Source organism: Varanus komodoensis, unplaced genomic scaffold (genome assembly GCF_004798865.1).
Source record: "Varanus komodoensis strain SLA01 unplaced genomic scaffold, ASM479886v1 scaffold1, whole genome shotgun sequence".
NCBI classification, from domain to species: domain Eukaryota; kingdom Metazoa; phylum Chordata; class Lepidosauria; order Squamata; family Varanidae; genus Varanus; species Varanus komodoensis.
This window is the reverse complement of record NW_025335268.1, coordinates 133,716,229-133,788,317: the sequence shown is the minus strand read 5'-3', so window position 1 is coordinate 133,788,317 and position 72,089 is coordinate 133,716,229. Positions and strand designations below refer to the sequence as shown.

Genomic DNA, 72,089 nt, shown 5'->3' with positions numbered 1-72,089 from the left:
GGTCTCGCGCTGCTCCAGCCATGGAAGACGCGAAGCCCAGTGCCGGGCAGGCGGCCGATGGAGAAGCCGGATCCGAATGGAACATTCCGCCCAACGCGCCCGCTTGCATGGAGCGGCACCTAGACGGGGCCCACTACCGGGCAGGTACCTGTCGCGACTTCCCTTCTCCCTTCAGCCTGCGCTAGGGGGACTTTGCTCATCCTGAGCTGCTCCGCCGCCGCCGCGCGACTCTGGGTGCTTCCAAGTTGCGTGGGACCACCTGGGATGTTGGCTTTGCATCTGCTCCGGCACCAGTTCGGAAGGGTGCAGTCACGTTCCCCGTTGCCCCGTACCGTGGCATCCTTGGCTAAATTCCCGCGCAACTCCCTGTCTGCTGGACAGCGGAATGAACTTTGGAAAAAGGATCTTGCCAACTAGAGTGTAGCGTTATACACAATGCTCACCTGGTTGAACGCTTCTCTGCATCTCCTATTGGGCATTCCCTATTATTCCTGCCTTTTTAAAGCTGTGAAAATACTTCTCATGTTGTGATTCTAACTAGATTTGTTGGGGAGTAAAGCCCATTGAATTTAGGGACGCTTACTTCTGACTTAATGTATTTCAGATGGCTCTGTTACTGCTTTAATACTCTTTGTTTTAAGCAGTCTTGAAAGGATTGCTTTAATGCAGCCATCCTCAGCCTGACTCTGTCCTGTTCCCTACAACTCTCATTATCCCTGGCCAAGGGATGATGAAAATATAGGCAACAATGAGTATGGGGCTCAAGTTTGGCAGAGACTGCTTTAGATTGGCATCTCTTTGGCCTTTGTAGTTGTGTCCTGCAAAATGTTAATTCTTTATGCTTCATTCCTAAAAGGGGTTTGTTGTTCAAGCTCTCTGGGAAATAAAATGCCATCCTTCTTTCTGTACATGCTAAGCTGTGTTAAAGAAACTCTGGCCATGCACAGGGGTGCTTCTGTATGTGCACGCATGTGCCAACACACACAGACCTTCCCCTGGTTTTGCTAGTGTAACATTATTGTTTACATTATTCCAATCTGTTCCAATCCATATTCCCAAAACACTAATAAATTCATTTGCAGGATTCTTGTTTCTGAATCTAGTGTAGAGAAATACACTGTTGAGTTACTGTTCCTTAAAGGAGAAAGAGCTCAACAGTCTAGAGACTACAATAATGCAGAAGCAGACTTTTGATTTTGTTAGCTTCTGCCAGTTTTTCCAACTGAGTACCAATTGTTGATTGTATGCGAAGGGATTTTGTAATTTAGACATTGTGAAACTTCCTCAACTAGGATGTTAAATAAATGATTTGTGACGGTATTTATAGTTTAAAATATCCACACACTTGCAATGAAACAGGCACTTTTAACTCTGTTTAATTCTACTTTCTAGATGGTTCCTTGCTGCTGGGAGCATCCAGCTTGAGTGGACGTTGCTGGGTGGGTTCCATTTGGGTATTCAAGGATCCATCAAAAGCTCCAAATGAAGGCTTCTGCTCTGCGGGTGTTCAGACTGAAGCAGGAATAGCTGATCTGAAATGGGTGGCAGATAAAGGCATCCTGGTAGCTTCAGATTCAGGTGAGCACTGGGGGAAGCCTGCCCCCTGAAATCCCTTTATGTTTATATACCTAATGGCCAAGAGCCCAGAATGAGATATACTGCAAGGAGTTTTACTTTCTTTCATCCCTGAAGCAGGGATGCTAAATATTCCTGTGTGAGATTGAGGAAATTGTAGTCCTGTTGCAACTTGTTGTTTATCTCACATTTCAAAAAAAAAAAAAAAATTGGGGACACAGCTTGCTGAGGCATTGCATGTAATAGATGAGCAGGTTGAAAACAAGATGGGATGGGGGAGTCCTCTGTTAAAGAAATCAATATATGGGGGACTGGAAAAATACATGGAAAACCACCGGGATAATAGCTGAGTTGTCTTTATAACTCTTTCTTGTGTTTATAAGACACATTAAAAGCTGCCATGACTAGTAGCTATGTGTGCACATTCACATTAGCAAAATAAATGGTATTGCTATATCATGCCCCATGACTTTTATCTCTTAGCTGAGCACATTTCATTCCTGTCATGTTTGCAAGTTTGTTGGGTAGACTTAGCCTCAAAACATTCCAACCGTCTACTGCCCATTTTAAGTCTAGCTGTGACGGTTCTGAATCAATTGTGAGAAAGTTCAGTTAGTTCCACTTATCACCCTTGAGTTCTCGATGTCTTATTTCTGACACTGGGAATGTTTGCATATAATGGTAGACAGTAAGATCCTGAGGGTTTTTTAGCTAGCCATGTTTCCTTGTCTGCCCATAGTGACAAGTCAGGAATAGGCAAAGATCAAACAAATCCTGATTTATTCCTCCTCCTGGAAGCACAAAGGAGAGGGGAAGGGGGAGCTCACTTTTCCTGGGTTTCTTTGTGTCTTAGATGGTTACATGATGGGCTGCTTGTAAGAACACAGAAAGAGCATTCACCTGGAAATCCCAGGATTGTCCTCAAATCGCTGCTTTTGCAGAAATGAAATAGTGTGACATAAGATCTTGGATGAAATGGAGGCCTTCAATATGTTCCTGCAGGACAGAATGCACCTTGCAAAGTGCTATCAAATCCTAGTACCTGCTGATGGAAGGCAGAGAGGCCACTTATGTCAACCCCCATTCTCTCTGCAGCCTCCTGAAGATTGCTCTGTAGGTCAGAAGACCCTTGAAAGTTTTCTCCCTCTTGCCCTTTCTGACAGTGGAAGCCTCTGCTGGATCCAAGATCTTTCTTGTGCATGGAAAAGCACCTTAGGATGCAACCTTACAAGTTTACTTCCAAACAGTGACAATGTATTGCTACCTGCTTGGGCATTCAGAGTACTTAGTAAAAGGATGTGATCTTGTGTATAACCCAGAGAGAGACACTTTGGTAAATCTAATGATATTAAGTAATGGTGGCCATCTCTAGTGGCAGTGGTAAGCTGTTTGGAAATATCCTTCTACTGAATTTCTTCCCCCTCTCATCCAGGCGCTCTGGAGCTTTGGGAGCTGGATGAGAACGAGACTCTGATAGTGAACAGATTCTGTAAGTACGAGCACGACGACATTGTGACTACAGTGGCTGTGCTCGCCAACAACATACAGGCCGTCACTGGCAGCAAAGACTTCAGGTGACCCTTTTGTGGTGCTGACTTTCTGCTTTAAGTAAGAATATGTATTTTTCTTAAACTTAATCTTGATTTTATGCCTAGCGTGAAGATCTGGGACATCCCTCAGCAAACAGTGCTGAATACCTACAGAGGTAAGGGTTAATCTTCATTTACTTTATTTTTATTATTTTATCCTCTCCTTTTTCTCAAGTAGATCAGGGTGGCATATATGGAATGCTAGGCATCAGTCTCCTGTTTTAGTCTGTTTGGGCATAATCCTGTGCATATATAGACAACAAAAATATCTAAAACTCCCTATATTCCCTAACTATCCATGCAGACTGGGTAATGCAGGGAATTGTAGGACTTTTACACATAAGGATGAGTGACAAGGTGCCAGTTTTTTCTGGATTTACCCTCCAACATACAATCAGCACCTTTGCATGTTGTGGAGTGTGATGGTCAGACTGGACTGCAGTGCAGGTTTGGACATCGCATTCCACAAACGAGAAAGATGCCATTCATGGGTTGTTGGGTGAAAATGGAAGAGGCAGGCACACCATGGGAACAATCCCCATTCATGAACAACAACCCAATGGTTTTTAATGTGCTGAGTCTTCATTATGTACATATGAACCCAGTCATTGATTCAAATTGGCTAAATATGCTCCTGTTCCTCCAGCTTAAATTTTAAGTGGTATAAGTTAGGAAGAAGTGTGTCAGTGACGTCGCAATCATCTGGCAGCCATGAACACATACTTAAATTGGTCTAGAGCAATGACTGCACCAAAATATATCTGATATATATGGTTTCATACTAAAATAAAGCCAAATTCTGGCTCTTTAAGAACTGACTTTGCATTTCAATCTGACGTACAAGTTGTTTCCAGGTTAAGTGCTTCTAATTGTCTTGCCCCTTATTCTTTTGAAAACTCATGGGGGTTCTTGCTTTAGAAGCCAAATGCTATTAATTGTGATTAAGGAAGGCCAGTTTCATCAGTTTTGCTTCCTAGAAAAGTTCTGGCTTGATTTGAACTAGTACCCACCTGTTTGTCTTTGTCAGTGCAGGGTATTTGCAAAGCTCTCCTCTTGTTCCATGTTTTCTTCCAGTCAGTTTTTTTTCCCACTGTTCAGCTTTCATATGTATTGCAATTTTTTTGAACTGAGAATGCTCATAATAACCAAAGAATGATGAAATCCACTGGATCCAATCCACCTGTTGATTTGTATTCACAAGAATCAAATTTCTTATGCGACCCTACTTGTGGTCCCACATTTTACGCATGAGCTGAGAGTCCCATGCTATTTTTCTTTTCTTTAGGGTTCTGTTTGCTCTAAACCGTGTGCATTAGTGCTCTCTTCTACCAGAGTGCATCTGTCCTGGATTCACCACATAGGCAGTATTAATAGACATAGACAATATCAATATTAATGTTGTATATTATGGATGTTTGTGTTTCTTTTTAACTTTGGCCAGCTCATTCCGGTCAAGTGTCATGTGTGGCTTCCTGTCCTGGAAAGGAGACCATGTTCCTCTCCTGCTCTGAGGTAAAGGCAACTTATTGTTTCTGAATCTTTCTAGGTTCAGATTAGCCTATACATTGTAAAGACAATTTATTTTAGATATTTGGCACTGGTATTATAAGCCCAGCAGAAGAGGGGGTGCAAATGAACAAACTGGAAAGGCTATTTTCTAAAGTTGACATAGTGATTTATAAGTACCAGTTATGATAACAATTTTTCCATTTTAACACTTTTTATATATATATTTTAGGACAGTAGGATTTTACTCTGGGATACCAGATCCCCAAAACCAGCAACTCGGATTGGTATGTCTTTTGGTACTAGATTATTCCTTTGTGTTTCCTATAGGGTAAATAGAAGCAACTTTGAAAAATACAGAAAAGTTATTGTTGCTGAGTGGAAATTCCAAATGCCAGTTGAAACGGTCATGCATCTTCATTGTGAATGTCAATATGGCTGACTCCACCAAAGTCAGCTTTTATAGCTTTCCATTCTAGGGACCTGCAGCCCAGGCAGAACTTTTCCACACATAATGTTTCTTAACACTTGTTGGCAATCAAGAATGTTCTGAGAATTTGCATGCATTTTCCTGTGCGTGAATTCCATTTTTCCTTTCTTGATTTCCTGAAAACAGAGTTTGGTTCTACATCTGTTCAAAATCTGTGGTTAGAGTAAAATGTGGTTACTCATAATCATGGCTTACTGCTTTCAGACTTGGCATTTTCTATCATTTGTTCAATATGCATATGATGCAAAACCAAAGTTTTAGGGGACAGGATGAGAGTGTGCAAAGCGGGCTAGGTGAGCATGGGCAAGTTTGATGCATGCCCTAATCCAGTCAGGAACCCTGGTGGTTTCCAGGTAGCTTCCCACTGCTTATTTTGGTAGCTTCCAGCATAATGGCCTCACTTGAATCCTGAGGCCAGTGAGCAAATCTAATTCCTAGTTGATTTTGATCTGTTAAATACAGTAGCCTTTATTAAAGAAACAGATAGGGTATTCAGAAGCATTGTAACAAATCAGTCATCCTGTGGTAAACTGGTCCTTTGGTATGAAATCCAAGATGAATAGAAAAGTAGTCAATTGAGCTTCAGTCAATTCAGTCAATCTTAAGTCAGTCTTTCAATCTTAAGTAACCACTTCTTAACAGAAGGGCTTTCTCTTCCCTTATGTCTCCTTTCCTTTCCTCTCTTTTTGGCCATCTAAAATAAAATCAACAGATGAAAAAGCCTAAATCTTCCAAAATTATATTTGCAATGGACAAAGAGTTCCAGTCCCTTCTACACTGATTTTATACTGAGATAGATTGTTAGCCAGTATAGGTTGCCATGTTGGGCAGCCCTGGATCAGATCCCATAGGGTGCTTCAAGGGCAGTAAACCACTCTGACAGATCATGTGTTCGAGGAGTGATGGTACCCATGAAGGGTTGTCGGGTGACCTGAACCCAGGTGACTGACCTCATTATGGGTACCTTGAACTGGCTAGCGAACTTCTTGGCAAGAGCAGCAAAAATCCCTTGCAGCTCCAGCCACCTTCCCCACAAGCACCTTAGCAGCACTTCAGGGTAGCTGGTACTGCCATGATTGTGAGATGTTTTTGGCTTGCCATGGCTTTCCCCCATAGATCACAAAGTTCAGTTTGCTAGCCAGCTTTTGCAGTCTGTTTTGATGGCCGCTAGCAGCCCCTTCAAAGTACCCAAGCAGCACCTTGAAGAGTCTGTCAGATCAGTGATTTTTTTAAAGTCCTTTGTTTCACAACTGTACAAGTGGTAGAATCAGAAACCTTGCTTGGACAATATCAGAGGATACCTGTGCAGCAGGTACCATGCCTAAATATTGACCGCATGAGGATCCAAATAGGCTGTTCATTCTTTTTGCATTCTCTTGGTGGCTGTCAAAAGGCAAGCTGTCAAGGAAAGGAAAAGGCAAGAGTAATATTTGTATTGAGATCCTTAATTGTTGTTTTTTTAAATTGCCCTGGCAGTTGTCAGGGTGTTGTATTCTTCACGTTTCTGGAGGCTGTAGGTGCTTGGGAAAGTGCAAAAGTACATCCACACCCTCTTTTCTGTAGAAAAGAAATTTTAACAGTTGGCTAAAATGAGTTTCAACAGGGATTTTTAAATTTCTTATTTAAAAGAAATTAGAATATACGAGCCTGCTAGGGTATTTTAAGGAGACTGTCAGTGGCTGTCAAGGTGGAGGTTGTAAAAGCCAACTGTGAAGCTAGACTTCGTGCTGCTTCTCCCCACCCATGCAGAGACACAAAGGGTGAAGGTACAAAAGATGTAGCCAGCTGAAAGCTGCCTGCGGTTGTGGTGGGGAGGGGGAGTCACACTGGTCCTGCTGCATTCTCTCAGTCAAGTAAGATTGACTGCAGCGGGCTGATCGAGGAAGAAGGAAGAGGTAGACGATTCATGGTGAGCTTAGTCATCTGTTGGGTACACTGTGGGTTGCTCACAGTGCATCCAACCCACTGCAACTTAATGTGCCCTTTAACAGGATGGATGAAGTTTTGAATAGACTAGTTGAACCTTTTAAGGCTGAGAATATTGCAGAATAAATAGCAAGCCACTGACTGTGTTTCGTTTGTCTTAAGTGTTAGCTGTCAGTCAATCAGCTACTCTACATGATAAAGCTGAAGGGCCTTTCAGACTAACTACAGTTCTTCCATTTCCTCATCCATGCAGCCTGCAGTGCCTCTAGCAATCTTCCTACCTCATTGATGTGGCATCCACATCGAAATGACACTTTTGTATTGGGTAAGGAGTATTTCTTTGTATGTGGCCAAATAAATGCTTGTGTGTCTCCAACTGACTTAGCAATAACATTGCTCTCGTGCTATTTTGAAGGTGATGAAAGCGGAATGGTTGTTCTTGTGGACGTAAAAAATGCAGACTCTGCCCTCAGCTCACCTGTGCACTCCCGAAGCGTCACAGGGTTTGCTTTCTCCAAACACAGGTATGGTCAGTAGCATTAGTTGAATTTGACCTGCAAGCATTTGTGGATGCCCACCTCAGTATTGTGGAACAGTGCTATGAGGCAGATCTTGAGGGCGAAATCCAAGGATCGTGTTTGGCCGAATAAGCAGGAGAGCTCCCAAACTATGGAAAAGCTTCCTTGCTACACTTTGAGAAGTAATAGCATTACAATCTGAATCTTCCTACTGCCTCTCCCCCAGTAAAGTTATTAAGAACAGAGTCTAACATTGATTGAATGGACAGAATCATTTCTGAAAAGTAGTTCCATAGAGTGCCAGAGATGTTCATCTAAATCTAAAGGGGTTTTTTTCCCTTCTCTCATAAAGCACAATGGAGCTAATACTCTCATATTTGTCTTTTTCCCCAGTAGGGCTAGGCACATATACAGGCTTTTAGGTTCTTGTCTGCTAAACCATGATCTGCTTTACAAATATGTCCTCCCCACATGCACACACTTTTGATATTTACTTATTTATTGGTGGGCGGGGGAATAAATGTTCTACCTCAGGATGAATATTGGCAAGGATCCAGCTGGAAAAGGGTGGCCACCTGCAGGTGGCCAGGATGGGAGAAAGGATAGGTTGGGGCTAGAGCAACATGAAGGGCTGGAAAGCTGTTCTAACACAAGCCATGTCAACATTCCATGGAAGGAAAATATCCCCGTACAATGGCCCTTGCTTCTGTTTTCTACTTCCAAAATTTGGTTTTTAAGTCTTTCAGTTTAGGAATCCCTCTCTTTTGTTCATGCTTCTCTATAAAGCCCTGGTTACAGGGGGTTTTTTAAGCAAACAGCTCCAGAAAACATCTGGGCCAGGCAAAATGTCCAGTCTTCCAGCGCACTTGTTTTTGTGTGGCCCTTTGAGTCTGTATTAACACAAGCTTTTCTTTCTCGTCCAGTTCCCCCTTGTTGGCTTCCATCAGTGAAGACTGCTCGGTAGTTGTTCTTGATGCCAGCTTTTCAGAAGTGTGAGTACAAAAGGGTCTAATCGATTCCCACCTGTTTTATTCCTGGTTTTCTTCTCCCAGGCTTGGTTAGGGTTTCCATCTAGGCCTATCCATGGTAACAGCTGCGCAAGAAGGGCAGAACATCTTTCAGCCTGGGCATCAAATTGCATGGGTGGGACTTTCAGTGCAAGGGCAAAAAGGGGCAGGCCCCAACCTGCAAAATAATAACAGTATTATACTACTTTCTGCAACTTTCATTTCACTTTTTAGAAAGCAGGATACTGCAGAAAACTGGGGGGAAGTAACTCCACGGTGTTCCATACTTTTCGCAGGTTTAGAAACCGGTCCCACCGGGACTTTGTGCGAGGCTTATCATGGTCACCACTGAACAAAAGCTCCCTGACGACGGTTGGATGGGACCACCAAGTTCTACATCACACAGTTCCAACACAGAATAACCATCCTGCTGGGAAAAACAATGTAACTGCATAGTTCTTGTGTGTTCTCCGTGTGGCTCCTTCTCCCTGGAATAGAATCTCTTCCCCCCACTTTTTTTTTTTTGGTCAAGCTCTGGGGTTGAGTGTGGCCTTTGCAGTCAAGAAGAAAGGCTCCATAGCAAATTCATGTTAGATGAGCACTAACTTCACACCAGCTGCTTGTTGCAGCCAGTCAGATTCTGCAGCTAACAGAAGCCTTAAGGTGTTGTAGCAGAACAATACAAACTACAAGAGAACTGACTTCATTTGTTTTAATTGTTGGGAGGCGGCTAAAAAGTAAAAATACATTATAGAGAAGTGTGTTTTTGTTTGTTTTTAATGTGAAATAAAACATTGCAATAATTTCCAGGCTTATCTGGCCAGCTTGTAATTGGATTTGTGCTATCAGAGAGTGAAATACTTGTGCCATAAGGTACAGATTAGTCAACTCAAAAGAGATGTGCTAAACTTGCTCATGTTGAACCTCACACACACCATTTGTCCCGTCTGTGGTCTGACTTGCCCCACCTTAAGGAGAAAGTGCACTGTGATCTCCAATAGCTTCTTGCCTGGGAATGGTGGTCAATAAGAATGGAGGCTAAGTGCTCCCCTTGTGTAGTTGGGCAGTGTGACTGGCATGAATTAAGATCTGTAGTGCCGAAGTTTCAGAATGTTGCAGATTCTGATCAGGGAAGCATTGGCAACATGGCAGGAACAGACACTTCCTCTTGTGGTTTGTTTTTGTGATTTCTTGGGTAGCTCTGTCCCAGAAAGCTTGACAGTCTTGCCCTGCACCAGATACCTGCTTGACTAGTTCTGGGTGCCCAGGGCTCCCTTGGATTTATGCTGATCTTTATCCTATGGCAAATTAAGAATGCCTGCAATGGTGGCCTATTGCTTAAAGCAGGACTGGGCGAAGGGTGGACCAAATATGACCTTCAACATCCCACTATCTAAAAATGGCAGTTCTGCTCGAAAACCAAGCATGTGGCAAGGGTGTGCCTTGTTTTCAAAGAAAAGATCTGTTTTGTTGGCAGCCGCTTCTGTGGGAAATCTGATGATGTGTGGTGGGGGAACCAAAGTTGCCCACCTGCCTTTAAGGGAAGCAAGAAGCCTTTGGATCCCATGAAGCATTACCTTTCTAAGTCCACTCATCTACTCCAGGTGAGATCAGTTTAGGAGGTGGCACTATTACCTTCACCCATTTAACAGCTGTCAGAGGAGGCTCTTTCCTTCCCTGGCCAGTGGGTATGTAATATGAAAGAAGGTGTACTCATGTAAGTTCCAGGAAGCTCAGAAGTTACAAGTTGCTTTTTGGATGCTGCACATTCCTCAGAAGCAGCACTTCATTGGGTGGGCAACTTCTGGCCCTCAGAGTGTTTGGCCTATAACTTCTGTGACTTCTCACCATTGGCTCTGCTGGCCAGAACTGATGGGTGCTGTGGCCCTTCAGGTGTTCTGGCCTATGAGTTTCCCACGCTTGGTTTAGTTACTGCTTGGGAATCCCCTGACACTCCAATTAGGCTTGACCATGCAGTCCTATGACTCAATTCCAAAGTAAATTTGAGTTCAGTGGGAAAATGTACATAGGATTGCAGTGTAAAGCACTAAGGGCAGCCTCATCCAATCTGTCCCCCAGATACTTTTGGGCTACAGCTCAGGTTTCCTGAGCATTGGCCATGCTGTGTAGGCTGATGGAAGTTGAAGTCAAAAACTTCTGGAAGGCACCAGGCTGAGGCAGGCTGTGCTACAGCTTAGCTTTTAGGCTGTATGCCTGGGAGAGGGGAGAAAGCAGCACTCATCTTAAAATGTTGCTTCATTTAAGCACAGATAAATGCGTGAAGACTGCTCAGTGGTTCTCAAGCCCTGTAGGACTAACGGTGTGTAAGCCAGGTGTAGAGTTTTCTACACGAGCCCTCCGTGCCCCCAGATTACATTAGGTAGAGTGACGCAGTAGCTGGCAAGAAGCCACTCCTCAATATGCAGTTGCTGATCCTTCAAGCAGGTGTGGAGACTGGCAAGTTCAGTCTTTGCAAATTTTACATGTTAACTACTGTGTGAATTCCCAACTGCTGGTTGTGTCCACATTTGTGTTTCGAACAAGTAGGCTAATTTGCTGTTGTATGTGCATTTTTGTCCATTATAGTATCTCCCATGTTTCATGATGGCGTAGAGGATGAATAGTTGGCATGGTGATGTGGCATGTTGTGGTTTTGTAAGGGGATGCTAGCAGGAGTACTGTTGGAGGTCAGCTTTTTGTTCTTCCATGATCCTCTGGACCAGAAGAAAGCAAACCGTGTGCTTATTTGATGTTCACAACAACTGCTACTCCGGGACCTTTGTGACCTATAAAATGAAGGATGAGCACAGAAGCAAACAGGAGGCATTTAAAAAAATAAATTCCTTTTCATATTTAAACAGGTGGTTCTCCATTGTTTTCTTCAGTGTCTTGTGTTCATGCTTTCTTTGCCTCCTGCTATAAAAGTCCTGATGGACACTACTCCTTTGAAGGGTTGCCATGACTCTTCAGGTTGTCAGTCATCTGCATGCAACTTGCCATAAAACATCACATTTATTTTTATAAATTTGGAAGTTCATCGGGATTCTTGAAGAAAAGCCTTGCTGACAACCAAAGGTTAGGTGATAGGATACTTCTTTCTTAGATACTAGTACATGGAAAAACTGGAAAGGATGTGACTCACTCTTGCCCATTTCTGTGACCTCATTCTGATTTGAGCTATTGCCTGATAAGCCAGTGTTTTTTTGTGCCAAGCCCAAAGAGGCCTGTGGAATGGAAGGCATTAAGTGCCAGGGTGGTAGGCTGGTTAGGAGTGTTGGGCTGGGATTAGGAGACTCTGGTTCTAACCCCTTCTCAGCCATGAAGTTCACTGGGTAACTTCAGGCCAGTCCCTGACTTTCAGCATAACCTATTTCACAGGGTTGTTGTAGGAACAAAATGGAAAGGAGCATGCCTTGGTTTCCTTGGAAGATAGGCAGGATATAGATGCAACTAATAAACAATTGTGGCAAGTTCTTAAAGAGATGATAGTACCAGACCATCTCATTTGTCTCTTGAGAAACCTTATATGCGGGTCAAGAAGCAACAGTGAGAACTGGACACGGAACCAGTGATTGGTTCAAAACTGAGAAAGGAGTTCGGCAAGGCTGTATACTGTCGCCCTGCCTATTTAACTTACATGCAGAGCACATCATGAAAAGGGCCAGGCTAGATGAATCACCCGTTGGAATTAAGATTGCTGGGAGAAATATCAACAACCTCAGATATGCAGATGATACCACTCTAATGGCAGAAAGTGAAGAGGAACTAAAGAGCCTCTTGATATGGGTGAAGGAGGAGAGCGCAAAAGTTGGCTTGAAACTCAACATTAAGGAAACTAAGATCATGGCATCCAGTCCTGTCACTTCCTGGCAAATAGATGGGGAAGGAATGGAGGTAGTGACAGATTTTATTTTCCTGGGCTCCAAGATCACCGCAGATGGGGACTGCAGCCAAGAAATTAAAAGATGCTTGCTCCCTGGGAGGAAAACTATGGCAAATCTAGACAGCATACTAAAAAGCGGAGACATCACCCTGCCAACAAAAGTGTGTATAGTCAAGGCTATGGTTTTCCCAGTTGCAATGTATGGCTGTGAAAGTTGGACCATAAGGAAGACTGAGCACTGAAGAATTGAGGCCTTTGAATTGTGGTGCTGGAGAAGACTCCTGTGAGTCTCTTGGACCACAAGGCGATCAAACCGGTCAGTCCTAGAGGAGATCAACCCTGACTGCTCTTTAGAAGGCCTGATACTGAAGATGAAACTCAAATACTTTGGCCACCTAACGCGAAGGAAGGACTCCCTGGAGAAGAGCCTAAGGCTGGTTATAATTGATGGCAAGAGAAGGGGACGGCAGAGAATGAGGTGGCTAGATGGGGTCACTGAAGCAGTCGGTGTGAGCTTGGGTGGACTCTGGGGGATGATGGAGGAAAGGAAGGCCTGGAGAAATGTCCATGGGGTTGCGATGGGTTGGACACGTCTTCACGACTAACAACAACAAATAAACAATGCATTGCCTGCTCTGACTAGTAGGGATGCCTATGTCCCTATCTCCCATTCTCCAGCTCTCTGTGACACTACAGCATCATATGGTCACCAGATTGACTGGAACCAAATCACGAAGATTTCCTTCAAAACTTCAAGAAGGTTTGATGTACTCAGGAAGTTTAATGCACTCACAAAATGAGATTTGTATAGCTTTACTGTGTTCCTGTTGGTTTCAGCATGATTGTATGGGCAACATAACATGCCCTTGATTCTTTGAATCTGGAGGACAAAGCCAGAAGGCACTAATCCCAACACGCTGCTGGTGGACTTGGGGTCCTTCCACACACTCCTGCAGCCAGTGATAGGCAGTTCTCAGCAGGGATATCTCAGCAGAGCCATCAAACTATACCAAGAATGCATTTGAGCCTGAAGTTTGCTCATTGCATCTTCTGCAAAATACAAATGGCTGGTTTATGCAAGGGAATGTGTATGTGTGCTATAATATGTAATTTGGTCTAGTGTGCGATGTAGGTGTACCAACTGTGGGTCCTGTTCAGTCTTCTCAAGCAGTGGGGTTGAGGGAGAGAGATCTTGCAAACTGATGCTCTACACCAGGAGTGTCCAACATTTTGTCTTCTCTGGGCCTCAGTGGAAGAAGAAAAATTGTCTTTGGCCACACATTAAATACACAAATACTAACAAAAGCTGATGAGCAAAAAACAAAAAATGTGTGCTTAATTTTTGTGATATCTGCCACCACCATGCGTACAAATATCAAGAGCATACATAAATTTATTTTACATCATGATGTGACACGACATTGTCGTCTATGAAGCTCATGCCTGAGAACTGTGCAACCGAGTTACCAAAAAAATCTCAGTGTTTTAAGTAAGTTTACGATTTTATGTTGGGCCGCATTCATAGCCATCCTGGGCCACATGCAGCCTGCAGGCTGTGGGTTGGACACCCCTGCTTTACACCAAGGCTTGGTCTGATTGTAGCTTGCAGATAGTGATACCTGCCCCTCTGCCATACAAATTGGTATGCCAGTGCCTGCCAAGTAGATGTCCTAAGCTGGGCACTACTAAGGCCCAGTGCTATGCATGTTTAGACAGGGAAAGTAATGGTGGCTGGAGAACTCTGGCGGTTGCGGGACTTTTCCTGTCTTAAGTGTGTTGGATTTTATCCTACACTTCTTATATTGTGTGTTTTTTCTCTTACCACTAGGGGGAAGTTGTTACTTACTTGTTAATCGGTTTCACAGCTAAATAATGGGATTATTCCTCCAATTCATGAAACTCCATGTTTAAAACTTAACAACTACTGTGCATTTATCTTGCATTGTCCCTTCTGATGAGTACAAGTAACTTGCACATTCTAACCCTAAGCCTTTTAGCTCCTCTTGCAAAAAGTGCAAGACAGTTTACACAGTCTTTGCCGACTCCATCTTAAGGGACTGAAGAGGTCTGATGCAGTGCCCTCTTCCATAACAACAGCTTATGCTACAACAAATCCATTCTATCTGTATGGTATCTCAGGAGTCTAACTACTAACTAACATAGCTATTTGCCTGACAAAAATGAAACTGCATGCTGAGCTATATATTTAATTGATTCCAAGTTTGTTACGGAATTTGTATGCTGCCCATTAATGAATGGTCTCAGGAGCATTGCAGCAAAAGAGAACTAATGCAACCAAGATGAAACCACCTTCTAATTCAGCTGACCAGTAGTTGATAGAGTTAACTTGGACAGGAATGTTGCAGGGTTTTTTTTTGAAGGTATGGAAGATCAGGCTGGAGAACCCAACCCATTTCTAGAAAATACCTTGTCTGTTGGCTGCATCCTTATCATTTGAATCACAAATGTTTGGGTGAAGTTCCACGACTGGGCAATAGTTAAGATGTCCTGTCAGACTTGCGCTTAGCAGTACACTCCAAGAAGGTGTCACTGTTTGATGAGCAAGGCTTTCAGTCCTTTAGCACCCTTTTTCGGCTATAGCAGTCCTGTATTTCCTTAAAAATATTGGAATTAAGAGTAAATTCTGTCCGTTCTGCCTGAGAGAAGAAAAAGCCTCATGTCTGCAGGCTTTTGAAGAGGTACTGTTCAGACAAGTACAGTACTGAGCAATGTTCTGGACATGAGGCCTCAGAAAAGAATAAGGTACATCTCTGCTTTGAAACCTTGAAGCTGCTTCCCAAACTGGCTTGACTGGATTCTGCTTCTTCTTTGCTGCCTTCCCAGGATCTTATGGTGCATTTGCTGCCATTTAAAAAATACTGCACATGAACACCCTTAAGAATCAAGCATGGTTGTGTTTCAGCCTCACAGTTTTGTTTTGGGTCTGTGGGTGGATGAATGCAAATACGTGCTATTTCAAAAGACTCTTCTGTTAGGGCTTGCTGGAAGTTGTATGAGTGGCAGAATTGTGTTCTATTTATGTATGTATTTATTATACTTCTACATTGTGCCGTAGTCTACAGGCTCTTGGGATCTTGATAAGCAACAGAACAAGCCTGCCTGTGTTGCCCCATCAAGCCTGCATTTAAGATGACACATTTGGTATTGAACTACACAACAGCAGCGGTGAATGTAGAGTTTGACTTAATGCATATCCTTTGTCTGAAAGCCATATATTTAGTTGCATATACACTGCCAACCAGGGATGATGCTCTAAAGCTTATGAATTAATCCTATACTGCACTGGTAAATTAGGAACTTAGTCTCATGATTCTATTTTGCAGACATTACCAGAGTCATGTGGTATCATGAATTTGCATTAAGATGTGGCACAAAAGCCACCATGCTCTTTTGAATCAGGGTCTTGTATGGAATGCTGAGGTCAGACTAACTCCTGGCCACTCACTGAAAAGAACAGGTGAGGGGAATTGCCAAGTCGCATGAGTTGACCACACCACCCACATTTGGCTACTGTGTGAAGAGGCATGATTTGCACAGCAGTGTATGTTCTACTTAAGTGGAAATCCAAACTCAACCAGAGTCTGCCTTTTTGGGTAGAAGCTCTGCATGGGTACATTGGAACCATCCATAAAGGGCCTTCATATGCTGTCCAAATGTGCAGAGGGCAAGGCTGTGGCTTCACATTAGACATCAAAGCCTAATTCTTGCTAGTATGAGGGTCTCATATGCAAGTACGCAGTAATACACACAAAGCTCTAATGAGTTCAGACAAGGACTGTTTACGAAGCCAGCTTGTCATATATATGTGTGCTTTTGATTGGAGAATACTACACAAACAATGTTACATATTCTCTCATTTAAAAGCTTGATAATGTTTTAGCATTCATATAGGAGCCCACAGTAAATGTATATGCTTCTGTTGGACTTAAATTAATCACACTATTTCTGATAATGGTGGTGTAAACAAGGAAAAATTCAAATATTAAGATGAATGCTGATGGTCAGGCTCTTGGCTTTTAAAATTGACAATATGAAAGAAAATGTCATAAAGTCAATATGTTGTGTTACATCAGTTAACTGTTGTGCAAAGGGAACGCAGAAGAAGATGCCAGTCTTAGTGCATATGTATTTCCCAAGGTCTGAGTTTGGACTCTATTCTCTCCTATGACTTGGCTAGAAAGTGTCTATTGGCCATAAGATTGTTCCCTAAATGAAATTTGTTCTTCCGCATATGCTGTGAATATCAAGCCAGAAGTCTTTTTTCCTGACTTGGTCAATAATTTACATATATTAAGTTGCTAACTCACTGTGTTAATTAATGTTCAGAGATAGGATAATAATTCTGGCAGTACACAAGTCTATGCAGATATTTCAGCTTAGCCACTTACCTGGAAGTAAGGGTCATTGTATGCAGTGGTGCTCATTGAAACATGGGTACTGTTGGTGATAGACTGGTGTACAAGCAGTGACTTCTGTGTTGGAGTACTGCTTTTGTTTGGGTAGGGCTTGTCATCTCTTTGGTGAAAATTTGTCAGTAATTACGATCTGTATACAAGAGAAGCATGTTTAATCATGTGAAGGAACTGAGCAGCTCTATGGATCTATGCATGTAACATGGATACTATGGCTGCCAGGGTTGTACTTTTATTTACATGGCTATTACTGTATGGGGTGTTGCATGTTTTTCTTATGCTATAGCTCTCTCTTCATGATTCTAGTCACTAACAATAACCTATAGGGTGCAGCTTGGCAGAGGTTGTAGGTCTAAACTTGCACAGGGTTGCACGTTTAGGGCTCAGTCCTATGGTTTCCTAACATCATCTGGGGGTAGCTGGAATAGGATCTCAAAATGGATGAAAACCATTTTGGCTAATAGGCAGGATAGAACTCAAGCAAGCAAGCAATAGAATTATTCAGGATGCCAGCCCTGAGGTCCTTTGATCATGGAGCTGGGACTCAAAGCACAGAACTCCATCCTCACAGCTAGCATGGATAAAAGCTGGTTTCTGACCTTGGAGTGGGCTAAAAGGGTTTGCCAGCAGGGAGGAAGCTGTGGCTGATGGGTTGGGCCATACCCAGATAGTGTCCCAGCCTCCTTCCCTGAGCTCAGCTGCACTTCATCTAGATGAAATGCAGCATGGTGGAGATTGCCACTGCTGTACCTTGCACATGGCACTGGAAGCATGGAAACCTCTGCTCGGAAGTTTTTATTTATTTATTTATTTTTCTATTTATATCCTGCCTTTTCCTACAAAGGGCTCAAGGCAGCTTACATCATTCTCCTTCTCCATCTTATCCCCACAACAACAACCCTGTGAGGTAGGTTGGGCTGAGAGCACACAGGACATCGGAGAATGCCTTAGCTGCTTATTTTACTCAGAGCAGAACAGCAGCTTAGAATTTGTGACACATACCTAACACTTTTATTGTCCGAAAAAGAAAGCCAGATATTAATATAATACAGGACAAGTAAAACACAGTATGACTTTTACAAGCCCACACTTAACGCAAAAGAACAAGTTTTCCCTGGTTTTAAGATACTCATATATCATGTTGAATTGTGATTCAATGTATGTCCACACATCTATACACATGACCCAAGAAAAGTTTAATGAATCCTAGAAAGGATACTGCAAAAGGAAAAAGTAAAAAAGTGCTTTCCGAATGTTTGTTTCAAAGTGCTTTATGTTTTGTAGTACAACATCTTCTCTACATCTTTTACATTTATTTTACATGCTCTGTGATGTGAGTTGTGATGATCTTTTACAAATGTTGGCAATCTGAAATGAGCTTAACAATCTCTGACATATACTAAGAATACAAGCCCTTGTTTAACATGGACTACTTCCAGGTCTCGTATGTATATTCCTTTAGTTGCAATCAATCTGGAACTTGGTTTGTTTGTAAATTACAGTCTGGTCAGAACTAGTAATACAAGCAAACACTGAATACAAATATAAGACGCTGAGATGATGTCATGTTATATTATCTAGGGATAGGGAATGTTTAGCCCTGCAGATGTTGTTAAAGTGTACCTCTGACTATGCTGGTGAGAGCTGATGGAATTTGCAATCTAGCAACATGTTCCTTCTGTGTGCACTATAACATCTGAAAGACACTTCAGCTAGCTGTGTATTTAACAGAACTAATGTTTCTCCAGTATCTAAATGCAATGGCTTGGATCCTAAGTTATCTTACAGTGCTTAGTCAAATGTTAACTCCATTGAGTTCAATGGGGCATATTCTCAGAGTATGTAGGTATATTATCATCTCAGGATATATGTGGCATGACTGGGGTAGGTGGAGAACCCAGCAAGACATAGTAGGGCCAAAGGTGAAGCTTGAGTCAGGAGTAGGCAAGGGTCAGGTGTGTGGCAAGGCACAGCAAGCAACAGTCAAGGCGCAAGTGGAGACATTACAGGACTGGAGACGGAAGCAGGGTCAGAAACAGAGCAGCTGCCACAAAAATTCCTGGTATTAAAATAAAGCTGGACCGCACGGAAAAGCCTTTTATAGAATCCCAGTGGATCTGTATGATCACACTGTTCCCTATCCTGTAAACACCTACAGATCTGAGAATAATCCTGCAAATACTTGTAAGGTGGACCAGGATGCCTTCTATATTATTTTATTGATTAATTAATTCTATTTATATCTTGCCCTTTTTTCCTTTCAAGGAGCTCTAAGCAGCTTACATAATTTTCCTCTTCCTGCCCTCAATCTTATTCCCACAACAACAACCCTGTGAGGTAGGTTGGGCTGAGAGTCTGTGACTGGCCCACAGTTACCCAGTTGGCTGCATGGCTGAGCAGGGCCTACAACCCAAGTCACCTGACTCCCAGTCCTGCGCTACTAACCACTACAGCACACTGGATCACTCGGTATTCTGAGAGTGTATCCATGCATTCAGCCTTCAAGAAGTTCATGTAGCTTCCCCTACCCAACCCCCAGCAACTCTACCAAACACTGTCTAGGAGGACTCCCTGATTCTCTGGAAAAGCTTTGTGGGGGAAGCAGGTGGCTACATGTTGTGGGGATGGAAAGCATCTTTGTGGACATCACTAATTTGACACTTTATGATCCATGCCTATGATTTCATGTATATAATATATTCAGGAAATGATGCTAAAAGGCAGTAAAAGAATGGGCTTGTAGCTCCATAACATAGCAAGCCATGCCTTCCAAACTCCCATTTTTGAATAGTTCTTAAATGTTCAGAGGATGTTTCCCCTACCACATTTGGTTGCTCTGTGTGAAAAAAAGCCTTATGGGACAAAGAACCAACCACCTACATAAATTGACTTAATTTCAACCAAAACAGCATTTTTAAAAGATGATTTTTTAAAAGAATGTGTGTTAGGCAAAACCTGCAAAACTTCATATAGTACAATTGTATGTGTGAAAAATTATTCTTGGGTGTATCATTGCTTTTCTGCAAAATATGAAAAATGACAATTAGGAATTGTGCTCCTGTAGTCCTAAAAGCCAGAGGTACATGCATAGACTGGGGGAATAGCTTGTGAATAAAAAGTTTGGAATGATTTTTGATCACAATTGAAAATATAACATTTACCAGTTAGTCAGCTGACATAATATTAACATGTATAAGCAGCAGTTACATTATGGAAAGCTCTCACATACAGAGAATACAATGAACCATAGTAGATTAAGACTATAGTCCTACGCTTACCTACTTGAAAGTAAATCCCACTGAATCAATAAGATTTACTTCCAAATAAATATGGTCAGGATCACTTTTTCAGAGATTACTTTTAAACCCACATTCATCCATGGTAATACTCCACTGAGATATCAAATGAAAGGCAAGATATGTATCAATACCTACATTGTTAAATTGCCCCCACAGTAATTAAGCTTAACCCCCCACAAACCAACAGATTAGGTGCCTTTGCCTTCTGCTTTTGTATGTAGGGTGCTCAGATTTCAAGCTGGAAATGTTCTCCATCTCCTTGGAAGTTCCCAACAGGAAAGGATGCAGCCTCTACACATTCCATCCTGATCTTCAGCTCACAGTTTTCTACTCCCCACACAGTGTAATTATTCCCCAATTCAATATGCAAGCAGACTGATAGAAGACCATGCAAGAGGCAAGCAGATGTCTTCTGTTAACACAGCCTTCCCCATCTCATGCAACCTCCAGATGTGTTGTCTGCAACTCCTAGTGTGGTCATTCATCATGTGGCAGATGATGATGGAATTGTAGACCTGGCAGGTAAAGAAATGGGGGAGGCTGTTTTAAAGGGAGAACAGCCTGGCAAACACACAGCATTTAAATACACTTTAACTTTTCTTATTTAACATCTCTTTCTACAATTCAATTAAACAGTTGGGGTTCCTAAATGACAGCAATAATCCTCACATTCTGTATTTGTATTGTACTGTTCTGGATTATCTCATATTTTTCTTTTGAGGTGAGTTAGCCAAAACAATAAGCATCTTAAGTCAAGAATTGCCTGAAGAAAGTTTGGTTTTTAAGTATTTGTACCTCAGTTCAAATTTTAACACGCACACATCCCTGCAGTAGATCCAGGAACATCTGAAATCCCCTGCTCAGCTTGCCAACTACTTCTCTGTCCTGTAATAGTTGCATGGCATGCAGAAACCCAGAAAGTATGGTTTTGCTTGAGCTTGAGATAAGTGACAACAAAACCTCAAGGTGTTAAATTCCCTCTTGTTAAAACTAGAGGTGCCACTAAAAGGAGGTTACCCTAATTCGGACAACTCCCAGCCTAGTCTCTCCTATAGTCTATTCTTTCGGACATCTTTCTCCATTCCCTGCAACTGTGTGATCTGCTTTCACCACTGGGCCCTATGTCACGGGCTGGCGTGAACTGCTATTCAGCTGCCCTTCTTGTCATGTCTCCTAGACTCACCCTTTCTGCTGCTGGGATCCTTTGCCCCTCCCTTGCTTTCCCCTAGGATGAGGGCACCCATCGTCTTTCTTACCTGTTCCAGAGCAACAGATGCATGTTCATGAAGGTGATGCTGGAATGGAAACATTTCTTCCATTCTCTGCTGCCCTGGGTAGTCACCTACTGGCTAAGCTGGCCCTCAGCGCAAGGAAGTCCATGTACATATAGAAGTCTATGACTCATATACATTTAGTTAAGCAAACATCACTGAATTATTAATGGCATATATTGCCCCATTGTCCATATTGCATAGAAGCCCTTACTAGCAGGACACTGCTTGGCAACACTCATTTCTACCATTGTCCCTGATAACTTACAGTCTATTTACAAAGTGGTACTAGGACCACTGCAAGGCCCTAAACAGCAATCAAAGGAGAAACCAGATGAAGTGGAGAAGATGTAGTCTACGATGCGTAGCGTCAGGCGTGTCCAGAGTGATGATAAAGCTTCCTGGAGAAGTGCATTAACGAAGACCTCCTTGGTATGATGAATAAGAAATGGGTTGTCTTGTCCCAGGCCTGACGGTGAATGTATTTGCAGTTCTACTATACTGAGGACTTCCGTGGGAAAGTCTGAATTGCAGGGTGAGGGAATACAAAAATGAATGAATACAAAAGGAAAAAAAACATTAAATGAATGGAAATCCTTTGTCATACAATGCTATTCATACAAGGGCCCTATGGAGGGATGGTGGATGCAACGATTACAGAATTTGCTGCCATTAACCATTTTCAAGAGTAAGCTGGGATCTTTTGATGACAGGTTGTCTCTGAGTTATTGTATAAATATATGGAACACAAACATTACCTTTTCTTATGATTGTTGCCCTCTTCACTACACCAGGAGACTGACCCAGAGTGTTGCTGAATTCTTTACAGCTTTATAGTCATGGTAGATGTTCCCACTGTTTGATCACTTTGAAATAGCATTTAAAAATAAATAATATGCTTGCTTACTTTAAGCAAGAGTTCCTAGAAATGATACTCTTATTGCACCACGAATTACTTCATGGAATTTTACAGAGCAACCAGACAATGGCATTCTCTACTCATAGCCCTCTCATATTTTCCTACTGCTTCTTCCATTTTTTCGCAACACAAACAAAATCAGTTGAGGAGTGCGGTCTGGTGCCTTCTAATGCATAGCGCTTGAAACTACCCCACATCTTCCTGACTGGGTTTGCATGACATGACGACACAGCATGGGTTGCTACAGCAATGGTTTTGATGTGCTATGTGAACTCTCACAGATCCCTCCAGGGTGGTTTGTTTGAGGACAAGTCACCCTGACAACCCATAGTGTGATCTTGGGGTGATTGTACCAAGAATGGGTTGCATGTCATCCAAACCTGGGTGACCAACCTCATTGTACTAAGAATTTACTCATTTGGCAAAAAGCAGCCAAAAACCAAAACAACACACCCACACACGCCTCCCTTGTCCCATGCCCATGCACCTCACATTACCAACTGCCCCACAAGTGCCCCAGTGGCACTTGGGAACAACTGGTATTGCTTTGCTCCCTGCCTCCAACACACAAATATGTTGGAGTGTCAGCTCACTGCAGCTTCCCCCCACCCTTTTTGTGGCAGAGAAGAAATCACAGATGTTCAACAGCTGGCTTCCACCATCCCTCTTCTGACAGTCACTGAGAGCCCCTTCAGAGTTCCAAAGTGGCTCCGTGGAGGGGTTGTCAGTAGCTGGCAGGGACTTTTTTCTTTTACACATTTTTGAGAAGCAGGTTGGGGGTTGCTTGTTGTTTTTAGTTGCACTTGCAGAACTGCAGAAGTTGGCAGTTGTGTAACTACAGGGATTGGAAGTCTTGGCTGGGGCAATGTCGTGTGGGTACTTGGTGCCAAAGTGCAGCAGGCAGCAGCCCTGGATATTGCCCAGAGAGACTCCAAATATTTTTGCCCCCTTTTGGTTTCTCTTGACAAATCTCACAAGGCAATGCGACAAGAGAAACCAAATGCATGAGTACTCTTTGTTTGCAAAAAGAAGCTGATGTGATTTACACTTCCTCTATTTTAAAGCTCTCCACTTCCCACCCCTGCTTTGGGCCTACTAGTCCATTGACTAGCACATGCTTTGCATTTTTTCCTAGGAATCTAGGTACTTGGGAAGTGCAAAAGTGCTTGGGGAAAGGATTTTTTAAAAGGAAAAATAAGCCACTAAGAGACAAAAACAGCTTGTAATCACAGTGAGGAGGGGAGAGGCAAGTTGATCCGGCCAGTGGAGATAGGAGAGGGAGTCAGCTACGCATGGTGAGCCCAATCATCTGTCAGGCACACCATGGACTGTTTGCACAACTAACCCACCATGGCTTATTGCCAGGGTGGACTGTCATGGTGTGTAACATGCCTGCTTGCATTCAGTAAGGTTGGCAACTAAATGTGAATACATTTCCAGGCACAGAATGTTTGAAATAAACAACCAGATCGGCTTTCACCAATAGGGTGCTCTCCAGGTATGGTAATGACAATGCTCAGTCAGCTCAGAGATCAGCCAGGCTGGCTGGAGATGATGGCAGTTTTTGTCCAACACATCTGGAGTGTTAGGCTGAGGAAGACTGGGCTGCATAATAGAACCAGGACCCATCCTGTGCTACGATGCATTCCTCAAACTGAGGTTTTGCAGATTTCACCTGATTGGAATGTTCATTATTTTTATGCAGTCAGTTACCTGGCAAAATGGGCAAGTTGACTTTAACTGAGTAAGTGCTTGCACATGTATCTTTGCTTGCACTGCACCTTTCACATCTAGATGGACTTGGTCCTGAGGTGTTGCATTACAGCCTGTAACCACCCATTGCAGGATACTGAGACGAACACTTTCATAAAAATGGACAGGCAGGATTTTGCCACTGTTGTATCAAAAGGTATAAAAGGTGTCTAGCAGAACAGGGGTGAGGAACCTGTGGTTCTCCAGTTGTTTGGCTCCAACCCCTCATAAGTCATACCCATCATGGTCCATGGGCAGAGATGCTGGGAACTGTCATCTAACAGTATCTGGAGGGCCAGTTTCCAAATTCCTGTACTAGCCAGAACCTACAGAATCCTTATGATATCATCTGCATGCTTACATCCAACCATCATTTAAAGCAACTGGAACATACCTGGCTGCAGCTGCTGTGCTCATAGAGTACTCTCCATTCTGCCCTTTATACTTGGCATCACTGGCAGAATTATTATAAGTCACCATTTTCCCAGGTAGCTCCAGGGATACCCTTCTGCCCTGTGCACTGTTGGGAACATTCCTGTGAGCAGAGTTGACTCGGCGCATCCCTTCCATAGCCTGGGTATTGAATGCCATTGTGTTGGGGCCATATGAACTGGGTGTGCTCATACTGCGAGAGGACATGGCTGCCCTGCCATATGATCCCTCGGTTTCTGTCACATAGAGACGCTTCTTTATCAAAGGACGACTGCTGGAATAGCAACTGAGGTAGCTAGGAGAGTAGCTTCCACCTGAGTAATGGTGACTGTATCCATCAGGCCTTGTGTTGTTTTCCAGAGATGAATTCAAAGCCAGGGAATAACTGTTGCTATAGCTTGAGGGAATGAAATTAGGTTTCCTATCTGAGCCCTGAAAATTGTATGGAGCATTAGCAGCTTTGTGATTCTCTTCCAACTTTGAAGAGCCATCTGGAAGCCCCTTGGCACCATTGCTGAACTCTGGTGGTGGAGGAATGATCTCATAATCAAAATCACCTTCCAGCTCATCATTATTGGGCACAGTGTGGTTTTCAGGTGCAGTTTGAGAGTGTAAGGGTGTTTTTGGCACACTGTGAGATCCTTGCTGTTTCAGGCGGCTGGATTCCAGGAGGCCTTGAACTAAAATGGAAGGACCATGCCTGTTTGACGAGGCCAGATTCTGAGATTCCTGGAGTTTTGAAGCATTCCCACACTGTTCTGAGGCACTGGAGAATGTATGTGGCTTATGGTCCCCCTGCCCTATATCTGCCAAGCCTGAGACATTGCTATTGAATGCACTTGCTCCATTATGCGGCTTTCTTCCTGCTACAGATTCCTTTTGAGGAGACTTGGGTATAACCGTGACAGAATTGGGCTTGGAATCACTGAAGTAAATGGCAGACAAGCCTGTCTCTGATTGGCTGTTATTGTGCAGCTTTTCTGATAACTTGAGCAGAGGTTTCTCTGATAAGCAGCTGTTCTGCCTGGAGGCCTGAGCAGAAACCCTTCCTCTTTGGGCCCGCTGTTGTGCAGCCAGGAGAAGAGCCATTGGGGAACCTTTCTCCACCTTCTCTCCTGTAACTGGATGAATCAAAATGTCACTGTTCCCTTTCTCTGACAGGGGGGATGTCACTGAGGACACATGCTCAGCAGAGTCTCTTCGGTTTTCATTATTATTTGTGCTGACCGGTCCATCTTCTGCAGTTTGGGAAGAAGCTGCAGAGGCCAGACTATCAACAGAGCCAAACCTTGTCCGATGTGTCTTGTATTGCAGGAGAGAAAAATCCATGCTGGGGGATGCAGTTCGTGCAGGCGAGGCAGGCCCAGAAGAGGCTGGTGAAGGTGCACTTGGAACCAAGAGTTCATTCTTTGGCTTCAGGGGAGAGGGTGGAGGTTTATAAGCTTTATCACAAGGCAGGTGATCAGAAGAGACACTGGGTGTCTTAGGTGCTCTTTCTGTAACTTCCAGTGTTGGGTTATTCTGATTTCCTGTGGGTTTTTGAAGCTTGGACTCACCACCATTGATATGGCTGCCACCAAACTGAAGAGTAATTTGCTTCTTTGGTTCTGGATTATGTCTCAGGTTTGCAAGAGCCAAAGGTGGGCCTCCATCCTTTGATGGAGACAGCAAAGCTTCCAATTCATCTTTGAATTTCAAAACACAGTTAGCTTGAATGGGACTGACCTTATTGTTGGGTATGGAGACAACATCATTGGTGGGGTCTTTGTTTGGAGAAGGTGTGTTAGAAGGTATCTTTTCTTTCTTTTCATTCTTTGTCCCTGCTGTTGGCTGTGGACTTCTCAAGACAGACTTAGTTTGCTTTGATTCATCTGTAGTAGCCTGGTTGCTATCCATAATATTGGTCTTAGTCTTTGGAAGGACAGTTCTGTCTAGCTGCCTATCTTCCTTTCTGCACGAAGAGGACAACAGGGCTGACAGCTCATGTTTCAGTTTGTCTAAATTGGCACGTTCCTTCCAATTGTCATTGTCACTGCCATCATCACCATCATCATGATCATCATCATCAGCATCACCATCATCATTAGAGGATGCACAATCTGGAGAAGGAAGTTCTGTTTTTCCTGTGTTAGTACCTGATGTTAGCTTTGTACTTTCAGACTCTGTTATAAATATGGAAGGCTTTTCCAGTGTAGCTTTACTCCTATCATCTCCTTCTGAGTCAACCATGGCTGCAGACCGTACAGTAAAGTTAGCTGGCAGGGGCGGTCGGCTGTGAGGAATCATTTTAGGGAGCTGCTCATCTTTTGGCTTGGATTCTTTTTCTCCTGAGGAAATAGATGATGTTCTCACAGGAGTTGGAGGTGGTATTTTTAATGACCTGGGAAAGGTGAGATGAGGATCTGGGTTGTGTTGTGGTACCTGTGACACCTTCTGGGTTGGGGTTGTTGGGGAGACATGATTCAGATTATGAGGGGTGCTATCTGGTTGTCTCAGATTCAGAACCGTCTCAGATTTCCATTTGGACACACCATTTGAGAAGGGTGGAGTGTGAAGTTGTGGTGAAAGTGGAGACCTGGGAGAAGCTGTAGCATCCATAAAAACCAGAGGAGGAGTAGGAGGAATGAAGTCTGGTGGGGATGGAGTACTGGGGGAAGACAAATTAGAAGATGGATATGAAGGTGAAGCCAGAGATGGAGCTGGCATTGGTGGTGGAGGAGGCACCATTGGTGGAGGAGGTGGAGCTTCCATAGAAGGTGGAGGTGGAGCTCCCATGGAAGGTAGAGGTGGAGGTCCCATGGAAGGTGGAGGTGGAGGTCCCATGGAAGGTGGAGGTGGAGCTCCCATGGAAGGTGGAGGTGGAGCTTCCATGGAAGGTGGAGGTGGTGCTAGGTCAAGTGAAGGTGGTGGTGGAGGAGGAGGAATCGATGGTGGTGGTGGAATGTAATCATCAAAGTAGTTTTGCTCAAATGTTTTTGGCCTCAGATCAACTTCTGAACTGTACTGTCTATAATTGCCATTGATTTGGGAACCAAGTCCTAGGGAAAAGCAGTACATACAAAGGGTTCAGATTTCTTGTCATTTAAGATAGAAAACATCAACAGTAGCACAGGTCAACATTTTCTCTTAGACACTGAAGAGAGGTATTTTTATACAAATTTGGGTGAGGAGTCCACAAAAATAGTCCACTGTTCTACCAACAGGAGAAAGATTATAACCTCCACCCATGAAACCCATATTAGTATGATATTTTCATTGAGTGAAATAACATGCAAGCATTTGAGATCTCCAGAACTGCTCATCAGGTAAGATAGTATAAAAAGTAGTTGTCAGGGAGAGTTTAAAAAATGACTAATTGGTGAAGTCAGCACCTACACTTTCAGAACCCCAAGATGAAAGCGCAGGGGAGGGGGGTCTGCTGTCATTCCAATTAGCTTCTGTGGGTTATATATGGCTACCAGTTAGACCAGCAGCTACAGCTAAGGACTGCAGGGAGAAAGAAAGAAAGAAATGTTGGATCTCCTATTTTTTTTAAATGTAGGACAGCTTGCAGGTTGACGCTAGTGTTGATGTAAATTACATTGCAACAACATAAGCAACTTTTCATGCAATGCCAGTTGCACTGGTTGACACAACAGGTTTTACCAGAACACATCATTTATGTTACCATGAGGGCCAGCTTGGACACTGCCACAGAATCAAGCCATTCTCAACAGTACAAATCACAGTACAAATCAACAGGGCAAATCACATGGGCTTCTTTTGCCAGTGGACCACAGAGTGAAATTAGGCATGAGATCATATTAGATTCTAATTTAGGGCTGTTGTTGTTTAAGCAATTGAGGTCACCTTAGATAGCTTTACCTAGTGGAGTGCTGGCACTTCACAACTACCACCTGTAGAACCACACAATGGCAACAGCTGCCTGGAGCAAAGCAGTTTTGTGTTGATAAACACAGGTGGACAAAGGGTTAAGCCCTTCATCCTCCCCTCCTTTCCTATGCTTTAAGTGTCCTTCAACCTACCACTGCGCACATGTTCAGTGGACACTAACTCATACAGTTAGGTTTGTCACTGTAATAATATTTATTCTGGCCCTTCTGTAATTAACAGCAAATCTCAGTGAGAATAGCATGCTTTTTCCCAGTAGTTATTTTGTGAAACCACAGACAGCCACCCCACTTAGTTAGTGCCCAGGAAATGTTCCTCCCATTGGAGAAACATACCGGAGTCTGCAAGTCTGGTAATCCTATCAAGAGTCACTATCAGAGGAGGAGGACAAACAAGATTAATTTGCTTTCCAGCTTCCCAGTGAATGAGGGGCTGTAGCAAACAAGTCTTACTTATTAACAGGGAAGTAACTAAATATTTTTTTAAAAAAATGTCTGATAATTGCCATGGTGGCCTCACTGCAGAAACTAGCTGAACGTGCTTTTGAAGAGGTTGATTCAGCTTTAATGATCTTTGTCCATAACCCTGTGCCAAGCCTTTCTGTTAGCACTGTTAAACATTTTGAATTCATAGTGAATTTTAGAAGGGTTTCACGTAGGACAGCCAGAAAATGGGACAGCACAAATAAGAAAACTAATGATTAAAAGCTGAATATTTTAAAATCAGTGTAAACATTCACAAACAATCCTAATAACAATATCAGAGTGCTAAAGAATAATTGGATTACACATTAAAAGTGTTCATTGTTAGCTAGATATCTTCAGAACCAAACATGTGGCCATTTTGGACTTATGGATGCTATAGAAATTAAATAAATGATATGATTAGGACAGTCTTCTTCAACTTGCTGTCCCCAAGATGTATTTGAATTACAGTGCCCATCATCCCCAGACAGCAGGGCAAATGCCAGTGGTAAATTAAATGCAAAGGTGCATAATATATGTTATGCCAGTGGTTGATTGAACATGGTGGCACGGTGATTATTGGTGCAGCAAATTTAGACTCTGAACTATGCATTCTTGTGCAGTGGCAATGTGTTTTACTTGCTATTAAACCAGCCCTGCTGCATTGCAGAGTAGCAAAGGCAGCTATTTATTCTGCTGAATGTGGCCCTGGCCCTTTTCCCCAAAGTTGTGCTTTAAATGAACTATCTGCACTGCAGATGAGTAAAATCATTTACATGATCACCCAGTCACTACTAGCACTGTTTCAGGAATGGTGCTGTTCGACTGTCTTTTGCTATGTAGTCCTACTTTAAACAAGCATGTAGGATTGTTCATCTCATATTTGTGCTGAAGCAGCTAAAGATGCTGCCTTATAGCTCAGTAGTGAAGTCTGTTTAGCCTTTAAATAAATGTCCAAGATGGAGCAAACTTAACCACAAAATATGCAATTGCACTGGTTTTACAACAATGATATACTGATGTTGAAATAGGTATATCATACTTAGGTACGAGATAAGGGCTCTACTGAATGTTTTGCACGTCTACAGAGTGACCTTGTTACAAACTCATCTTACCCAGAGATGGGTTGTCCTCAAACCCTTCAGGCACTGATGGTGTCGGGACAGCCACTCCATGTGCCTCTTGAGCATTCTGAAAAGGTTTGAAAAGTAGACTTTAAGATCATGAATGACAAGTGGTAGACATCAGAAATATTCAGAAAAAAAGTACAAGCAGAAGATGTCAAGTTTCAGTTGCTAAGCCAATCAGAATTATATTTTTAAATATATATCAAATCTTGAACATTGTGAAGAACCCCACCTTGTGAGGTAGATGACATTCTCAGGCTTTTGATGTTGTATTATTTATTTGGCATGTGTTCTTTATTGAATGTTTGCCTAGAATACTTGTAAATTGCTTACTGGTATATCAAGAAGTGTTATTCTCTAATAAACGTTGGCAATGTGGGATGGCAGAAGCCTTATTAGTGCACATGGTATGGAAATGCTCAGTGGTGGCTCCCTTCTGGGCAGAAATTTTAGACACATCAAATTCATTGAAATACATCCTTCATGTTTAAAGAAGTCAATGTACGGCTGAATGACATTCCCACATCCTGGAAGCAATTATCTGGCCACCGCAAGTGGACTATGCAAGCCCTCGTGGTGGCTAAGAGACTCATAGAATGGGGTCAAAAGACAAATCACCTTCATCAACCATGGACTGAAGACCTCACAACACTGACATCCTATGAAAGAATAGATTATCGATGACTTTCTCATCACAGAGTCTTCACACTTTGATTTAATGCACAGATTTAGACATTTAATGCACAGATTACAGGACTCTGTGCCCTCCTTAGGCAACATAGAGGGCAACACCTTCTCCGGTACACCCTTCCTAGGCTTTCCGATACAAATTATATCCAGACATGACAGTATCCCATTGGTTATCTCCTCTGTACCAGGTTTCTGTAATGCCTGCTATATCTAGCTTCTCCGCTATTACGGGGTACTTCAGCTCTCCCATTTTGGCCCTAGGGCTTCTAGTATTTGCATAGAAAGACCTAAGCCCCATCAGGCTATTCAGTGGCATATAAATTTAAAAAAGCACAGTGTCCCCTTCCAGCCACATGCACCTATTGTACTGGCACTTCATCATCTCCAACTGGCTTTTGTGGTGTGTGTGTTAGCGTGCATGTGTGTTGGTGGGGGAACTTTCTAAAGCAGGGGTGTCAAACTCGCGGCCCGCGGGCCAATTGCTGGGACAGGTGGGGCCCGGGAGAGGGGTCCTGCGGCCTTCAAAGCGCCGGCGGCACCCGGGCAGGCGGCAGGATGAGCGGCCCACCACCACCACGGGGGTGGAGTACTTGATGCGGCCCAGCCTCACCCTGACTTTACTTCCAGCGGCCCCCAGGTAAGTTGAGTTTGAGACCCCTGTTCTAAAGCATGTGATATGGCATGCTAAGATGCTGCTTAGAGCAGAAAACCTGGGCTTGTCCAGGTCCTTGGGAACATCTGAAGCAGCTCTTTGGGTCTTGAACCACATTATTCCCAGGAGCACTGCTGTGAATTCTGTCCTCAGAGGACCTGCCTTTTTATATTGTTATACAGTGGGTTGCCTAATAAGACAAAAACCACTGAAAAGATTCCTTTTTACCTACTGATGCTTTGCAGGGCTCAAAGCTGTTTTTACAGTTTGTTTTTTTGCCAGCACTTCCTCCTCCTCACTAAAGGCTGGTAACGTAAATTCATTATTAATAGTAATAAACATAATAATATAGTATTGATAATAGTAATAGCATTAGTCTTATGATAATAGTATGGGCAATTATTAGAGGAGGTAAGTATATTTATTCTGTAGGAGAGGCAATTAAGACAATTAAGAGGCAGCATAATCAAGAGCGATCTTGAACAGAATGGCATGCATTAAGCAGCAGGTTTGTTTTCTGTTGTTTTAGGGAACAGGACCTGAAGCAATTGGTTAGAAGTATAAGAAAGATGATTTCAGCTAAACATTAGGAATAACTTCCTTATCGACCAAGTCATTCAACAGTGTAACAATCTGTCTAAGGAAGGTGGTAGATTCCTTTGTTAGAGCTTTTTAAGCAGAGAGATATGGCCATGAATCAGGGATCTTCTGCATTGGCTGGCTGGGTGAGGTCTTCTAGAAGATATTTGAGATCCTTTCTGTGACTGTGCAGTACACCTGTGGCTTAGCCCAAGGCCTCAGATGCCTCGATTTCATGCTTGTCAAAGCAATTCCAAGTTATTTTTGATGCCCAGTTTCTCCTATTTGCCTAGATCTAGTTTGTATTTCATTGTGAAGCAGTCTTTGCAGCCCAGGATGCTGAACAAGGGCTTCTGCTGTAATTTAGTCTCAAAGGAAAGAACTCAGCTTGCCTTGACTTACTGTTGAGATCATTCCACAAAAAGACCTTTAATATTCCTGCTGCTGCCCTCTGAACATACTTTAATGCATCTAAATTATAGGGACATCGTTGCCAGAAGTCAAGCTCATGCTTCCTACTTCCTGGGATAGGAGTTTATTTAACAACACTGAGTTTCTGCCTCACCCAAGTTCAGCCGATCCACATCAGAGCTGAACACTTCATAGTCATAATTCAAATATTTTGCCATGCTTCACTACTAACTGTGGGGCATCATATGCCATCATTTCTGTAAATATGAAATCTAATTACATGAGCCTTGTTTTATTATTTGCATACTGCTTAGACTGATACACTGGGTTGATTAAATGAATCACTCTGAGGTGCAAACATCATTTTGCTGACCTTTCAGTGTCCCTCCCCTATTCAGTATGCTTAGACAAAGTAGCTTCCACTGCCCCAGGTTCAACACTTGCATTAAAGAAAACATTTCTGTCTCCAGCTCTAGAAACATGGTCCATTTTTTTGCTTCTATCAGCACTTGCACATACAGCTGGGAATGGGAAGTATATATGCAAAATGCCAACTCTGAAAACTCTGAGATTCATCAGGGACCCCACTGGGAAAATTTTGCTTAATAAACAGAGATGAACAGAACTTTTGCCAACACATGCAGCCAGACAGCGAGGGCGGGCCCACGTGGGCAACGCTCAGGGTCCCAGAATCCAGGGGACCATCAAAGGACCACCCCAGGAATGGCAGGTGACAAGAGCTGCAGAAGCTAACTCCATTTCATTCTTGCATTCATGACACTGATATGACTTAAGTGAGGTTAAAGTACAAAACTGCATTCCATTTCATTTTATTTTAATCAAGCTTAGGAGACTTTTTTGTTCCAACCTATCAGGACTATTGATGTGGTTGCAGAGGATCAATAGCAGTTTGTGGTAAAATGTTAGGTGTGTGTTTCACAATTGAAATAATGCATACTGTCATCTAATGGGGATCCTTATAAAACCATTAGGTTCTCGGTCTAAAAGTACCTATCTATACCTCTAAACATACAGCCCCTATTCTCCCCCACCTCTTTATATCACAAACAATAAACCAAGAACCCCTTAATTAATTTTCTATGGTTACCAGTTTTGGAACAAGCCAGGATCTTAAACCACTGTTTAACGATAGGAAACAGGAACCCATGGTTAATTAGAGACTCTTTTGATTTAAAGACAGCTCTGGGAAAAGAGGTAGGGAAGAAGCTGTGTGTGTGGTTCATTGCCACAGAAAACCAGTCTTACACACTGTACCCTGCTTCCTTGACAGCCATCTCAATTGGAGAGGGACCAAGAGATGAAAGCAAACTTACACATGCAAGTGTGTTGGCTGTTTCAAACGTATGGAGTTTTTCATTGAACGTGCTTTGCTCTGCACCATTTTGCCTGGCACTTCAGGGCAGGAACACTTCACAGTGCTTCAACCAATAACTGGGGAATTGGTGCTTTGCCTCATTTCAATGGTTTTAAGTGCTCTATGAACACACCCTTTGCTAATGATTAAGCCAGAGCCCTGCACGTTTTACTGAGCACTTATCATCTGCTAGAGAGACTGCAGCAACAGGTCAAATTCTTCAAAACTTAATGGAATGCATGCCATTGAGTACAACTTAGGACAAAATGACAAAAGGGACTTAAACCACCACCTGTTCGGATGGACCAAGAAACTAGCCTGACTCTGGTCCTGCGTCCTGCTTCGGTTGGCTAAACAGCTGAATAATTACTCAAAGAGCTGTATGTTAAAAGGAATGGCAAAAGATCCTGAACGCAGGAAACATTTCCTTTTAATGTGTATTGCATATAATCTTACAAAGGACATGGGAGCAATTTGAAAACACTTACTAATCTCATAATAAAACTCTAGTGGATTCTGCTCAGGGACGCAGGAATGTGCACGTAAAGTCACAGTCTGATTCTCTCCTTCATTAATCCTAAAATCATCCCTTCCTCCGAACCTTCAAGACCAATTCCATCCTTGTACTGGCTCACTACATGTCCAGTGCCTGGCTGTCTGTATTGCTTTGAGCCACATCCTCACCCTCCAAATTCTTTGGTTCATGATAATCTTCTGCTGCTAGTTTTTAAATTTTGTATTTAATTGCTATTATCACTTAATATCCAAAGTTCTCCAGGAGGTTCAGTTACTTTCTTGCAGCTCCAGACACTCATTTTCCATGTAAATGTGTCTATGGAGGTCAGGTTCACCAAATCGGAGCCCCTCACACTGGTTATCCAAATGGTCTGCTGATCTCCATGCAGCCATTATTGCATTCTTAAACCTCAGAGCTCGGCAGAATCAACATGGCAGGTCACACCATTCAAAGCAAGGAATGTAGTACCACAGCCATGCCCTAGTCAGTGCCTTAACTCACTTCAGAGTTAGTATGAGCATGAACAGAGAAAGCTGTCCTCTGGATGCAGCCTTAGACAATGCAAGGCCATTTTTCTTCCTTTAATCTCTTCTCTGAAATGCTGCTTGGTTTTTGAATAGCAGTGATCTGCATTTGAATTAGCACTTGGATCACTTTTGCTGTAAATTATTGTTCTGTTTGGGGAATGTTGCTTTACACATGCAGTTAAGCAAGTTTCCATTTTCAGGAATCTAGAATTCTAGAAACATTGTAGAGTTATTTGGGTTAAGCACAGATATTTTATTTTTATTTATTTTATGCTTTTGTAGATCATCACAATAGTCACATGGTTCTCTGGATGGTTTACACAGACCTCTGATATGGATTATTTTAAAGAACTAACCTTTGTTTTAGAACATAAAGTTCCTCCACCCAGAACCAGAGAGATCATGTCACACAGTCGCTGAAGTGGCTCTGCCGCATGAAACTGTTTGTCACAATTTATTTGTTACTGCTTAAGATCTTACAGAAGCCCTTCCTATTTATCACTGTGGGTGTCACTTTCATCTCAAACTGTCACAAATCTGAAATATTCCTTGGTGATTATTAATTTTTCTTCTGCTAACCCAGAAATTGACAAGATATATTTTTACACACTGATAATTTTACATTCACTCAAAGCACCAAGTAAGGGAAGTCCTGCTTCAATCACAAGTTTGCAATAGGGAGGACAATTAAACAGAGTTGCTAAAAATAAGCTGCAGCTGCATCCAAAATGTTGATTTTATTGTGAAATATCACCCTTGATCTTTCAATTCCAAATGTTGCACACATCTTCAGACACTCAAATATTTAGAATTCTCAAGGTAACTAAGGGATTCTGTTAATATTTAACAGGCAGGATTCCCGGCCAAGCCTTAAGTTTGTTTGAAGGATGGAATTTTATTTTGTACTGAACTGGGAACAATTAATTTGGCTCCATCACATAACTGTTCTGTGCCAGAGAAGGGTGCTCACTGAAGATTAAGGGTCTTTCCCCTTATTTTATTTATGACCTGCCTTTTTTCCATGAAGGAACTCAAGGAAGGGAACATGGCGCTCCCATCTATGTATTGCCCAGACCCAAATATGTACAGCTTCTGCAAAGCTGTGCCTTTGGACCGTACGCCTAAGTCACACAAAACAGAATTAATCTAGGTGTTGTCATGTATGTCACAGTAAACACAAAATGTGTTCTTCAGTGTGAAATTACAAAAAAACTGGAGTTGGATCCAAGTTTTTTGTTGCTCCTGCCGAAGAGATACAGCGAGTGGAATGAGACTTCCACTTCCTCCTCTCCCTGCTGCAGCTCCCATGAACCCTGTACATCTCCTGTGGGGGATCCATCATCATCTGGAGCAGAAGGCACACACATAGGCTGCAGGGAGGAGGAGAGGGTGTAGAAATCCTGTTCTACCACTTCTCTTCTACAGGTGCATTGAGGATGTTGAATCCAAGCCCTTGGGTCTTCTAGAAGTTAGGGAATTTCAGGCTGCTATCTCCTCCCACCCCTCTTTTTTCCTTTTGGTATGGTCTAATCCTCACGGTAGTGGAGGGAATGCAACAGAATGAGAAAACAGAGGTCAGCAGATGGTTCTTCTTTATTCTGCAGCATTTTGTATAATGTAGTTCCCTATGATCTTACAAATCTGTTATCCTACCCTCACTACTATTCTGGCACTCTCATTTCTCTCTGGTACGTACATATAAAGACATAGCAAGCAATGATACAGTAATGAAGTGCTATTTTTAGTATTTTGTTTGTAGATAATTCAATGAAAAGCATGACCAGCTGCACTGACCAGTTTCTCAGGGGAGCTCCTGAAAACTGGTAGTATTTTTAGAGTATGCAGCTTAGTCTTTCGTCAATTATGTGTCACATCTGTATTCTGCAGAATGCCTGGTTCACTGTTGCTGTGCATTACTGGTTCAGCCATAGGAGGAGGAATAGTCTTGTCCCTACATTTACCTGGTTCATCAAGAGCCACTTTCAGCTCTTCAGGTGGCTTAAGGAACCAGCCTTTCAGGCTCAGAGAATCTGACGCATTCGACACCTCATGCATGCATCATCAATCATCTTTGGTGGGACAATCCTTCATTGCAATAGTGAAAGTCCCTGTGATGATGCTGTGGGATAGAATAAGCCCTACAACCTGGGTGAACCACAGGAGCTCCTGCTCCACACCCCTTCCTCACTCGGAGGTAAGGTAGGAGGATTGAACAGACAGAGGCTTTTCTGTCTGGTGCCAAGATGATGGACTCCTGCTTGCTGTCCAAGTGCACGCACATGAGACTCATATGGCTTTATTTTTGTATTCCTTTCAGTGGGCATCAGTGAAAACATATTTATTCCACACTTATGGAAATGTCTTTTTAACACATGGCATTGGTTTGCTAGAGCTGTACAGCAGCCCCCTCTAAATTCCAAGTGTTTCGATTACATTCCCATGACTTAGATTACAAGCCTCAGCCAGCATGGCCAATAGTCAGGGATAATAGTGTTGTTCTCCTATAATGTCCTACAAGTTGGGGAACGTTGTTGTAGTGGGTAAATGCTATTTGTCTGCATTTTATGAGCTTTTTCTTCTCTCTTTTGAGTATCCCTTCAGCAATGGGAAAGCTGCACAGGAATAAAGCAAACAAGATGTCCCACACCTGTGACAAACTGATCCAAAGTCATTTTGCTTTTTCTGCTTGGCCAACGCACATTCTCCTTTGCTAGGTTACAGAGAATGCTGGAATACGGCCTTTGCACCATACAGTACTTTACCAGTATCCCTTAAAATAGCATTGCTCCAAGCAGATATCTGAGCCATCACCATTAGGTCATCAGAAGCCCAGGGGAAGGTCTGTTGTTCTGTGACACAGCACATATATTGCTGAAGAAGTTCCCAATTTCAGTCTTTGGCTTCTCCCAGGTAAGACTGGGAAAGACTTCTTGTCTGAAACCTAGAACAGTCACTGCCAATGAATGTTGCCCAGGGATGGCAAATCTCTGGTCCAAAGGCCAGATATGGGAATGGAACTGGAGTTTCCATCCAGCCTTCTCCCCAGACCCTTTCAGTCACCAACAGGAAATAAGGAATTTCTTCCCTGTCCCACCCTCAGAATGTGCGGCATTTGGGCTTTTAAAAGTCTCCATTCATACCAATATGGACAATACAGTGTTAGATGGACCAGAGGTCTGACTTCACATAAGGCAGCTTCCAATGTCACTCCTGTGATAAATAATCCCCTCCCCCAGAAGATCAGTTTAAGAAACTACCTGTTCCCATGTCTGGTTGTAGAAATATTCTAGTGAATTCCATACTAATTTAAAAATTATTGGTTCTTCCCCAGATACTTCCCTCTTCCAATCATAGTTTTCTCCTCTTCCAAAGAAGTGGTGATCATCATAGAAACTCGAAATGTGTGCTGTGCAGATGGCATCTGAGCTACACATTTATTGCTTACTTATTTACAATATTTCTAGGCTGCCTTTCAATGAAACTGGTGCCTAGGTGATTTACAAAAGCATTAAAATTTTAGAATAAAATGCATCAAATTAAAACACTATATAATGATTAAAATTGCACAGAAGCAATAAAAGTACCAACTAAATTCTCAGATAACTGGCAAGGTAAAAAGCAAAATGATATATCTTCATCTGTCTCCAAAAAGAAACCAAGAAAGACTTCTCAGGGGACTGAATTCCAGAACTTCAGGGCCAACACAGAAGAGGTCCTGCTCTTACAAAGTGTGAATAATAAATGTGAAACACGATTCCTATTCAAACAGCCAAAATCAGTGTAACAGTAGTGAATTTCATCCTGCCTGCTAGGCAGTTTGATTAGACAGGGAGAGGAGGGAGGTGCTTGGTACTGTTCAGATAGGCCATACAGATCCGCAGTGGCAGATGCACTGCCAGAGCATGTTTCCATAGCACATGGGCCATGTACAAATCTGCAGCTGCTGGTTCTGACACGCTCTGCTAAGAATTGCTTACAGTACATATTTCCGTTCTCTGTGAAATATGGAAAGTTCTTCCTGGATGTTATGCTGCCAGCAAGCAAGACAAATGCTGTGTTCAGTGCAGGGTGTGGCAAGAAGGTTTTGGTCTCACAGGGTGATTTTTTTTCAAAGCAAAGGAATATGAATGGGCTTTTATCCAGTATTGGATGTACATAGTTCTCAAGCCATTTCAAATATTGACTCACACCTATTCCCATGACAGCTGCTCAACCCCTTTCTGATGCAGAATCGCAGAGGAGTTAATAGCTGAGTAAGAGAAAGGCTTGATGTCAAGAATTTCATACACACACACACGATCAAAGGCATGGGCTTAGTCTTATGTACATATTTTAGCTCCATTTCCCTATATAACCCAATAGTTAAGGGCCTGGCCATACTTTACATAAAAATGCATGAAATGAAGCCTTACAGCTGGTCTTTCTAAATAAAAGCATCTTCTGGAAATTGCAGAGCAGAGAAGTGTATGTTAATCCTCTCCCCTCCATTTGTATTTCTTTCTCTTCCCAGCTGTATTATTATTAGTGTGCTTCAAATACATGCTCACAAGAGTACATTTCATCCTAATGACACCAGAGGTAGAGGGCAGGGAAAATCCACTGGGTAGAAGGGAAGGGAACAGAATTGGTGCCCAATGCCTTCTGATAGGAAGACTAGATTCCCTCTGTCTGGAAGCCTTTGGGAATGGAAATCCATCTGTTTAGAAAGGCTGAGAAAGAGATACATGAATCTGCTGGTTCTCCCTAGTGCAACTGTTTGATCAGGACTTATTCATAAGCATAGACACACTGAAGTCAGCTGGACTTAAGTTAGTATGTCTAAATCACACTATGTCAGGTCAATTTAAATGATGCAGGAATGCCAAAAACACCCACAATACCCCTGCTCATTTACAATACTCAACTATGTGGCATTGATTCTCAGGACAACTTATACACTGCACACAAGGAGAGAGAGATAGAAGGCTTTACACTTGCTGTTTAATGTTAAAATTGCACGCTGTCCACACAGTAAGACAAATTAGCATGAGCAGCAAAGTAATGCACTACATCCATAATGAAGCTTTAACCATTTTTAAGTGAAAAGTAGTCAGGAGCATTGTTATTTTTGAGCAGAGAACTAATGGAGGGAAAACTTAGCTATTTTGCCACAGTCAATTTCTTGTTCCACATTCTGCCTCCAGTTGTTGAGCACTAAATGCGAACATATTTAACTGGAAACATGCAAGGGCAGAAGGAGCTGGACAAGAAGGGTTGTTTTTGTGTTTGTTTTGTTGTCTGTGGGGGTTTTGTTTGTTTGTTTGGTGGGAAGAACAATTGCAGGCTGCATTTTATTAAAACAATTAGAACAAGGAGAGAAGAGATGAGACTAGCGGGGAGGCAGTCAGCCCCTTGCTATAGTAGTGGAAGCACAAAAAGAAGAGGAAAAATTTTGTGCTCCTGACCTTTGTTGCAACAGCACAGAATGCAGGATGATGGAGAGGAATGGTGCGAATGAGACTGGGGCATAGGTGAGTCAGAAGGAAATGGCAAATCCAGGAACTGATAGCACATTTTTGTAGACGTAAAACCTCATTTCGCAATTAGTCCTCTTGTTAGCCAGTTTGGACTTATCATTTCTGCAGCTCTTTCGACTGAGTCACTCATTGGAAGAATTCAGTCAGGTGATAAGTCATGGAAGAGATGGACCTACTTTGATACAGTGGAGGGTCTTTGAAGAGCAGGGTGGGGGGTGCATTTGTGGCTTCTCTCCAAGACACAGTATAGCATGTTGATTGTCCCAGAATAAAATACAGGCATGAAATTTAAGTTGCAGTATAAGCTACATTCTTCCTGTTTCATTCAGTGACACTGTATGTGATACTGACAGGCTCAGAGATACCACTCCAACCCTACTGACTTAAGTATTTCCTTAATAACACCTGACCCATATCATTTTCTCCCTTACTGGCTTCTAATGTTACTCCCCTTGACATTTCTTTAATTAGCATGATTTCCTTGTGTAAGCAGGAGGTCAAAGGAAACACATGAAGGAACAGATTTAACTTAAAAACATGGATTTCCAGAAGGCATATGAGACTGGAAGTCAATATTCAGTGGTTGGTTGGTTGGTTGGTTGGTTTCAGACTAGAGTCATACTTAGAGAAGACCTACCAAAATCAAGGAGATAGTTTTCAATGGGTTTAATCTAAAGTATGATTCTACATGGATCAAACTTAATTTTCATATGTACTGGCTATGTATCACTTGTCACTTGGGAAAGCATTGTGGAAGAGATGATATGGAAGACCATGTGGAGATATTTAATCTGTCCTAGATCATTCTTACAAGCAACTCGATACTGTAGTCATAAAGTTGTGAACATACCTAACTCAGCCTTTGCATCTGTAGCAAGATTCATTGAATGAGATTCTCATAATAGAAAAGGTAAGCCCACTACCCAAAGTGTCAGATATGTGATGCAATATGCAAAATACATTTTTGCATATATACTTCTCTCTGCATAGAAAGTAACACTGCAAAGGGCAAAAGGAATTCAAAGCAGCATATGAAGCTGCCCTGATTTAGATCTTGACACTTTTTCCAGATCTGAACGTTACCCAATGGATAACATACACTGAACCACAAATTACCTATCTGTAATTTGTAATTACCTATTACTGAAAGAGAAAAACAGACATTCTCACAAAACTGAATTCTTCATCTTCTGAACTTACCACAAATCACCACAAATTATTTATCTTGACTGTTACTACACATGTAGCAGAGATTTTATGTTAAACATACTGCCCATTCACTTAGGGGTAGGCTTACCAAACACTTATCCAGAGATTTGGCTTGTCACTCTGAAATCTGGGGTTTGCATTGGAGGTTACCAGATGAACAGCAGAAGCATTGAGGACCTTTACCATTACACAGAGGCTTATACTACAAGTTTGGAAGGAAAAACACCCACAACCCATTGCTCAATGGATTGAAGATCTTGAACATACCTCCTACAACTGTCAAGTCATGTGGATGCTTATGCAGATCTATGGATTCCTTATATTAATGTATATATTTGAAAGGAAATGTTTGGTGTTTTTAACTTGTTTTCTGGCTCCAGCTTGCTGACCCAGAATCCAGAAGTAACAAATCTAACACAACTGCCTAGTGAAAATGAATAGAAATTTCACCCAGCAAGCCCACAAACCACCATACTGTGCCTTATGAACAAGAGGGAGCCAAGGAAGTAGAGCGGTTCCCCAGAAAACCCTGTTATAATCTTGGCTATGAATACTGTGCTCTTAAAAATCTAACACTACTACCTAGTAGAAAAATAAAAACAGACATTCTCACAAAGCTGAATTCTCCATCTTCTGAACTTTTGAATGATCCCAGAATCCAAATAGCTCCCATTATACTGTTTCTATAAAGGCAGAAGACCTTAGACATGGGACTAAATCTGCATTCCACAGATGACCAAACCTCCTTCAGCTTGGCCCCCCAACTTTCCTCCAACCAATAATCATTTGCTGGTTCCCTAGTTTTATACAGCTTAAGTGGACTCCAGGGGATGGTGGAGGACAGGAAGGCCTGGAGGAATGTTGTCCATGGGGTCGCGATGGGTCGGACACGACTTCGCGACTAATGACAACATCAAATCCATTCTAAAAGAGTGAATTGCCTCTCTTGAAGCTTAGTTACTGGCAGTAAGAGTTTTCAGCTGATGCATTTTATTCTGTATCTAACCTGGTGAATATGCTGGAGGAGGGGTTGTATTTTTGACTGCATCCTCTTTGCCTTGAGCCCCACCTACCACTGCAGTGTGGTTTCCAAGAGTTTCTCCAAAGTGGAATCTGGCCCTCAAGCTGAAAGAATCTGGTCAATAAGGATTCTCCTTTCCATACTTGGGTAAGTGTTGGCATCTCAGAGTAGCAGATTCTACTGAAAGCTTCACTCTCACCATTTTGGAATCATCCAACACATTCACTCCTAGATTGTACATATAATCACTAGAATAATAGCATGTGGCACATTCTAATCTAAGCTGTCATTAAACTATAGCCTTACCAATTCTGCCCACATGTTTGCTGCTTTTCCTTCTTCCCACACATCTTCAATTAGTCATTAATTTGATTAATTTGAGTTATTGCTGAAGATGAAATTAACAGGCTATGACACAACAGGGATCACTTCAACATATTGAGGAACCACATGAACTAGAATAATTTGCATTTTTGCTTGCCTGAAGGATGTTGATCCTGTCAACCAAGTTGACATCCAGAATAATTTTTGCTAAACCATACCTAACCTAGACCTTTACTGCCTATTAAATCTACCAGGAAGTTCTTTTAGAGTTCTTCCTTGCCTTGCATGTGTGTTGGGAAAGTTTAAATACTTCATCATACACAAAGGTCCCCTGGATCCAGATTTATGCCAGATAAACTTCAGTGACAGAAATGACTATATGCACCCCTTCCTTTGCATGCCAGGCTTTCCTGTCTCCCAAAAATACTACACAGAAGTGATGGATTTGCATGTCACACTGACCTGTGTTGGCGATAAACCATGGTGGATTGGTTACCAAGTAAACAATCCTCAGTGAGCCCAATGTACTATTGGACTCACCATGAGTTATTATTGCCCCTGTGGTCCTTTCACAGGAATCTCAGGGGCACCACAGAAGAAATGTGCCATTTTCTCACTCACTGCCATGATTGCAAGCTATTTTAGGCTCCCCATGGCTTTTTTTTCTTTTTTCTTTTTACACTTCTTTTCTCAGAAGTTCCAAAAGCGGACTTTCATAATCCCTATTTTGTCAGCTACGGGCAATCCCTTCACAGTGTCCAGGACACCTTGCAGAAATGGCCCAAGGTTGCTGAGCCTTTTTAAATTTGTTACTTCTTGGACATTTTTTAAAAGCTGCAGTCATGTAACTGTGAGCTTTGCAGTCTTGGCTGCAGTAGTGTGCCAGCTACCTCCAAATACAGCATGGACACTAGGAGATCATCTGGCCCTGGCAAGCAGCAGGGACCCCATGGGAAGAGCAGCGAGGATGTTTCCGCCAGCCTTTGCTTGGGGTTCTGTAGCCAATTCCCTGCACACATGATAGGGTTGGTTGCCCTGGTCTGGATGGCACAACAACCTGCCATGTGTATGATAGTTGTTGTTTGGGAGTCAGGGGCAGCCATCACAGTTATGTAGGGCAGAAGGAGGTATGAAAGTGTGTGTGTGTGTGTGTGTGGTGAGGGCGAAAGCTATGCTGTAATGAGAGATGGTACAATAATAGGGTATCGGCCATCCCCACTTTGTCCTACATTTCGAATAACCTGGATGGCCCTGACAATCCCCTGGGTAGTGTCAGGACTGAGGCTGGAGACTTCTCAGCTTTGCTAGGGATTTCAACAACCATGTTCCACCCTGTTTGGAGTGGCTCAGGACTTCACATCCACCTTGACAACTATGGGTCTGTCCTGAATGGTATTTGCTCCCCACCCTATTGCTGGGCACACTCTGGATCTTGTTTTCTGTGCTGGGTGGGTTGTTAGTGATCTAAGAGAGAGGAACTCTTGTTATGGACGGATCATTTCCTGGTAGGTCTTAGACTCACTGGTGCTAAGAACCTCTACAGGGATGGAGGGCTGATTAAGATAGTCCACTCAAGAAGGCTGATGGAAATGACTGATTTCCTGATGGCTCTTAGGAATTTTCCAGTTACGTTGATAGGCGATTCTGTCAAAGCCCTAACCAGTCTCTGGAATGGAGAAATGACCAATGGAGAACTCAATTACTCCTGTGTGCCTTCTCCTACAAAGCAGACACACCACAGCATTCTGGTTTTCTAGCAGACTGGTGGTGATGAAACAATGAGAGTTGTTGGTGTTGCTGGTGGTGATGAGAGTTAAAGAGACATTGTCAGAAAACTTAAAATGAATCCTACTGAAAATTGACTAGAGCCTAACTGAAGGCCTGCTTTGTGATGTTGTAAGCAGCAAAGAAGAGATTCTTTTCTGCTGTTGCTGCTCCTGCAAAGAGTTGTTCTGCAGAGATGTTTTGGGTGGTTAAGGTTTTTTTATACACTGACCTGCAACAGTAGGACTCAGATCTCTTGACATCCAACTGTGAACAATTTGCTCAGCACTTTGTAGACAAAGTCACTCAGATCTGCTCCAACTTGGATGCTGTAGCTGATACAATCCCAGTGGATGCAAACTTTGGCTCCTATTTGTCCAATTTTATTGGATACTCTTAGTTTGTACAGTCTGAGTATGTGGATAGGATTATTGGAGAAGTGAGAGCCACAACTTGTTCTGGATGCTTGCAGTTCTGGCTCATAAAAGCAGAAATGGGTATGTGGTGTGACTAATGCCTCCTGTAGTCAAAGCAGGGCCCCAGTCTGCCTGAAGGAAGTGGTGATGACACCCACAATTGAACAGCTCTCCCTGAATCCCACTGCAGTAATTATCAACCAGTCTCCAGTATTCCATTTGTGGGCAAAATCTTAGAGTGTAGGACAGTTTCCCAATTCCAGGGGCTCCTAGATGAGATGGAGTGTCTAGGCCCATTAAATCTGGCTTCAGGCCTGATCATGGGATGGAAACAGATTTGGTTGCCTTGGTAGGGGGCCAACACCAGGAACTAGACAGGTGAAGTATGTCCTTATTGGTTCTGCTGAACCTTTCCACCTTTTGATACCATTAACCATGATATCCTTCTTCGTCACCTCGCTTGATTACAGAACTGAAAGCACTGTCTTAAAGTGTCTCCATTCTTTCCTGGAGAGGTAGACCCAGAAGGCTGTGTGCGGAGACTCCTGTTCAAGTCCCTGGCCATTGACTTGCGGAGTGCCTCAGGGTTCTTTTGTCTGGGGTTTTGGGGTAGGGATCTGTTAGGAATCCATTTGAGGGTTGGAATCCATCAGATTCCCTGGGCTCAGCTCCCTGGACTCCATTCTGCTTCGCTGCAGCTGTGAGTCCAAGTTCTGGTGAGTGCACCCAGCATTCCTGTGGCACGTGCCAGGAATTAAACCCTGAGCAGCCATTGTGCAAGTGACATCTCTCTTCCATTTCATATGCAGCAGCCTTTGTGTCTACTGCACGTGCAGCACCATGTGGCAGACAAGGAGGCTGTTGGTTACATAACCTTCATTCTGCAAGTGGACTTCTCAGCTTGGCTCATTTTTTCAGATGCAGTTGAGCACAAGAGGAAGTCCACAAAGGTTAGAGGGATACATTCCACAAGCTTTATTGGAACATTATTCTGGAGTTCATAAAGTATGGTAACACCCAACACTTCTTTTCATTTCCTGCCAAGGAATATTTGTGGCTGAATCAGGGCAGTTGACAGTAATGGACTGGTTGAGGGCAAACAAACTGATGCTTAATCTGACCAAGACAAAGATGCTTCTGGTCAGTTGAAAGGCAAATCAAGGAATAGGGATTCAGCCTGTACTGGTTGGGGTTACACTCCCCCTGAACACATAGGTCACAGCTTGGGTGTACTTCTGAACTTAACCCTGAGCCTGAATGCCCAAGTTTTGGGGGTGGCCAGAAGTGCACTTGCACAATTATAATTAGTATACCAGCTGCCTCCATACCTAGAGATGTCTGATTTGACCACAGGGCCACATGCCTTAATTATATCCCATTTGGATTACTGTAATGTGCTCTACACAGGGTTACCTGTGAAGTGTGTTGGGAAACTCCAAATGGCTCAGAGAGCTTCTGCCAGACTATTGACTAGAATTGGCTATAGGGAACACACAACTCCTTTGCATATACTTTTGAGTGTCACCTAAATTTGTACAGTATTGGAGCTCATTATTCTAATTATGCCCTGAATGTTAAAGCTCATGAACTTTTTCATTGTCCCTCCCTCTCCACCATCTCTGAGATACTGCCTGGAAAATAAGCCAGTGAAACTGAAAATCTTGGTGTTCCTAACCAAAACCAAGCCAAAACATTATGAACTTCCTTATTTTTTATAAGTGCAATATAGCAGCAGCATTTGATAGATATCATGCAAATGAACCCTGTCAGTTCAGAGCACATAACAAATACTCACAAGGGGTAGGAAAGTCAATAAAGGCCGGACTCTTGGGCGTGCTTTAAGCGTTGCTGTTCCCGAATCTGTCATTGAACCAAAGTGATTGTCACCATAATAAATGCCATCCACTTGACCTAAACCAAAAGAAAAACAAGTAAGAAGGCAACCATGTTCAGACATTGTTTATAATATTTCCTCCAGGGTGATGGGTAGAACTCCAAAGGTTTATGAAGAAATTCCTGAGTCACTTTTTAAACCTTGTAATATGAATCTGATATATATCGACAGGATCATCTAAGTTAGTCAGGTTTTCTCTATCTAGTTGAATTTCCTTTGTCAAACTGGCTGTGCAGCGTAAAGAGCTTCTGATATTTTCCATGCCTGCATGTGTCCAATGATGTTCAAGATTTGTTTGGGTGAATACCTTGACCTTGAATGAACTGTTGGCCATTAGAACAACAGCCACATAGCTGGGCACATGATTTCAGCAGCACTCTAGAGATAATGAGGATGAGGAGCTTCAAGCAAGGATCCAAATTTGGCCCTCTTTGTGGGGGACCAAGCCTGGCCTGCCAGGTTTCTCAGACAGCCAAACCCTGTTCCCTGACTACACTCCCTTTCCCCCAACCAAGAATAATTCAGTGTTTTTCTGTGCTGTTTTTTCTCTTTCTAATTTTTCTCCTTTGCCTTCCATGAAGTCCACCACCACTGAAATGCAGCCCTTCACATTTTCTCCAAAATGGAATTTAACCCTTGGGCTAAAAGATGATCCCCACCTCACTTCATGTGTTATTTTTTAATATAGGGCCTGGAGGCTATGAGGGATATTACACAGAAGCACATTCAGGTTTGCTACCAACTGCAAACCCAGCAAAGAGATGCAGAGGGGGCATTGGTTAGCAAACATGTAGTTGCAACTGTCACACTTACATTTGTAGGTGTGTGCTTAAAACATCTTAGGTGGTGTATGCCTAAAATATATATAATGTGTGAAGTGGGTTTAAATACATATACTTTCTGAAGTAGTCTTAATAATTGTAATAGTCATTTATCAATCATTTTCCCAAGGACAGTTTGGGACTACTGCTTATATGCCAATAGCAGTCCATCGTTGATTATATTACCAACAGCAGCCATAATTTCTACATATGGGGTGAACAATTTCTATAATTAATACATGATTCTATTTCTTTGTTTTCCATCCATTCCCAACTGTCATATTGGCATTCCAATAAAAAACTTCCTCCAAATAAGTTAAACCATGTTATCCTCAAAACAATCCTTTTCGAAGGAAGGTAAAGTGACTTTTTTAAAACAACACAGCGCATGGACAGGAAACCTTGTGTCAGGGGGTTAATTCTCTCACAGGTAATCTGTCCAGAGCCATGGTGAGCAGCAGGACGCCCCTCTTCTCTTTTTGTAGCTATTTTTGCTTTCTCTCTCTGTGCTCACATACCTGTCTCCCTTTGCTTTCACATGCAATGGACTGTCAGGGAAGGGACATATTGCTGATTCCCTGCAGAGGGCTTTCAAAATTAGGCTAAGGGCCACATGAAATTAGACCAAGAGCTGCATGTGGCCCTGGGGGAGCAGGTTACCCACCTCTGACCTAGTGAAATCACCTAGATGATTGGGCTATTTCCCATTGAAACACAACAAGCTTATCTACTGTTCAACCCTGGCAGGTTCTACAGCAGACACAGAGAGCAGATCTGTAGTGAGTCCTGGCAGCACAGCTCCATAGTTTTGAAACTCTGATGAGTCACTCATGGCAAGGAGAAAGGAATTAAACAAGCAAGCATTTTCAGGTTTGGTGAGAAAGCCCATGCTTTTGATCCCCCTTGCTCTCTTGCTATACCCCCACAGAAAGCAAGTGGCTATGTCTACTGATGCAGGTTTTGGCTGGCTGGCAGGCAGGCCTGTCTCTGGCATCATGGTGCAGGTAATGGCCCATTGCCAACCATACCGCACTGCCCAGAAATCTCTGCTGAATTCCAAGCTACATCCTTTTCTTTAGGTCCTAGCATGCCAGCTGCAAAGCCCCATGGGCAGGGAGTCTGCTTTCATACAGGAGTGTATGAAAAGTTTATCACTCCTGCAGATCTTGGCCATTTAATCACATACAAGGACAATAAGCCCTCAGTGTTGTTGCTCAAGACTATCATTGCTCTTTCAGTGTTGCAGCCAGCACCCACAGCACCTTTTGTCTGGTGGCAGCTTTGCAAGAAACACTGCACAGAGCAAAGGACAAGTGAGTGAGCGAATGAATTCCTCCATACAGCGAGTGAATAGACTCTAGAGTGACAGGTACAGGGTGAGGCTTGGCTGAAAGAAATGGCAACTCCCCCCCCCCCCTTACCATGCTGCTTCATTCTTGCCTAAACAAAACATCAGGAATGGAAAGAATTAGGAAACAATCCTTGTGGCCATAGCTACATAATTACCTGGAAATACCCTGGTACAGCCTGCTCATGGGGCAAATTGAAATTTAAAACAGCCCCTTTTTCCTGAAGCACCATCACATTTCAGCAGTGAATCATGACTCTGGGGGTTTAAAAAGAGGTGGCTTTTCTTCTCTGCCGCAGCTGAACCACATTACAGCAGAGGGTTCCATGGAATGGTGGGTGGTGGGTGGTAGGGGGCCAAAGCAGGTCAAGAGGGCCACGCTGAAACAAGCAATTATGTTTTCCATGACCTCACTGCTTTATTGTTGGCTAAGCAAGGCACCAAAGAATGGAAAAGGCACCAAAGAATGGGAAAAATGGAAACAATCACAGCTGAACTGGAAATGTCCCAGTTTGACCCACTCGCTGGGCAAACCCAGTCTTTCGGTACCAACCCCAGAATGAATGTGAAAAATAACTGCAAGGGGTCCTCCTCCCCTCTACTCCAGTAGCCAAGAAAAGTACAAAAGGAGGGAGGGTGATATAGGAAGGGTACAAATCCAGCGGGGGACAACACAAAACACTCAGAGTGTGTAAGCCAGGGGTGGTTAAGACATTTTGGCACCTTGAACAGACAATTCAGACATTATATCCTAAGTGGTAAAAATCTAACAATAAACCAAATAATTGGCAATGGCTACTTAAATGCCACTCCAAATCTGGTTTCTGAGACAGGACATCTCACTGCACAGGTTAAGACAACAACTAGCAAACACCTTAAACCTCTTTAAGGCAACACCAGTAGCCCATCTCTATGTCTAGAATTTGCATTTCCCCATCACTGGCAATTCAGATTTTATTTTTAAATTGCATCATCTTACTGGGATCCCAAGCTGGGTAAGAAGTCTATCCTTTGCACAAGCTTCTTAAAAACTAGCAATGTGGACTCTAAAAATAACAAACCACATCAAAAAGGGCAACCAGAGAAAATCAGTGGTCATTGGAAGTTCTGAGTTGTCATTTCCAAGGGGAACCAGTGTTGAAGGGACACCAGACATACTTGAATATTAAACAGGCCTTATTCATCCTCATTGTAGAGACTAAGAGCAATCTCAATTGTTCTAGTGCTGGTTCTTATTTAGTCAAAATAGCACCATCCATGAACACAAGGGAGAGATTATGGGGAGGATTCAACTGTTTTTGGAAATACAAACAATATTTTTAAGAAAACTTGCAAGGAGAAACCAAAACAGCATGGAATGCTGATTGACTGTTGGGGAAAAGAAATGGAAAACTCTAAGGCAGAGGAGAATGGAATGGAAACAGGAAAGGAAAGTGTCAATAGTCACTTATTGATTGATTGATTAAACAGGAACTCTCCACACTGCAGTTTTTTGTTGAAGATTCCACTTCTCAAATAATTCAGGCTGCTGTTATTTAGCCAAAATGGCATCATACACACAAAAGAGGCAGTTATCCATAAGCTTACTGCAATCCTGAGATTTGAAGAAATAAAAAATCTAAAAGCAAACAAACCAACAATCAAACAAAAACCCAACAACCCAAAAACCACTCCTAGCATATAGTCCACTTTGCATATACAACTGCATGATGGAACAATTGTTCTCCATCACTTCACTTCCTATGATATACTGTCATTTTGCAGTTCTTACAAGGCATTTACAAATTCACTAAGATAACCAGCATTTTCAGAAAATTATAATAAAGAGGTATGGGGCCTCTTGATTACCAAAATATTTTAAAAAGTTTAGTTCTTTAACTCCAAATGCCCATGATTTGGGAGCCAGACAAGTCAATGAGAGTAACCTTCTCTCCTCCCCGTGCCCATATATCTTGGCTGGAAATGCCCCCCACCCCCAATACAAGTTATTTCTTGAATGTTCAGGCAGTATGCAAAGTGATAATAAAAATGTTTTGCAGTCATGAATGCTTCACAGGCACACCCTACAGAGCAAAACAAACTGCTTTGCAAATTCATTTCCATGTTTTATTTTAAATATTGGCTTCTGTACAGAGCTCTTTTTGGTTGTGGCCACTTTCTCCTCTGGCCAGAAGCAGTGGCTGTTTCCTGGTTTCTCCCAAGCAGCACAACTCATTCAGACTATATCCAGACTGAATTTTTATTGTTACAGTGGAATGTCAGTAAATGCCTGACTTTTATACCTTCTAGAACAAGCCCGTTTGAAGAAAGAAGGTATTTGTCTGTGGTAAGAGATATCCTGCTGCTGGACAGATGTTTCTGAACACCGGTGCCCATACACCCGAGCCAGCATGGCCGATGATCAGGGACTGTGTGAGGTGTAGTTCTGAAAGGCACCAAATTGCTTTCTGCTGCTGTGCTGCCTTTATGGGTGCAAACATTCCTTCTAAACCTTGTGTGAAAGATAATTACCCCCCTTGTAAAGATGACAGGGAAATAAACCTGATAGTCGTGTTGGTTTCAGAGCTGGGAATAGAATTTGGGGAGTTCTTAGCTTCCAGCCCTATGTTCTTGCACAGACCACACCTCTCTGAGCTGTTCTTTCTAGTAGTGAGAACAGCCCATAATTTATTTTAATAAGAGACTGAATTAACAGCCATGATCAGCAGAGACACTCCAAGTCTATAAGCCCAACCTCTGCTTGAAGGGCTGCTCTGTAGCAATTTTCTACAGAGAAAGCAAACATTAAAGGAAGGAGGAAGAAGGGAAACACACAGAAAATGCATCATCAGCAATAAAAAAGGATGAATTCCCACATGAAGAGGTCCACTCCCATCCCAATCAATTACTTTTCATGATTGATCCAAGCTTAGTGTGAAAGTGAAAAGAGAGTTTCACTAAAGGATTAAATATTTCTCACACACACAATTATAAAAATCCTGTACCTTTAAAATCAGAATTAATAGGATCTTGTGTTGGCTCAAGCTTCACAAAGACTGAAAATGGGAAGTTTAGCCTAATACCTTGACAAGTGTGCCACATGATCAGTGATTACACACACACACACACACACACACACACACACACACACATAGTTCAAGTAGGGAGATTCACTTTTCCTTGCAGTGAGTGGATTGTCTAGGAAAGGCAATGGATAAACCTCAGCACTACAGTGGAAAGGGCTGGGCACCCACTTCTCAGGGCGATACCTCTTCAATTATCTGTTTCTCTGGTTTGTCATGCTGATATGTGTCACTGACACCTGGATGGATCCATCTTTATAATTTATTATGCAGAATGACTCCTCCCTCAGATTTACCTCACTCCTGGCTTAGTTGGCAATTTCCCGCTGCTCCTTCCCCAGTGTCAGAATGCTGACAAGGAGATTGGTATTCTCAGTACTCCAAAAACACTGGAGGACTGGCAGTATCCTAGCTTTTGGAGAGAAATGGGGTATGCCTGGCATACTCTTTTGTGGAGCAGAAAAGCCTTTTTAACTTTAAACCAGTGGTTTTCAACCACCAGTCCATGGCCTGGTGCCAGTCCACACGAGGTTCCTTGCTGGGCATTTGGTGGACTGCATCTCACTTGCCATGGACCAGCGCAGCGGCTGGCTGTGTTCCACCACCTTTTCCTCGGTTGGCATTGCTGAGAGCCACACCATAACAATTCCAGAATTTTATTCCTTGGTTGGTATTTTTTGTTGCCCAGTTTCTGGTTGTTTTGGATTTTTCATTTTTTATTTTGGTATTGTGTTTCGACACTAATACACAGAATACTGTATTATGGACATGGTGCTTTTTCTGTCTGCCTCAGCGGTCCCCAAGGTGGCTTTCCTGTTTCCTCACCAGTCCCCAGCTGTGGAAAGGTTGAAAACCACTGCTTTAAACCACTACTCAGAATTTACCAGCCAATCTCCTCAAAATGCCTGAAAAAGAGCATCAGTAATTTAAAAGAAATACATGATAGACAGAGCTGCAGTTTAAGTACAAATGTGTCCCTTTTCAGCACTTTTTAACTTGCACTATGTGTGGTAGTTTATATCAGATTAGTTGGAAATGTTCCATGATTGCAGAACACATGAACTAGATTATGAATGCCGGGGCACCTCTACTTGAGGCTTTTAACCCACCATTTTATTAACACTTCTGCTTCCAGATTTTTTTCAGGAGTAAAATTAGTTCTAGTTTACATTTTTTCCTTGTTACATGTGTATACTTTTCTATATCCTACTATGCAGCCACTAAATGGCACTGCAGTGTAGTGAAATTGTGCAAATATGTAACAGTCTGATTCCTACTTATTCTATCATGTCCAAATAGTAGAAGGAACATAAGTTGTTTAATTTTGAAAAACCTGCTGAAATAGATGCAACAAATGGGAGAGGTCCTGGAAAAGGAGGATGTGGCGTAAAGCACCGGCAAATTACTGTGAAAGAGGAATCCTGAGCACACAACAAATGTTTCATGTAGAGAAAGCCCAAGTTTCAGCTTATTGATCAAGGAAGTGCTCTTATAAGAAAAGAGTCATGCTGGATCAGACCAGGGCCTTGTAGTCCAACATTCTGTTCTCACAGTATGGCCAAACAACTGTTGCCCATAGAAAACCCACAAGCACGACATGAGTGGAAGATCATCTTCCTGCCCATGTTCCTCAGCAACTGCTCTACTACATGGGCATACTGCCTGATACAGAGGCCGCATAAAGCAGTCAGGATTGGTAGCCATTGATGGCCATCTCTTCCATGAATTTCTTAATTTTGAAAGCAGGCATCCAAACTGGTGGTTACCACATCTCATGGAAATGAATTCCATATTTAATCATGCACTGGGTGAAGAAGTATTTCCTTTTATCAGTCTTGGATCTCCCACCAATCAGTTTCATGGGATCATCTTGGGTTTTAATATTTTGCAAGAGGGAGAAAAACATCTCCTTTTCCACACTCTGCATAATTTTGCACACCTTTATCACATCTCCCCTTAGTTACCTTATTTATTTATTTAAAAAATTTATACCCTGCTCTATACACAAAAACATCTCAGGGCAGCTTACAAAAATCAAAGCAACAATCCAACAATTTAACAATAATTAAATAGATAGTTACCTATTTCCTAAGTGAAACAATCCTGTTATGACCTTTCTTCATAGGGGAATTCTTCCTATCCTTCAATCATGTTCAGGCACAACCTAATGCAGATACTGGGAACCCTCCAAACTCCTGTGTAGGGTGGGGAATGGTGGAGGTGAAGGTGAAGGTGACTTCCATGCTGCTCGCACACTGCAAAGCAGCTGATATGAACCAACTCAGCACTTTGCAGGTGTGGGCATGAGGCTACATTCTCATTTTCTACCTTGTTTCCTCCCTTCCCCTGGAATACTCCAGTCCCCTTTCCAAGATTCCCTTCCTTTTCTGATATCAGAGAAACACTCAGTATGGGGAATGGGATCCAAGGCTGAAGCTCTTTTCCAACCTCAGATCTGGGAATCTAAAGAAATCCTAAGGCCCTCTGGATGGTAGGTGTACTTTTGTGTACTTTTTTCTAATTCTACAATATCTTTTCTTAGGTGCCATGCCCAGAACTATGCAGAGTATTCAAAGTGTTATTGCATCATTAGTTTATATAAAACTAGTATAATATCAGCAGTTCTATTTTTAATTCCTTTCCCAGTTTTGCCTAACATGAGGTTTGCCATTCTTACAGAAGCTGCCTATGGGCTTGACATCTTTTGTTGAGATTTCCACTACAACACCGAGTTCTCTTTCTTGGTTGTTCATTAAGATTCCATCATCCTTTACTTGAACTTGGGGTTTCTTGCTCCAATTTGCATCATTTATACTTGCTTATGATGAATGATTTTGATGCCCATTTCCCAGTTGGGAGAGTTCCTTCTGGAGGATTACAATAGCAGAACCCTTCCACTTTTTTCTTTCTTTTGATTCACCTTAATTAAAGGAGTTCCCTTTACACATGCACACAAATATTGAACCAGGCAGCTTGATACCTTTGTTCTTCTTTGCAGTCAGTGGACTGTCCAGGAAAGAGAACACAGTATAATTTCTGAGGTAAATACCTATTTCTGATTATGCTTTCCTCTTACCTACAAACTTGTAGCTGAAATTCCTCAATTACCTTTTTGCCTGTTCTGTCCTGGTGATAGGTGTCACTGACACCCAAATCCATCCATTCTTATAATGTTTTACTTGTGTAGCCAGTTTGCCTTTTAGTTTGCCTCTCTCTCTCTCTCTCTCTCTCGCTCTCTCGCTCTAGCTCTCGCTCTCTGCAGGGAGAGCAGCTGCTTAGGTTTCATGTTGCCATTCTTCAACAAATATCCACATCAAAACACAAACACACTCTCAGAACTGCATCTGTGACATCTCATTAGCCAGCTGTATAATTATTTCCATGCATCTTGCAATTGGAACTGATCTTCTATTTTTGGAACCTTTTTGAGGAGGTGACAAGATATAATTTGGATGCTCATCTGTCATATATGGATTACATCCAGGATGTGCAAAACAGCACATATGAGTTAGGGTTGCACCATTCACATTACCTATTTGAGACAGAGAGATGACTGGGGTTGACTCAGTCAGATCAGAATGTGGCTATTTGGATGGGTTCCCATGGGGAAAGAACGGCACTGCAGCGTGGAGGCAGAATTGTGCCAGGGCAACTGGGCTCTTCTACATGAGACTGTCAATCTGCTGTGTCTCCTTTTGGTTCTGTTGTGAACTGAGAACCAAGCACTACATGGTATATGTTCCTTTCCTGCTTTCCTTTCCTGTACATAACCTCTATGTTGCACAGTGAAATAGTCAAATAGTCCACATCCACTGATGGATATAGGATTGCATTTTATTTTAAAAAAATACTGCATTCTCCTTTCCCTAAAAACCTCATAGAAAGTGCTGTTTAAAAACAATATAAAACTGGAGGGTTACAATGTCATCTAAAGAACTAGTAATCATCCATGTGAAGGGAATGGCAAGCGCACAATAAATGTCTCATATAGAAGAGTTCAGTCTCTCTGGTTAAGTTGGAACCTGTCCCTTATACATCCCAAGTATTCCTTCATAACATTATTAAGGCCACTATACTGAGAATGCACCTATCAGACTATAGAATACAGTACTTCTGATTAAACATGCACTGGATTCTCCTGCCTGGGTCAGATCAGCATCGCCTTAACAATTCATTTGACAGAGGGCATGTCAAAACAGAGACAAAGTGGCTTCCCCAAAGCCAGACATTGTGCAATCTGCTGTCCAACCACAACTTCTCTAAACAAGTTTCACATTTTGCTTATTAAGTGCATTGGCCTTACATCCTAATGCAACTTTCTCTAACCTGGTACCTTCCAGATGAATTGTATTATAGCCCCCATCATTTACCCCCTGGTGGCTGGGGATGGTGGGAGCTGTACTGCAACCCACATGGAGTGCACTGAGTTGAAGAAGGCTGCAAAATGCACTCCACAGACTCTTATTCCTTATTTGTTTATGCAATCTAGAAGCTCCAAAACTTTGCCCAGCCTTTCCTTAAGATTCCCTGCAAAGTATCCTTTTTTCCCAGTCATCCTGCAGTAGGCTCTGTCCATACAAAGTCTGTTCAAATGGCCCGACTGCCTTTTCAATGTTGCAACAGCTTGCCACAGGCAGGTTTATAGCACTGTGAGAAAGCCAAGCTGCTACAATACCCACAGCCTGTCCCCATTCCATGCTCCCTCTCTAAGATCAAGTGTCTCACTTTAAAAAACCCTGCTATGACCTCTTTTCGGGATGTGTGAGCTGAACTGCATCAGCATAGCACCAATGGCAAACTACTCTGCAGAAAAATAGTTTATGCAGAAATATAACTGCATCAATTGGGGGCTTAGCAGAGACATTACTTATCTGCATACTATAATAATAATAATAAGTTATATTATCACTGTCCTGATAAGAAATTTATAATGTGTCTTCCCAATTAGCTTTCAGCTTCCTTGTGTTGTCTAGCATCTGACGAAGTGGCTTGTCACCTGTGGCACCATATGCCATTTTACAATAGCTTAGTTTCAAAGTGTCATTGAGTACATATCCTTCTCTTGGCTGAAAAAAACGCATCTATAAAGCCCTTCCTATTTATAGCAAAATATAAACTGTCATCCCATTCTTTGAAAAGAGACTGCTTTTAAAGATGGGTACACAGACATCCACAAATGGTCTCATGCATTCTTTATACTTGTCTGTTTCTAAAAATGCTGTTGCTTAAATTAATGTTATGTAAAGTTTTAGCAAGTTTATTGTCATAACCCTGATGGAGGTCATCTTCTGGGGATGAACTTGAGCTCCTAGAGGCAGATGTCACTGTACCATCCATGGTGCACACCAGGAGGACCTGGGCTGCTTGGGGAAGGGGACTACTGGTCCAGCCAAGGCTGGGAGAGGGGACTCTGTCTTGGAGGCAGAGGGTGAGTACTTCCCCGATCCCTGAGAATATTGTTGGCTCAAGTGGCACACAAGTGGATCTTCTGTGAGAAGGAGTGTTTGCTTGCTGAAAAGGACTATTCAAGCACAAGTGAGTCCTCAGGAGTAGAGGTGCAGTAGATTGTGATGTTAAAATCCTCAGAGTATGCCTAGCTAGTGATGGGCACAGATGCTGCTCTTCAGTTCCAGTAGTTGATACTCTGACCATGTCTGACTTATTGATTTCTGGGCTCCTGACCCACAAATGCCTACTCAACCATATTCCAGAATCAGGTATGTACTTGACTGTTCAACCAAGTTTTTGACTTCCGCTTGTAATCTGACCAGTCCTGCCTACCTCACCTGACTGAAACCTGGTTACTGTACCATTTGCCTGTATTGTGAGCTTGCTTTCTGCACTGCCTGGTTACTCAGTTTGCTGTGGTCGAAGCAGGACAGGTGCCATGTGGTCTGGGAAGAGATTAGATACACTTCTAAATACGTTCTGTGGTGTATAAATCTATGTGTTGTCAAATCTGTGTCCCCTTGGAGACAGGGAATCTCTGTTAAAGATAGCGCTTGATGAGTGGACAATGGAACGTGGAAAAAAAGGAACTCAACATGAAGGAGGTAAATCATGATGATATGTTTGTTTATGCCCAGTGCCTTTTTTCATAAAGCAAAACTACATTGAAAGGAGCTGATTTGGAGCTGCAAAAGGGGGGGGGGGATGGGAGGGGCAGAGGGTGGGAAGGAGAACTTAACGCTTTCCCTTCCATCACCCCCCCCCCCACACACACACGCATTGGAAAGAACTGGAACTCCTGATAACCTTTCTGAGATCCATTTCCCTATTCCTTTTGCAGGATTAAACTCACCCATTCCCTGTAGTCCTTTATTACATTAATGCTTTCAGACACACATCCTCCTAATGAGCAGAACCTGCACACGGCAGCTAGAGTGGAATGAGAGGAAAGCTGAATAGCTGAGAGACCAAATTAAGGCACTCCAGCAAACCAAGCTAAGAGATGTACCTACCCTGACGCCCGTATGGGCATGTCTGCATTCAGCAAGTGAGTCAGCAGCAAAAGGCAACCTGAATAACATGACAGAACTCAGCCAGCTTGTTCCTGGCTTAGGTATATTTGACTGAAGTCTACACCTTAGAGAATGCTGACAGTCCACAGATTGCTCACACCATCCCTGGTTTTGGCAGTAAAAAGACCTGTGAGGTTCTCATCCCTGAACAATGCAAAAAGCTGGTGTTTCTGTCAGCCTTAACACTAATAATAAACTCCAGATCCCACAGTTGAGACCACAGGCTTTGAGTTTAATCACCTACCTAGCCCTTAGAACTGGGCCAGAAAGCATGTGGTTCTTCAGATGTTGTTGGACGTAACCCCTATTATCCCTAACCACTAGCTATACTGGCTAGTGCTGATGGGTATTGCACTCCAACAACAATTGGAGCACTATGCTTCTTCTCAACCCTGCTTTCAGCAATGAAGCTAAAACTCTTGAAGACAGTAACAATGCCAAAAAGTCAGGGAGGCATCAATTATGAACATTTATGGAACACCACTAAAATGGACAGAAGCTGTACAGCAGCGAAGAAAAAATCCACCATGGATTGAGTCAGGCCAATTCCTCTCAATGCAAAGCCAAACAAACTTAGCTTAAACTGAGGCTTTGCAAACTAAGCCTTCCTGAGTCAAGAAAAACATAATAAAACCTTTTTGAGACAGACTGAGATTATAGGTCCACACCTAACCCTCATCTCTCCATTGTCAGATATGAAATTAGACAGGAAAAGACGTTTGTGCTAACACGAACTGCTCCAAAACACTCCCAGAGGAGACCCAAACCAATCAAAGGACCTATTCAAAAAGTGGCCTTCTGGAGGTCTTCAGTCACACTTCAGTCCACACTGCAGTAGATAAGTTTAGCTTCTGCCATCTGCTAAATAAGAAATGAAGCTGGTACAACAGTCAAGTAGGCAAGGGGAAGGGGTGAGTTTGTAAGCTGTGTGAGTTTGCTTAAGAAGATTCCACCTTTGAAAATGGTGAAGATTTTGATTGATTAACTGCTCGGGAAAGAGAATGGCTGCTTACAAACTGCCAGTGTAAGAGGATAAAATTTGCATAGTAATTGCATATGCTAATTTATATTTATAAATTAATGATTTATAATATAATAATAAATTATAATAATGAATTTAATAAATAATAAATTTATAGTAATTTATAACAATGGATGCAAATTTAGAAATAACTATAATTGAAATAATTGCATCTCACCATAATTTTGACCAGGTGACCTGTGTGCCTGCCTAGGATGCTGTTCAGGGGCTCACTGTTGATGGGTGAGCAGATCTTTGGTCTTTAAAGCACTTCTGGGCAGGACAATTCTTTAAACAGAGGACTTCCCTCTGTAAAAGAAGACATGTTTGCCCTACCTGAGAATGCTAGCTGGCACTGGACATGCAAGGCATATATTTTGGAAATATATGTGTTTCTATGCTCTAGGTATTTGGTAGAGACAGACTTCACTGACTCTTCATATTCTATTTTTGTGCACAAGAACTGAACCAAAACTGTGGGGCACATTCATTTATTTATATCTTTTTTATAAGAGATATAACCCACACTTCTAATAGAAATATCTTTTTAGCACACTGTTCTAGCAGCACTAGAACCATGAGGGGTGCGCAGGATGCAAACTTGCCTTGCAGATGGAAAATGCTAGCTGCAAACCTATTACGATCTTGAGAGATGTGGGACCTTTGCAAACCCATCTCCCCTGTCCACACCCCCTGCACCATACAGACAAAACCAGCTTGCATGTGACTCAGAAACACTGTGTATGGTTCAAGGGTTGGTAGACCTTGCTTCTCAAGAAGAAACGACCCTTGCAATATTTCTAAGTGTGCTTCCAGATGTATTGTTTCCTTGCTTCACTTATGGAATTTTGTGGGTATGCCAGATGCCAATGCTTCTCTCATGTAAACTTCCAATTTTTCCACCATTTCTTTTGTCTTACCATGGAAAATCTACTAAGTGGAAAAGATGGAATGGCTGCATGATGACTGTTGGCACATCTGGAAGCATGCCCAGTATATGGTTAAAAACTTCCTAGACTCTCATTGCTACATAAAAATCAGATTTTTTTCAAGTGAGTTTCTTGATAGCAATGGAAAACCTGAAAGCAGCAGCAGCCACCGCTGCCACCACCGCTTTTGACCAGTGTTCAGTCAGATGAAAGACAAAACCTCTTCAATGATGTGCCCCAGAAAGGAATATCTGAGCAGTGTTTAATTGATCAAACATGATGTCAGATTTATCACTTAGAGACAGAATAGCACAGAAGGCTATAGTTGAAAGGTATGAAGAAGGACTGTTCCAGAATGGGCCACTTCCCATGTTCTGGATATATCTCTGGGAGGGGCATCTCTTCACTTCAGAGGAATCCTGAGCCTGACCTCCCTAACAGCTATATAATTAATCAACACAACTTGGTAGGGGCTATTGCTATGACCAGTGTAATTATGTCCTGTCATTCACTACATCACATGAGAGGTGTGGCCATCTCTATGCTGAGTGCACCCATAGCTTTAAGGGAGGTGTAGGGCAGCGGGAAGGGCCAAATCTCAATTCAGGAATCTCTGAGTCAGTGACTCCCATATGCCCACACCCATCTCAAGTTGGGTAACCCGTGTTTACTTTGCAATTCATCCGATGGAAAATAAAGTGGAGATTAACTTAAACATTCCATCTCTTTTAGTCTACACAGCATGAAAAATATGAAGCGAACATTAAATTCAAGTGGACTGCATAAAATTTTGGCATGGGGTAATTTTGGCATTGAACCTTATTCATTGGTTCACTTCAGAATGGCTGCTTTCTCAAGGAAGGCAATAATGGACATGTGGGAAAGTTATACAGATTTGTCCCATCAGTGCATGACAATGGCCATCTGGTCCAGCATCCAGTGCAAACTGTGGTCAACCAGTTGCTCATGGGAAACGCATAAGCTGAACACGAATGCGACCACACGCTCTTGCCCATGTCCCCCAGTTCAAAGAAGATGGAAAGTTCTTCACTTTAAAGAGCAGGCAATGTGATTCTCTCAGTAGAAAGATTTCCCTTTGCATTGCTTCATATAGTAAAGCTACATATGTTGATTCAACAAATAAATGTATTGCTCAACCTGAAGTTGCCCCCCAGAATTGACAAAAGAGAACACATGTAGATGGGGAACAAGAAAAGCAGTAGGGATTATGAAGAACAGCAACAGAGATGTTCTTTGCAAATTATGCCCTTAAATCCTTAGGCCAGACTATTGCCACTATCAGTACATCTTGCCACCCTGCATGAGAATTCTCAACACAGAAGCCCAGTGCTGCAAAGCGTCCTATGTAAAACTGAGCCTCAGAAGGTCTTCTAAATTTAATGCCTAGAAAAGCATAGCCTGATCATTAAACCTGAGAAAGGCTTTTTCCCACAGAACAAAGAACTGACTCATTCTTTGAACTAGCAAGAAGCCAAAGGGCAAAGTTTCACATTCTTTCAATCTCATTAAAAGAATTATTTTCCTGTTGTTTGGTTCTCCCTTTCATCCAAATATCACTGTCTTTGATATAGAAGCAGCACTACTGCCTATCTTGAACCTACATGCAGGTACAAGTTATATAACTCTGGTAAACTCCAAAGTTGCAACTTCTGTAAAACTTCTCTGCACAACCTTCACTGCTTCCTATGGCACTTGCCATTTTTGCACAATCCTCTGTTGTAGCAAAATGTTGCAATGCAATGTGGCAGACTGATACCTGTTCTCTTAGCTGACACTCAACAGTGCTTCAGTGCCTCTTGTAACTGGCACCTTCCCACCTGAGCCTCCAGGCTGTTGCAACTCAATTACAAAATAAAAGAGAGAAATAATATATCCAGAACAGTCTGATCCACTGCCACGCTTATAAAGGCAATCCCTCAAAGGTTTCCTTGTGGCTGTAATCAGTGCAAAGGAAATCTCTTGCAAACAATGTCAGAGATTTATTTACAATTGTCTGGTGATCAGCTCCCTTTCCTCACTTTACCGGGACCCCTGGAAATCTACCCTTCTTCTTGGTTGTTGTTTTTGTGGTATGTGTGTGTTTTCAGAGGGCTGATCACAGGCTGCTTGTTTAGTTTCACAGGTTCCAAGTTCCAACATGTTTCTCTTTAATCCAGTCATTCCTATCAAATGCTCCCTGTAGTTTCCCAGCTAAAGGGCAACTGCTACGTAATGTGCCTTTTCTCTCTTTCTCCATGGCAGCACAAATTATGTACCCAAACCAATGTCACTCACCCCGCTTTTACATTTGCTGGAGACCCCTTGGCTACAATCTACAACTTGGAGCCTGATCAGGTGAGATTGTACAGGGAGAGTGTAAAACCGGTCCCCTAGCAGTGCCCTCCCTCCCTTGAAAGTTCCAGAAATGGGGAAGGGAAAGAGCACGCTTGCTACATGCTGAGAGAGGATATACTGACCGGAACGTGTCAGGTTGTCAGAGTTCACCTCCTGTGTGAAGATCCAAGGGGGGTTGGTGGCGTAGAGGGAGCTGGTGGAATTGTTGCTGGCATGTTTTTTTCCGAAGAGTCGGCTAAAAGTTCCCTGCACAGAGTTATGCTTCTTCATCCTTACTTCTGTCGTCTCTGCTGCGTTTCCAAATGTTCCCTCTAGCAAGACATATTTCCAGTTTTCTCAGTTACCACCTAGTGTGCACAGCTCCAACAGGTGCTAGTCTCCTGAACTACCTTTACAGCTGCTTTAAAGCCAAACCACCTGAGCAGGTAGAAGCAAGAGAGGGCTGGCTGCTGTTACCTGGCCACACCCCATACCAGCTCCTTGGGTCACATTCTTTCCAGCCTGTCACAATAAGCCATTGTTAAACGCGAGGCAGCTCTTTAGCCCCTGAGTTTGTGAAGGTCTTCCCCAGAGCATTGCCACATCCAATGACACTTTATGGCTTACAATAATTCCTGGTAAAAAGAGAGAAGTCCAGATTTTCAGTGAAAAAGCTGAGAGTCCAGAGAGCATTGGTTGGTAATGCATCAATTCCCCAGTTTACCAGGCCACTATATATTTCAGCTTATAACTTTCTGTCAAGGCTCAGAATTTGTAAATATATATTTCAAACAATGATATTTGGGGTTTATTTAAATGAAGGTATAATGTAGAAAAATGCAACTATAATAATTCCATACTTATTCAAAGCTGTTTCATTTTTGACCCTATAATATCCTTGTGAGTTCAGGCTAAACCTTTGGTGAACTTCCACATGAAGCAACTGCTGGGAATTTCTCTCTATGAATTCAGCCTTATCATTTCTATCCCCTTCAAGATGCAACTAGGAAGACATAATAAATGACAGAAATCACTGTGAATCAAAGACAAGACTTGTTCCCTCATTCTTACTTTGATATAATGTTTAACATGGGTGTAGGGGACTTCTTTCAGTCCAAGGGCCAAATTCTATTTCAGAGAAGCTCCTGGAGCCTGGTACCAGCAGTGGGTGAGAAAGGATATGGGGTTGAAAACAAAAGGCTGGGTTCGAAATACCAGCATATTGTAGCTTTAAAGCTCTTACTGTAAGTACTGAGCCTCAGGAGAGGCATTTCAACCATTCTAGGATGAAGAAAAATTGCACAAAAGTTGGGAAGCCACCAAATGATGGGTTGTCAGAGGAAAGGGGGTGTGGGCTGCAGCAGAACACCGGAGGGCCACATTTATTCCCCAGGCCAGAAATTCCACATCCTTGGTTTAATACAGCTAAAGCAATCCTATTCTGCAAAATGGCTTTTTTTCCCTAGGAGATGAGAAGAAAAAATTCAGTAATTTTCTCTGGGAAAAAACATCTCTTAAGGAAAATTCCTTATAAGGAATGTTATCTAGAGACAAATTTTAGTGACAAATTTGGCTGAGCATGTAACAGCCTCCACGCAACTGTACTTTGTAAATTAAAAATGCATACCACCACGAAGGTTTTATTTCTTTTTTTAAAGTAATTTTTGCTCAGCAAGGTCAACACTTCTCTGCTTTAATCCATCATCAGAAAATAAACCTGTTTGAAAGACATGTCTGTTAACTAAAATATGCAGTCATACTGGATTTAAAAAAAAAGAAAGAAAATAGAAGGTTGTACCATAACATCTTGAGCCACTGTCAGTTTATAAAACATTCTACCTGTTGTTTAAGCCATGATGAGGGATCTTTGGACTGCTTAAGGTTTTTTGTAAGACATAGTTTGCCAAAACTAACTAAAATATTTATAGTTAAGGGGTTAAGCACCAGCTGAATTTTGTGGGAATTACTTCCAGGTAAGCAACATTAATAAATGTATAAACTTCATTTTAAGCTTTTCCCCTATTACCTTACATGTTTCATTTCTATCTCAAAAGGTTCCTTGAAAGACTTGAATTTAATTTTGTCAATGGAAGACAATTCAAACTTACTGTATTCTGTATTCTTATTCTGTATAGCACACTCTGCATTTTTATTTGTTTATGTATTAGATTTCTAACCCACCCCATTAGCCATACGGCTCCCTGGGTGGGTTACAACAATGAAAATTTTCAAAGCATTTCACCTATATGAGCTCAGTAATAATTAAAACAACCATGTACAGTAGTCCAGAATCATTATCCCCATTGTACAGATTCATGTCAAAGAGGAGTGTCTTGCCTCTGCAGGCTGGAATTATTGTAAACTTGTAATTTGTTATGAGGGATTAATGTGAATGAAGTATATATATTATTTAGGTACCTTGTGAATTTTATAACACATCATGAAGAAATGAAAAAATGTCTATTTTTCATGTTTGAGGGGGCATTCTGGGGGGCACCTTCTTACATCCGCTGGTTCACCTGGCAGGACCACCCAGTAGCAAAAATGCTCCAACCAGCAGTGAAGAGGGAACTGTCATTCAAATTTCCCAGAATCCCCCTATGTAGCAGTGCTCTGAATTACAGTGGAAATCAAAATGGTAGATCACAATTCCAGCCACCAGGTGTAGGATAACCAGGCAGGAAGTAGTTTCAGTAGTCCCTAACAGAGAGGCTGCACATGGGTACTGGTATCATGCTTGCTGGGGGAGAGGGGCATTTAAATGGTGACCCCAATCATAACTACTCAGAAATAAGTTTTCTATTGAGGTTTTGAGAGTTCCAAGCAGATTTGAGCAAAAACTTTAAAAAGAAAGACAGATGTGCATATGCTAGTGTTTCTCAAGTTAAGTGTTAACTGCTTAGTGATCTTTCCATTTTCTTCCTCAGTACTAAACTGTGGTGATTGAGTAGTTTTGACATGAGGGGTTTTGGGTTATTTATTATTAGGCTAATATCACATAGTTGCTGTTATTATGTAGAATTATTGTATTATCTTGTTATGCCGAGATTTTTTCAGGGTGCATTTGTGTCTTCTAATGGTACATCCAAGCAGTTTAATATATTGGGTGCTGGAGTGGAGTAAATGTGTGTATTTTTAGATGAAGGATGGGTTAATAAAAGTTATTTGTTAAATGTATTTTGTTTAACATATTTATGAACTGTACATTTATTAGCTGATAGTAACATTGAAATATTGCTTATTCTTAGATCATTTATAGTGTTTTTATATTTTATTTGATATTTATAAAATTTTGTTATCCACGTTGAGTTTCCTTTTGGAGTGAACAGTGGGATACAAATGTCAATGATGCTGAAACTGAGATTCTTATGGGTATAATTATGTGTGTTTCTTTTATAAGGACTGTCAGTTTCAGCTCTGTTCACAGCTACGAGTTAGGTTATGGCCAACTCATTTCTGAATAGTGCTGTTAATGGAGCTGAGTATACCTTGACATTCTTCAGAAATCTGTTGCATCCTTCCACAATTAAGCACTGTCTAGATGTTTTGGACTTAAATTCCCATCTGCCCTAGCCAGCATGGCCAATGATTGTTAATGAAATGCTGGTAGTTGTTGTTCAAAACATTTAGAAGGAAAAGGCTTGAATATGCTTTATGAATTCACAGATTGAACTGAAAAAGACTTTTGAGAGGCTCTCATAAGAATCTAGAAGACTTTCCTCAAGAAACTACTGGGAAAAAGATGTTGCTTTCCTTTTGCCAGTGTTCACAGAACTCCTGAAAGGACCTCCAAAAGTGTGGGCCTCCCGTTGGCAGCTTATGTGTAACCAATCGCATCAAACCAGGAAGAGGAAAAAGGAAATACATATTAACTTGGGACAGGCTGGCACTCTTTGGAATGGCTTTGCCTCACCATTCTTATGCCAGGCTGTTGTGTCCTGTGCTTATCTGGACTTGAAGCTGAGTTTGCAGGTCAGCACAATCCCTGTTTGGATGGCAGATGCCAGGTGTGCTTGTAATTCCTTCTATCTAAATGTCTTCTTAGGCTTGAAGATGCAGTCATACCTCTATCCTAATAATGTCATGCTGCAGTGCACAATGGGAATTGCATAATGGCTTCTTTCCCATCCACATTGCAGCCATCTTGTGGACTTCAGCCCAGAATTCTGCCTTATCACTATTCAAATATGCAGGCAACCAGAGCAGATTTGCATTTTACTGGCTCTGTGGCTTCTCTGTGTAAACATCCAAATAAAATGACGTCCTCTTAGTAATATTCTCACCAAGCAGAGAAGGTATGTAGATACATGTGAGCAGTACACAGTGCCTATGAAAAATATGCAAGATGTATCAGCTGGTTTTCACCCCCTTTAATCAAACCTGTTTAGCAAGTGACATAGATAAAGCAAAGGAAAGAACAAGAATGGAAGGAGTTTTCTAAAAGAGTAATATATTGAGAGATTGTTAGAAAGAGACACACAGATTTAAAACAAGGACTTACGAAGAAGTCAGCCAACGCTTGCATTCACCAGGATTGTAGAACTTGCTCACTGCTTTAGGACAGTTTTGGATGGCCAGAAAAAAAGCATTACTCTTATTTGGTGGGAGGGGGGTTCTATTTAACCCATAGGGCTATAACCAAGTTTTTACTGCTGGGAAGAAGTCGATAATTAACTTTGTGCTTTCTCTATCCTGCACCCTGCCCCACCCCACCCCACTGAATTTCAAAATACCTTTTGGTTCACATGCCAGTTTGTCTGTTTCTTATATTGCCCATCTTTTTTCCTGCAAAAAACCCCCCAATCCTCTTCATTTCATCCTCACAACAACCCTGTGAGACGGGGTAGGCTGACACTCAGTGACTGAGTCGAAGTCACCCAATGTGCTTCATGACAAGTGGGGACTAGAACCCAGATATCCCAGATCTCTAGTCTAGCACTCTGACCACTGATATATGATAAATTATATTATTATTATTACATAAATGATAATATTAACTATACCTAATGGTTTTTGCTCTCTGTTGCATGCATCTGTGCACATGTGTCAAGAACTCAAGAAGAGCCATGCAAGATCAGTGCAAAGGCCAAATCCAAGTCTAACATTCTGTTCCCACACTGGCCAGCCGATGTCCACAGGCAGTTCACAAGCAGGACTTAAGTACAGAAACACCTTCCTTCTTGTGTATGTAGAAACTGGTATAAAGAGGGATACTGCCTCCTATCTGGAGATAATATGTAACCATTGTTTTCTGCAATACTAGTACTCAGATGGAGAACTAGAAAACATTTGATGTCCAAAGAACTAGGAATGATCTCTTATGTTTTGAATGCTAGGTCATATGACCAGTAGATGGGTACAATATTGACAATGCTCCATAAAATATTCCTGATTATTTTCAGTTTTCCTAAATAAGTAACTTATTTGTAGGATATGAATATTCATCTGCTCAAGTTCAAACATATTGACTTTGCCACATACCTCATTTCAAACTGGAGAAACATGCTTTTCCAGGGAGCACCCATGGTAAAGTTCGCAGAACAGGTGGATATTCACTTTACTCATCACATGAGTTCATACATCATCCAATAATGCAGGAAATATATAACCATCATGACTTAAATGATTATTTAAATGACTTATTTATGATAACATCATAAATAAAAGCCCTTTAGTCCTTTATAGCCTTATCCTCCATAAATGTGTCTAATCTCCTTTTACAATTTCCAAGTTTCTGGCCATCACTACATCTTGGTATATACAGATATGCAGATGATACAGATTCAGATACAGATATACAGATACAGATAGAGATAGGAGAGTGAGAGAGAGTTTGAGCTGTGAGAAATAATTTCTTTTAATTTGCTCCACTATGCAGCATTATGACATAACCCCAAGTACGAGCATTAGGAGGGAGGGAGGGAGGGAGAGATCAGATAAAGTGATACTTTCATGGTGCTTATTTAGAGGATTATAGTCCATGAAATGCTTCCAAATCTCATCTTAGCCCAGAGATACTATTTATTTGATTTGTACCCTTTCTACCAAAGCAGCAGCAGCAGCAAAATTCAAGGCGGCCATCAAGAACTCCATTTAAGTTTTGTGTTCTGCCTGTAAGATTATCTTGGCCAGCCTTGAGTTGTATCTAGTGATATGCCTACCTACAAGTTTCTAGTTCCAAGGTCAGAGTCAGACTAGTAAATTGGATCAACTGTTTCAACTGTATTCCTGTAGGAACCTCTGCTCCACTTAGGTGTGAGAGTACTGCTTCAGCCAGCCTCTCTCTGCTTAATATAGATCTCCTTCGAGCATTTTGGAGGGTTTGAGCAAAGAAAGAGGATTCACAATGATTTTCTTTGCCTTCCTGCTTTAGTTTTCCTTTGGCTGTATGTCTCTCTGGATCATGGACTGGGCCATATCCTATCTAAAGACCTGTACTCAGATAAGTCTAAGGCAGCCCAGGGGTGGGGGGAGGGGGGAGTCCTTAAGTGTTTCCAAAGGTTACTCTCATTTTTGTGTGCCTTTTAAATCTCCTTTCCCCCTGGAAATATACCTAACACCTACCTCAAGAGTTGTGTGTGCTTCCTTCAAAGTAAACTTTGATGCTGATTGCAGAGGCTTCTGTTTGCTTAGTGGCTACTATTTAAAGTTTAGAGACTATGGTTTACAATAGGGGGTCTCAGCTTCGATTGTTATTCCTTAAAACGTAGGGTTGGGGTGTAAATTTGGAAAGTCGTCTGGCACAGGCTTAGATTAAGGGGTGGCAGCAACTTACTTTGGAAATTGTCTGTCCCTGTAGTGCAACCCATATCCTTCTTTTACAGCAGCTTAGGAAACAATTTAAAATGAATTAAAATAAAGCACATAAAATGCATCAGGGGCTTCTAACTGCAGTAGATCCCCATCAGTTCCAACCTAATATGGGCTCTGCAGTTTGTATTTCTTGCTTTCAGCTCCTCTTGGTGAAGAGTCACATCAGGGAGGAAGCGATTTTATTTATTTATTATTTGCATTTATATACCACCCTAGTAGCCCAGAGGGCTCTCTGGGTGGTTTACCTGCACATTAAAGGGTCAGTTGCAGTATTCTAGTTGGGCATACCTAGCCAGCTGCATGATCATCTGCTCTGAAATATGTCCTTAAAATTGCACTCTGTATTTGCACATAATTGGGCTACCCATAAAGGTGTGATTTAGATTCCATTGTCCTCTTAGGGACTCTTCTTTTTCCTCTTTAAATGCCAGAAGTACTCCTTTGGATATAATAATTGTGATGCTTTTAAATGAACATCTGCTCTGTGCCTTTTCACTTCCCATTCATAGAGTCTTAGTTAGTGATTGTGCTTGTGCGATCAAGTTCTCCCTTGCCCATGATCCCTGAAATTATGAACCTTTGAAGCAAGGGAAGTCCTATGATCTGGCGTCCAGAAGTGAAAGCATAAGCTGTTTCCACAGTCAGCAACTTGAAACAAGGTTTAGGAATAGCAGCCAGAAACTGAGAGAGCTCAGAATGTGATCTAATGCCAATGCTAAGCCCCAGCCCCAGAAAATAGGATGCAGCACAGGGAGGACAGTGCATCTGAGCCCTTCATGAAACTATAGTTTCTTCCCTTCCACATGTTGGTTTAGGAACATGGCATCCATACCAGAGGATGCCATTTCCACGTGTGCTGCACATTATACTTTTCCCCTTTAAAAAATCAGAATGGGGCATAATACTTCATTTGCATAATAGTCTCAGATTAGGACTGATCTGAATCCACACAAAGTCATGGAATGAAATTGACTATTTCATTGTGTATGTTTAGACAGAAGAAAAAAATCTATGACTTCTAGCATTCAGGAAATGTCATAGGCCTTTTCCCTGCCTAAACACGTATAGGATTGCATCCTTGGGGGTCATGCTCTTTCTCAGTACAAAATGGGGTGCTCACTTTCTGCCCAGGTCCTCCTATCTGCTAATATGGGGGTGCAAGGGGGAGGGAGGCTTACTTCTTGATTGTCCTGCCACAATCACAGGGGAAAATCTCCCCCCACCTCCCACTTTTTATTTAAAATACTTCTTGGCTTTCTTTCAGGACAGAACTCCTCCCAAAGTGGAGTGAAACAGAACTCAGATAATAAAAACTGATAAAGTATTAAAAATGGTAAAAACTGCAACAGCAAACAAATCAAACAAGAGTACATATAAAGCTACAGCTACAGCTATAGCCCAGTCCAATAACTATAACTAGAGAAAAGCTAAAATAGAAGGTTTTTGGGGCCTTCCTAAAAGTCTACAATGATGGTGGACTCCAACTTATTCCAGAGTTATGGAGCTCTTAATTGCTAGAAACCCTGAAAAACATTCACTGGTGCCAACTGGAATGTTTTACCCAAGACTCCTAGCTTTGTGCCTCATCATTTCCATTTTAGGGGGGCAGGGGAGCTGAAGAGATGAGCCTTCTGTCCCTTCACATTGTCTTCTCCATGAGGATTGTACCCATCTTGCGTGTTTGCAATTACTTCAGAAAAAACAAGGCATGTACAGCTGCATTATATGGTTCAAGTGAACATCTAGTTCAGCCTTATGCCTAACCTTCTTCACAGAGTTGTTGTGAGGATAAAATGTGGCAGTGGAGACCATGCTCGCTGCTCTGGACTCCTTGAATAAGGACATGAATGTAATAGAAATGAAACAGATGACTGTCCCCCCAGTTATGGCATGCTCTCCCCAGTGAGGTCCACCAATAGTGTTATGTTCTCAGCTCTGGGTTAAGATTCTTCTACTGTCAGGCCTTTGATAGCCTATGATGCAGTGTTGCAAGGATTTTGCTGCTGATTATTTAAAATTGTTTTATATTTGGTATGTCAATTGTTTCATTATGTTGTTATACTGTATTTTAGGATAGTAATATAGGTAAACCACCTATATTGTTTGGCTATTGGGCTATATAGAAATGCAGTTAAGAAATAAAATGGCATATGTCTGAAGCAAAGTAAACCAAGGCAGGAGATTCTGTTCATTTTCCATTTCCAGTTCTACAAAATTTAGACTATACAGCCCAGATGTGCACAAACCAAATAGAACTCTTGTG

General features: G+C 42.2%; 2 protein-coding genes across 2 annotated transcripts in view; one reads left to right on the top strand and one right to left on the bottom strand.

Moving 5' to 3' along the window:
• WDR77 (WD repeat domain 77) overlaps positions 1–11,273 on the top strand; it is an 11,333-nt gene extending 60 nt beyond the window's left edge. Inside the window, exons 1-10 of the mRNA XM_044447111.1 lie at positions 1–144; positions 1,393–1,578; positions 3,008–3,149; positions 3,231–3,280; positions 4,606–4,676; positions 4,903–4,957; positions 7,340–7,411; positions 7,502–7,610; positions 8,528–8,596; positions 8,908–11,273. The exon at positions 1–144 is cut by the window's left edge and continues 60 nt beyond it. Of these exons, the coding sequence (XP_044303046.1) occupies positions 21–144; positions 1,393–1,578; positions 3,008–3,149; positions 3,231–3,280; positions 4,606–4,676; positions 4,903–4,957; positions 7,340–7,411; positions 7,502–7,610; positions 8,528–8,596; positions 8,908–9,067 (1,038 nt within the window). The 5' untranslated portion in view covers positions 1–20 and the 3' untranslated portion in view covers positions 9,068–11,273. The remainder of the gene's footprint in view (positions 145–1,392; positions 1,579–3,007; positions 3,150–3,230; positions 3,281–4,605; positions 4,677–4,902; positions 4,958–7,339; positions 7,412–7,501; positions 7,611–8,527; positions 8,597–8,907) is intronic.
• Positions 11,274–21,911: 10,638 nt separating this feature from the next.
• On the bottom strand, positions 21,912–63,304 carry CUNH6orf132 (chromosome unknown C6orf132 homolog). The gene is made up of 5 exons (XM_044432019.1): positions 63,157–63,304; positions 46,879–46,994; positions 30,071–30,146; positions 24,563–27,638; positions 21,912–22,020 (listed from the first exon to the last, which is right to left on the bottom strand). The coding sequence occupies exons 1-5, from the start codon at positions 63,302–63,304 to the stop codon at positions 21,912–21,914; spliced, it is 3,525 nt and encodes a 1,174-aa protein (XP_044287954.1).
• Between the last annotated feature and the right edge of the window lie 8,785 nt (positions 63,305–72,089).

Excerpts from the sequence above, each read along its gene's own strand:
- CUNH6orf132 (XM_044432019.1), bottom strand. The coding sequence starts at position 63,304 with ATGAAGAAGCATAACTCTGTGCAGGGAACTTTTAGCCGACTCTTCGGA. Across the intron at positions 46,995-63,156 it reads TGACAACCTGACACGTTCCG|GTCAAGTGGATGGCATTTAT; the intron begins GTCAGTATATCC and ends CTTTTGGTTTAG. Across the intron at positions 27,639-30,070 it reads TGAGGACAACCCATCTCTGG|GACTTGGTTCCCAAATCAAT; the intron begins GTAAGATGAGTT and ends GCTTTTCCCTAG.